We start from the raw sequence: 57,328 nt of genomic DNA, 5'->3' as shown, positions 1-57,328 counted from the left end.
GTAATCGATAGCTCTGCACAAGTAAGTTGATATTAATGTGATACATCTACCCTTCTAAATTAGCTTCTATGCAAGGGATAGCTCTGCTCATGTGGCTACTTCTAATGTAGTATTTGTGCATGCAGGAAACATTGATTAGTGGTGGAAGTGGAGGAAGAGGTGGGAGGGGTCGAGGAGGGAGAGGTGCATCATTTGGGATTGGTCTTTATAATGGCCAGTTTTACTCAATTCCCATAAGACAAGTAAGTATTATTTTTACTTGTTATGTTATACTTTGAATAATACCATATCAGCTAACTTGATGCTCCTGATTCAAATGCAGTCTCCTCGAAAGAAATCTATTTCGGGTGTGGGAAGCACTTCGGCTACGGGAAGTACCTCGGGTGTGGGAAGTACATCAGGTGTGGCAAGGGGTGTTGACTTCGCTGGACCGTATGTTGGGACGCAACAATCTTTAGCTCATGGTCTGAAATGATAGCCCTTGACATGTTGATAGTTTTTTGGGGTCTCTTGGGTGTATTTATGGTTTTTGGGTTGGGTTTAGTGAACACTTTTTGTATTCACAGATTTAGTGACATATGATTCATTGGCTGATGTATTTGTGGTTGGGATTTCTACTTTGGTTTCAAGTACAATGGCTGGTTTTAGGTACTCATAGGTTCGATGAACATTGGATGATGTAAATTTGGTTTTTAAACAGGGTTTAGTGCACAATGGCTGGTTTTGTGTATTCTCAGGTTTACTGAACAATGGTTGATGTATATGTACTTTTTTGGTTGGGTTTAGTGAACAACATCTGTTTCTTTTATCCACAAATTTTGTGAATTTGGATCGTTGCCTGATGTATATGTGGTTGGAATTTCTTGTTGGGTTTATTGAAAAATATGATGTAACTTGGATAATTGGATGATGTATATGTGGTTGGCTGATGTATTCAAATATTGGTTTTACTGAACGATGGTTTATGCATATGATGTACCTTTATTTATTATCCAAATTCAAAGATTGTTTTACTGAACAATGGAATCCACATGGTTGGGTTTAGGTGGATGTTTATGCATACACATTTGACCAACCCTCTATCATCTTCCTGTCATTTAAGATGTCTTTAAGCTGTTTGATTTTGTGAGATCTCCCCTCCGCATAGGACATGGATCCACTGGGCAACAATAACAACAATTGGGGCTGATTAATCAAAACCCACCTAAACCCACATGGTTGGGTTTAGGTGGATGTTTATGTATACACATTTGACCAACCCTCTAGCATCTATCTGTCATTTAAGATGTCACAAAATCAAACAGCTTAAAGACATCTTAAAGATCATGATTTTCACTTGCACTCAGTTATTGTTGGTAGAAGGAATTATAGGTTAAAGAAAAATGCACTTAGACAACAAACATTAACATTTCATTAGCAAAAATAGGATAGGGCCTTAACATCATACATCGAAAATTACTACAATTCCTCAAAAAACATTGATGCAGATTACAATCCATCCAAAATATTGTCTTACACATTCACCAATTTCTACAATCCATCCAAAATATTGTCTTAAGATTCATCAAATTTTCATGGGAGGTACATGTTTCTCCCATTCCCACTCCCTTTCACATAAACAACAAAGAATAACAACACAGCAAACAGTAAAGTTCCACCACAGGAAATGCCTATTAATGTTCAGAACAATTTCTCCCTCCCACGATATACCGCCACTTCCGCCTCCAATCTTGCAACCTCCAACTGTAATTTCTTCTGGGTCTCCATCACCCTAGCCACAACAGCACTTCCTCGAGCACAAATCGGCGGATCAATCCATTCGAAGAATTTACATGCGGCATTAATCTGAAAAACCCAAAAAAACAAGTTACCAGAAACCAAAGACCCAAAAAAATTACAATTAACCACAACCAACTCACCTCATAACCCGAACAGCCAAGAAATCTCCTCCCAAAATTAGAACTTGTCCATGAGGTTCTGATTGGAGCTGGTTGTCCGCAATGACATGTCGTAATGGAGTAACCATGGATTTTACTTGAAGCTCTTGAAAACCCATTCAATGATCCACTTCATGCCATCTGCTAATTGGAGAAATAACAAAACCCTAATCCCTTGGAAGAAGAACCCAAAGCCTCCGGATGGAAATCCCCTTGATTTTGCAAACGAATGGCAAAACCCTAATGTTTTGTAAAGAGGGGAGGAAATAACGTTTGAAACGAAGAAGGGAAGGGCTTTTACTGCTTTGGAACGATGGGCAAGGGTATTTCCGTCATAAAAACATTAACTATGGTAACTTTTAGTCATTCCGTCGGATTTAACTAACGGATCGTTAACAGAGGGGGTCTACTTAAAAGTGTCAGAAACCACAGGGGGTGTGTTTGATGACTTCGAAACCTCAGGGTCTAAAACGGAATATGACCAAACCACAGGGGATCTATATGTAATTTTCCCTAAATAATTAGAAGCCTTCAGAAGGATTTATCATTTGTGGCGATTAGATATCTGTTTCTAGGACCAGTGACCATGTGGGAAGTCCTCGTATGCCCCAAAAAGAAGTCTTTAGAAGTAAATAATTACATTTTAGTAGGAAATACAACTGGGGAAGGTGAAGAAGGAAATCGTCTTTTATTGTTTTTAAAATTATTTTCCATTAGAGCTGGCTTACCCGCCGGATATGGGTCAAAGGAGTGGAATGGTTAAAAACGGACTGAAATGTCAAGGCAAAGAGGGTCTCATTTACAAGATCGAGGCAGGCAAAGAGTGTTAAGTATTTTTCAAAAATTATTGTGGGCCCACTTCATAGGATGATCCAAACTGTTCACTTGTTGGGCCACAACGTAAATAGGTTGTACCAAGAAAATCATCTCCATAGGCTGATGCTAACCCTCCGATCTGTAGAGGGACTGCACATTATAGAAACCTTTAGAAATCTGTGGGTAAGGACCATCCTATGGAAATTATCGATAGGTACAACCTATTTAAGTTGTGGCCAAACAAATGAACTGTTTGAATCATGACTAGGGGTGTAAATGGATATTTGAAAATTCGATTACCGTCCGCATTCGAATCCGTTTAAAGCGAATATTATCCGCATCCGTTTCAAGCGGATATTATCCGAATCCGTTTATGAGATATCCGGCTCTTAGCGGATGTGAATCTGGTAAATGGTATATCCGATCCGTTTAACATCCGAATCCGAGAAGTAAATCCTTTTTATTTATTATTAATAATATCATTAATATTTATTTTTAGTAATGACACACTATCTTTTGTTTCTAAAAGAAAAGTGAATTTTCTTTTTAGAAAAAAAACAGAAACAAAAAGTGTTTTGGGTAGGAAATGAAGTAATCTCTCATTTTAAGGCCATTCTTGGAGTTTGACATGGCTTCTTTATGAAGCAACAAATGTGGGTTGTAGGATGAAAGAGACAAATGGATGATGGTCATTGAAAGAAGATGTCATAGTTTCTAGAGCATTCTAGACCAAAAAGGCTATAGTCATTGATGGCAAATGGACGGCTCGGATCAATTTTCCAACTTAGGGTTATATAAAAACCCAAAATGCAATTAAAAGATGGGACTTCTAAGGTTTGCAAGGATAAGCAAGAGAGAGGAGAAAGGAGGAGGCTGAGACATCAACTTCAGCATTCCTTGGTGCCTCAAATCCCACCAAAATCCGCCGCCGCCCCTCACCACCTTCTCACAGCCACCTCCATCACCGCCAGTTACCTCCATCTCTAACCCAATCCCCATCTCCATCCTCATTTCTCTCTATCTTCCACAATCAGCACTCCCACTTCCCCTGTTCAAAATAGCCCAAACCCATTTCATCATATATATTATAAAAAAAAAAAACCAAAGACCACTACCAACACCATCATCCATCCCTACCGCCTCTCTCTCTCTGACTTTGTTTTAAAAGGAAGAAGATGATCTCATATATTTTAGGGTTTGAGAGTTAATTTTGTGAAGATAATGTAGAGGTTTGGTTTTAGGGTTTAGAAAATTTATTCGAGGAGTAAGAAAGAGAAGAAAGATAAAGTGCTGTAATAAAATGTTCGAATTTACCGAATAAACGGATACGGATAATATCCGAATTCGAAAAATATCCAACGGATACGAATTCGGTAATAGATATTAAATATCCGTCAAATTCGAATTCGAATCCGGATTCGAATAGTGTATACTGTAATCGAATTCGGATATAGCCATATCCAATTCGAATTCGATCCATTTACACCCCTAATCATGACATGAAGTGGGCTTCACATTATTTTTTTGAAATGAAACATTTGCAAAATAGGATTTCGTTTAATTGGAATATAAAGACAAAAGTGATATTGAACAACAATTTGGTTATTTCCAATGTATTTTTCTCTTGTGAATTCCAACTCACTTTCTTGTTTTCTTGTGCATGTCTCACAACATCGGATTTCATCTTTATTTTCTAATCGAAATTCAGTTCTGCTAGCAGCTCTCTATTTGAAAATATATAAAATCTCCTTATCAATCATCCTTGATCAAGGGTCTAGCCGTCTAGAATCATTCGAGTCAGATTCATTGACTAAGTAACAATACACATGGGGTGGTGAACCTATGCCATAAATACTATTATCTTTCTTAATCTTCTTCTTCTTTTCTTTAAACGGCCAGCAGATGCTCGTTTTCTGATTGGATTATGATGGGGTCTAAATAAAAAAAACAAAGGATTATAAATAAACCCTGTAGAGGTACTTTCCATTCACCCTCCTTCTTCATTCTTCATAAGTTAATTGAAGCATCTTCAATGGCTTAAATGCAAATATATATAATTCTTGCCATTGCCATGACCGTACTTCCGGGGGTCGCTCTGGCAACGGAATTCATAGCGGGAGACGGGCAAGGGTGGTGGACACTTGGCTTTGATTAAGAAGCTTGGGCCAAGGGCTTGGATTTCTGGGTGGGAGATAAACTAGGTGTCTAACTTTTTCTCTCTCTTTTTTTGAAATAGTAATATAGAGGGAAAAAAGACAAAGATAATCCATTTTTGGGGGATTTGCTTTGCAATTTCATGGAAAGATAACCCGGGCCGGTTCCTCCTATTTCTACAAATATTCTTTTAAATGCCCTTATTTTCTCTTTTTTTGGAACAAAGTGGAATGGCTCTTCCCATTTGTCGCACCTTTGGTGAAACCAAAATGCATGTGAAGAGTTGAAGATAGTCTAAAATAAATTGTGCCTTAGGTTGGGAAATATTATTTTCTTTTTCTCTTTGAAAATCCAAATTAGGAACATATTTTTTTCATATTTAAATGCTTACAAATGAATTCCTTTGCAGTTTTAAAATACCCAATTGGAAATTACAACATCTTCACAGGGCGACTGGCGAAAGAGGCTGTCGCGGCCACCAGAAATGAGGTAATTACATTTGAAACCCCAGTAGAGAAGTGGTACATATATGGAATAGGCCAGCACTTTGTGAAGGGCCAAAAGCTAACTATCAATGTGCAATCGGCCCTGCAAGCTCCGGCATCAGGAGCTAAGACGCCTAGCTTGGCAAATTGTATTGTAACATGTGGATTGCAAGTAGTCATGGTGGCAATAGTTGAATTCACACTGATGGTCATGGCTTAATATGGGAATATCATTCATAAACTTAAATTTTGTTTCTACATAGGGCCTCATTCTTTTGTAATCAATGATCATTAACTTGTTTTTCTTTTATTCCATTAAATTATATGTCTCATTTGTTAAGATTCATTATTTGTAACCAATTTTAGTTGGGGGATTGATATATTTGCCATGCCCCCATTGTAATTTTTCAAAGAAATAATTGGGTTACATCAGAAACAATTGGGTTACATCTCTCTCTCTCTCTCTCTCTCTCTCTCTCTCTCTCTCTCCAAACGTTGGAGATATTTTTTCACTAGGCCTACTCAAAAACAGTTCCTTTGGCAGCGAGAAAGAAATTACTGTATGAGTCACTAATCATTTTCTACCCATTTGCTACTTCTTGATGAAGTTTATCATAGTTTCATAAAAGAAAAGGATCAAGTTGAAACCTTGAAGAGTGATAATATTTTTCACAAAGATTAGAACATCAAGTTAAAGATGAAGAATTCAAATTGTGCAGATGGTCTTACGAATGATGAATAAAGTTTCATGACATTTTTTTACATCAGTTTTGGTTTAATGGGATGCCTACCGGTTTATTAGATTAAGAGAAAGATAAAACATTCAAGATTACAAAACCACCCAATCTTAGGAACATAATAGAGGAGTGACTAACAACTCAGATGAAGCATAAGAAAACAAGGGAGATAAAAGGAGATCCATGACTATGAATCTGATGCACTTCGAGATCAGCTTCCTAATTTCGATTATTGATCAAGGATCCATGCTTCTAATAGCATGGAAAAGCCAGCCTGGGAAGAAAGCTTAAGTGAACTTGAAGCTCTTAATGATCCAGTGTAAAACCACAGATGATTGATACAAATCACAAAGGTGGGATTTATGAGATCCACCGTTGGATTAGGTGTAGATCTCACCGTTAGATCTTCTTGTGGGAGATTAGGCAAGTTGGTTAATGAGGCAACCCACTAGAATAGGCAGCTAGATTTCATGTATGTGCTCAGCTAGATTAGTAAGTAGATTAGATTAGAATATTCCATCATTATCTCTTTCCATAGTCTGCTTGATCTCTTTCTATGTTTATCATGTATGTGTTCAATATAAGCACACCTTGAGCTCTATTGTAAATTATTCAAAAATTAGTGAAATATTCTTATAATTTTACATGGTATCAAAGCACTAGATCCAAACGACCTAAGTTCTGCTTGCAACACCGGTGATCCTGTCCTCCGGCGGACGGCCAATCTAGCCGTCCGCCAGGCTGCCAATAACCCCATCACAATCACCTCCACAAGCTTGTTTTTATTTCATCACCATTATAGTCATCTTCAAGCCCACTACTATTTCGTCAAAGTTCTAAAACCACTTCCTTACCGGCTTGGCTTCACATGTGTTGTTCGTGTGGAAGACAAGCTCTTTTTCTTTCCCGGTAGTGGGTTCATGTTTCTGGTTTAAGGCCATCAGATATTGCCCAAAAAAAAGGGACTTGGCAGTGGTTTTCTCGCGTTAAGATAAATATAGAAAATGGTGAGAATTAGAATTCCCATTATTTTACTCAAACCACCCTCTCCCATGTCTTTCATTTAACTTCCACCTCAAATTTGAAATCCACATTCATTTCATTCAAATTCAAGTATTTTCTTTTGGTATTTCACATTCCAATCTTTTAATTCATTCCCCCTCTTCATTTTATGCCCCAAATTTGATATTCACACCCCTTGAATAAAAATTCACAAGTCTTGATACTGTCACGCCTTTTTCAACATTGCCGATAATTGCCGCCCTATCTCTTTGTTATTTTTTCTCTCAATTTTTTCTCTTCTTGGTTGCCCATTCCGGCATTTGTCCATGGTTCGGAATTGGTCCATAGTGACCCATTTCGTGCCCATTCCGGCTTTGGTCTATAGTGACCCTTTTCATGTCCATTCCAGCATTGGTCCAGAGTGACCCATTTCTTGCCTATTCCGGCATTGGTCCATAGTGACCCATTCTTATTCGCCCATCGAGGCTTGAGTCTTCTCTAGTCTATGGAGGCTATGATCTATGATCCATTGGCTTTTATAAGCCCTCTTGGCGACATATCAACAAGCGGCGTTTCATCAACAACATCGGGATATTATAACATCAAGGGATATTCATCATCAAAATTCGCCAGTGTGCTCAAATCAAAGGATTCTATTTTCTTATGGGAATTTCAAGTGGAGGATTTTATTTTTCATATTTGGGATTTTTATTGTAATCAAACGTATATCGATTTTCAATCCATATACATTTCAGTGGGCATGTTAGAATATGTGAGATCCACCGTTGGATTAGGTTGTAGATCTCACCGTTAGATCTTCTTGTGGGAGATTAGGCAAGTTGGTTAATGAGGCAACCCACTAGAATAGGCAGCTAGATTTAATTAAGTAGATTAGATTCGAATATTCCATCATTATATCTTTCCATAGTCTGCTCGATCTCTTTCTATGTTTATCATGTATGTGCTCAATATAGGCACACCTTAAGCTCTATTTTAAATTTTTCAGAAATTAGTGAAATATTCTTATAATTTTACAGCTTCCAATATGCAACAGATTGAGGCTACAGTGGCAGAGGGTTTTACCTGTCTTGAACAGGTTTTCTTTTGCTCTGTTTTTTATACCAGGAATGCGTGGGATGGGCTGTTGTCATAGAACATCCCAATGTTCGGTCCATACAAAGCTTTAATACACATATGGGTTTTGATATTCAACGGGTTGAAAGCTTTATTCCCAAACAACCATAGCACCTATGCTTATAGGTTACATCAAGGAGGTCTATCATCTTCTGAACTTCCTAGTTCTCTGGCTTTTCTTCAACTTCTTGTGATTTGTTCACAATGGTTCCTCGTCTTCAAATGATTTCTTCTCAGAGTAGGTGATGGGAGATGAGATTTAACTGTCTTCATGGATTTAAGGGCGTTCACGGGTTCCTTTTCTTTTGAAAAGAGACATGGTTGTTCTCGAGGTGGTTCTTCTTGACCTGGTCAAACAAGGAGATCGTAGTTTAATTATGCACTTAGTATTTAATTACCAAACAAAAATTATAGAGAGAAAATAGATTTTTATTTCATTGGCATGGTCTTCATACCAAAATTCCTATTAGAAAGACAAAGCCACAATTGAGACAATCATGGGATTATAGAATATAAAACAAAGAGGAAAAATTCTACGACGGCAACAGGGCTTAAGGCGGTAAAAAATTGAAAATCTCTAATGCCAATCTATTCACTCCTGCTGGAGTTAACTGGATTTCTTAACACCTGATACGTGCATGCATAGGACACATATGGCATCATGTGTTTGTATTTTATTAAATAGATAGTTAATTAAATGATGTGTCATTTATAAGTTAAGTAGTTGTTGTGTTATTTAAAAGAGAGTAGTTATTGTAGAGAATAACTACTAATATGGGGTGTCTTATTTATGTGGTTGAAAGGGGAGTAGTTATTGTAGAGAGCAGCTACCATGTAGTTATTGTGTGATGCGTCTTACTTGTGTGTGGTGGAGAGGAGAGGTTATTGTAACTTGTAACTAGATTTTAAATATTTAAATGAAAGAGATATCTTGGATGGAGAATCCAAGAAGTTGAATTCCAAAAGAATTGTTAAGGAGGGAAGGCTATCCTCGAATTTAGCCAAAAGGAGGCAAGGCTATCCTCGAATTTAGCCGACTTCAGCCCATATTTCATCTCTGGGGAATTACGCACGTATCACCACCATTTATTCAATTTGTATTGCTATTCCTTTTTTTGGGGTGTGTGTGTCGGGGGAGGGGAATGGATCTACCCTTTTACGATGGATCTGTAGGAGTAATTTTATAACTACGAAAAAAATGTCGCAAAAACACTAAAAGAGGGTGGCCGAGGAAAAACAGGGGTGCATTTATCATCATGCCCTTTTTATGTCAATGCCTCCCTTAGACGGCAAATAGGGCTTCTCTTAGGTCGTTTGTTGGGTGGTTGTACGTGAATATATAAATAGACCCCATTGATCTCCTTTGCATACAAGCTTTTCAATGTTAAACAACATAAGCTCTAATGGCTTCTACTCAAATATATGTCATCTTTGTCACCCTCGTGGCAGTCATCCTTCTGGCCGCTCTGTTGAAGGAATTCATCGTTGGAGGAGATATATCAACCTTGGGCCGATGCCCAAGATTTTCAGGTTGCGGATACGCTTGGTAAATTGCGTCACTAATGCTAATTATTTCTTGAGAAATTTTAGTGTTGAGAAAATCGGCCTTGAAAATCCGATCCCATTGTGCACAAATTAACGAAAAGTAAAATAAACATAAGCCACAAGATGAACAACAAGATTTATGTGGTTCGGCCAAGCCTACATCCACGGACGAGAAACACGATCTTCCACTATCAAAAATCCAATATACAAGGATACAATGGGTTAAATCTAAACCCACAAATCTACAACCGTTTCCTTTGCTTCTCCAAAGCAGGACTGTACACCAAGAGAAACCAGAGAGAAAACCCCGAGAAGATTACCAAGAGACATAACCCGAGAAGAAACCCAAAGTGGAACCCAAAGAGAAACCCAATGAAGAATCCCTCTCTCTCTCTCTCTCTCTCTCTCTCTCTCTCTCTCTCTCCTTGAGGTAGCCAAATAGACCCCAAGGCTCTTGCCATTTTACGCTTTCTACCAACCCACCGAAGTAGCCCTTGCGGTGGAAAATAAGGCAACTTTTCCAACAATCTCCACCTTGGCTTATTTTCTAGCCACTTGAAGATTTTTCGTTGATGTCGTCATCTGCCCATTGTCAATGAAAAAAACCATTGGCCTTCTGAAATACCATCTACACACCCTCGAATCATCTTAGCTCTGACTCCTCTTGATTCAGTCAACACTACAAATGCACATGTGTACAACTGCGAATGAGACCCGTTGACTCCTCTTGATTCAATCAACTTTGTTAACCCGTTAACTCACCTAGTCAACCATGGAGAGGGATCTCGATCCATCCTCCCCAATGTAGAGACTGTCACCTTCTCACCATCATTTGTAACCTAGAAACTCGTCTCTATGCCAAGTGCGAATGAGACCCTACGCGTGCATGCGCTACCACTCCGTTTCCAACTAATCATCAAGATCTTAGGAATACTAGTGATTGTGTCCTCAACCATACATTATAACCCCCCCACACTTCTCGCCCTTCATCACAACCATACAGCCGCTTGTGATTTTCAACTAAAAACCTGCAACCCCTAGAGTCCAACCAACCAAGTGACACTAGATTCTTTCGCATCTTTGGGGCATACGTCACACCACCCAAGGTACGAACCACTCCATCAGACATCATGATTTTCACCATCCCAACTCCCGTGACGTTACAAGTAGTCTCGTAACTCAAAGACACTACACCTGCCCCTGCCCTTGTCTCCTGGAACATCTCAAAATATTCTTTCCTAGAGCATACATGAACAGAGCATCCTAAATCTAGAATCCATTCATCGTGAGAAATGTGATTACTTGTGGGAACTATTAGAACGTCTCCAACCTCTTCACTATGCTCATCTGTTACCGCCACCACAATATTCGTAGCAAGTTTGGATATACGGATTTTATAATCCAGGTTTTTAGTTTGAAAATAGTGTAAAAGATGGTCCATGACCAAGCTGTTGCATGCTGTCCTGACAGCGTTTCTTGGATTTCAAGTAAGAAAACCAGCCCATCATAATATTTCTAAAACCTGGTTTTCTTACTTAAAATCTAAGAAACGCTGCCAAGGCAGCATACAGTAGCTTGAACATGAACCCTCTTTTACGCTGTTTTCAAACTAAAAACCTTAATTCTAAAATCCACGTATCCAAATGGCCCTTAATGAATTTTTTTCCTTTTTGCTTCAAACTTATCTATAATTTGTTTCATTCTCTATTGCTAATGTTACTCAGTAACATATATAAAGAAATGTTGGTTGATATAAGATTAGTTTGATTCTTGGTTGAGTTTGATTGCTTCCATGAACATCCTTCCATTGTTTGTGATGAAAATGACCAATTGCTCTACTTAATATCGACAAAATATCTCATGCCCAAATTCATATATGAGGCACCATGGCAAGACCAAGTTAGTTTCGTTGTCATAGACCTTAGGAAGCATTGCATCACACATTGTCAAAGCTTATGATACCATGTTGAAACTCACTTTTGGTACCTCAAATTACTATCCAATTTTCAAAATTGCCACTTGTTCTTTTGTACGTGTAAAAAGTTAAGTTATGTGAGATTTACAGTACAATTCAGTGTAATTCTTTCCTTTATTTCAGTTACACTTGTTGAATGGTCCCATCAAGGATAAATAAGATGGCAAGAGTGTTAGAGTAAGTGCCCTAAAAGCCAGTACATTTCGTATATCTTATCATATTAATATTAATAAAAGTTTAATTTCATGACATCTAATGGGTAATATATGATTGAATATGTGTGATGTGCTTGCTATTCGCCACATATTCGTCCTTAGGTAGCAAAGTAGGAATAGCGTGCTCAAGGATTCACTGATCCTAGGAAGCAGGGAGATATGGTATCCCAGTTCTTTGCAGACCTTAAAGGTTCCTGGTTGGAGTTAAGATTGGATATTTCCTCCTATACACAACCAGCACCAGTCTTGACTGCATGCACGTGGAGCACGTGGAGTGGCTTATCTTAGTCACTTAAGTAGTGGACCCTAAGCAAGAAGAGTGGGTGCGACAATAGGGATTGCGCACTGAACATGATCATACTATAATAGTCTGTGGACAGGAGTTTGTAAAGCTATTCTACCAGACATGACCCTTTACATGTCCATAGACCCGAGGGATCATATTAGTCTGTGAGCCTGGCCTAGATTCTTGGTCTATCTAACTATGGTCCTTCTATGGGTCATCAGAGGGTAGTACTGGAGTCTTGGACAAACCCGCCAGGCTAATAGGGATACCCGACATGGAATTCTTGTAACGACCCGGATTCTCAGGCTAAATTTTGAGGCAATTCTGAGCCTAGCTCTTTATAAAACAGAGCAAACGAGCCCCGAAAATCCGGATTGCTACGCCTCTCAAAAAAATAAAAGAGGCACAAAACACATTCATTCTTTCATACAGCGGAAGTCTTAGTTAAAAACAAATCATTTATTTAATGAAATAGAGACAGAAATAAGGGAAGATAAATTTTATTCCATTAACCTTTAATAATAACATCCACAAATTTACCAAATAATATCTCTAAGTCCAAAGGACTTTTTAAAAGAAAACTAAAAGAAAAGAAAATAACAATCTAAACTCTAACATCTCTCCCCATCCCTTTTTGCCTAGGTCTGTTCATCAGCAAATGCTCCTTCGTTTTGATCGATTTGCTGGTTTTCCAGGTTATCACCGTTAAAGTCTGTAGAACAATTTTAAGAGTCAGGATGCAAGAATAACAGTTATGCAGTGTAATAAAACTTAACTAAGACAATTGAAAGATTTAAATATATAATCATCTCATGTTAGAGGATATCAAGGAATTTGCAGTACGAAACAAGAATATGATATTTGGCTTTTAATGTGAATCAATAATATAAGGGAATTCAAGTAATTTGAATAAATCTTCAGAATATGGGTTTTTCATGCAATTGGTAGGGTAGAACACTTTGTTCAATGTGAAATTCATTAGAGACTATTGCTCTAGAATCGTTAGAAACTACTGTTATGAAATCATTAGAGTCTATGCTCTTCCCTTTCCTTCCCCATTAATTCCTATACACAATGATACCCATGTAGAATTATAACCTTCGCACTGTTTTTGTACGAGGATACCTTTCGCACTGTTTTTGTACGAGGAGTTCACGTGGTTCTTTGACCTTCTCGTCCCTTTTCGGGTACGAGTGAGATGGTATCAAGGGTATATGAAATTATGGCCTTTAATCATCTCCATTATAGGGTTTTGGTTTTCAATGAAAAATCATGATTTGGATTCAGGAATAAGAAACAAAATCATAAGAGGTTTTATCTAAACTTTCAAGAATTCTAGTTATAGTGTAGATTACAAAACATAATCCGAAATCTTGCCTTTGCCTTTGAATGGATTGGTTTGATTGATGTGATTGATTACTTGAATTGAGAGAATTGAATGAAGCTTGATGGATCTTGGAGTTGAAAGCCCTTCCTTCTTCTCCCTTTCCTTGAATTCTCCTTTTCTTACTCTCCTTAGGTTTTAGGGTTTTGATTTATGAAGAACATTAGGTTATGATAGTGTATATATATAGTCATGAATCTTTTTAGGGTTTGTTTTGGTGTTAACTCACCCAAAAAGGACGGAAATCGGCACTTCATAGAGAGTTTGGAAACTCTCGGATTCTCAATCCGCGACATTCTCGGAGTTCCGAGGCATTTTCTCGGAGTTCCGAGAATTCTCGGAGTTCCGAGAAATGCTCTCGGAGTTCCGAAAACCGGATTCCAAAACTACTGTCCGATTTCTCGGAATTCCGAGGTTATTTTCTCGGAGTTCCGAGATATCTCCAGTAGTTCTCGGAGTTCCGAGAATTATTCTCGGAATTCCGAGTTTTTTTTTTTTTTTTTTTTTTTTTTTTTTTTTTTTAAGGGTTGTTACAATTCTCCACCCCTATTTAAGGAAATATCATCTATAGTTTCGGTCAGAGCAGTAAGCCTATAAAATAGCTTGGCCAAGCAGATTTGATAAATGGTTTATCAAATGTTTTATTAAAACATGTTTTTGAAATGATTTTGCAAATGCATTTGTGGGCCTGAACTGGTTGACTGAAAGGTATACCACGAGTGGATCCAGGGGGAAGTAGTTGTCCACCCCCTGTAGGACCCAAGTCAGTAGATGAAGAATGGAGAAAAGACTTGCACATATTAGATGTGATTAGGGGTAAGATGATTTGACAGTCATCTTCAGGGTTACGTCTCGATGGAGGCCACTAATCCAATGTGATTGTAATTGTTAACTACGGGGTAGAATCGCAGTGGGGCCCATTATTGGGTTCTACAGGATCGACCGTCGGATCCCTGCAACTATCACACTCACAACTCGAATGACCCATTAATTTTCTTTGGATAAGGGTCCCGCATTTACTAGATTGTACGGATGGACTAGATTTGTCGCATTTGATGCGAGAAAAAATATTTACGTACTTCCTTTAGTGTATACACATCGTGGGACGCATTTGGAATACCCAAAGAGTTAATTGTTGAATTAGGGGTATTTTGTGAATTATAGAATATTATGGATAGAGCTTTTATCCTGGATGGTGTGGACCCCGATCCGAGAGAGGGTGCGGTGAGGGACGTGCCCCCACGCGCTAACCGTCTCTATGGATCATCCACATGAATGGAGAGCTCTACCAAGGAACTCTCGAAAGAATAATGCCTCTCACAGCATGAGTGGCGATACAAAAGGTGAGATACCTCTCGATTCGGGGACTAGCCCAGATTCGAGGCGTACCTTAAACAAAGAAGAGTCGCCATCCAAGGAAAAAGGCAAATGGGCCTTGGATCCCATACTATGCTCTGTTGCAACGGGTAACCAGAGATATAAAATAAGGTTCGTGCCTGGTTACGAATTCGGAAGGTCTAAAGAGCACCTCATCCGCCCAAGTGCAAACACCTGGTCTCTTATGCCATTTACTTAATAATTTTGAAGAGCTTTGGGAGAAAATCATATGAAATGGGAATGAATATCTCCGAGAAGACGTCTATCTAATCATGCATGTCTCGGAGATGAAATCAAAGGCACACAAGATAAAATAAAAGAAACATGTGTCACCTAAGCATAGCTAGGTTATAAGTGACATGCCTAATGGGTGTCTAAGTTCTGATGAACAAACACATGCATGACATACCAAAAAAGTATAAGGTCTGCGCAATAAAGTAAGAAAACACTGCAAAACATAGAAAATGACTCGATACCATACAACCCTAAAACTCTAATCTATACCTAGGCCCGAGTCTTTAGATGATCTGATGTTCATCCAAAGAAGCCTACGTATCCCCGCCTCCACGAGAATCAAGGCAACGTAGTTCTTCGCACCTATTCTAAGCTATGATGCCTAAGACATCTAGACCTCTATCCTAGACTCGATCTAAAAGACCAGACTAGTTTTTAAAGCTTCTTGTGTGATTATTTAAATTCTAATGGATTGTAGATTTTAGGACACCCTATATGTTCTAACTAAATGCAGGTTAGCACTAAGCTAATGCAGGTAGTTCCTATAATCTATGTGTAGCTAGGCTGTATATCCTAAGGAAAACAGTAGGATCTATCGCATCTTAGACCTGGTCATCAATTGGTGATGTGGATCGCCAACTGACCGGACGGAGGCGCTCCTATAACTCTAGGACAAACTCCTAACTCTAACACAAACACAAACAAACCACACAACACATCAAAGACAAACTCAAAACTCTAAAACTCTTTATCTAGGACAAACTACTAACTCTAGAGGAAGATCTTGTTGAAAACAAGGTTTTGAAGATTTTTGGTATTTTTTCTTAAAATGGGTAAATGATTTATTTACAAAGGTTTGGCTGGACCTGAGATAAGAATCTCAAGCTGCACTACGTACCTCGTGGAAGAGGATCAAGCCAACGTAGTTCGAAACAGATTTCCTAACTACTCCTAATGACTCAAGATTTTTGAGATTTTTGGTTTTTCAGATGTTTTTGTTGTTTTTAAGTGTTTTTGACTCAAGGGGGACAAATCCTATCATCATAAGGGGAGGACAGACTCCTGATATCCCGCAAAGGTTGGACAGCATCCTATGCTTTGCGGAGGGAAAAGAACAGAATAACAACTCTGCAAGGGTTGGACAGCATCCTATACCTTACAAGAGCGGATAGAAAAAAACACAAGATTTGATGAGAGGTTGGATAAAATCCTAACCCCTATGATGATAGGACTGACTTCTGAAAGAAAAACAGATTCTCTAGCTAAGGACAGATTCCTAGGCTGAAGACTGACTCTGAAAATAGGATTCTAAGAAGGAGGTGCTAATGAGACAAAGCCTGTCTCCTAAAAGAAAAAGAGATAAAGAAGGGTGCTAGTGAGACTATCAAGCTAAGATAAAACTCACAAGTAATAAGGGAAGAACTTGTGCATATTTAGCAAAGGTAAAACATCCAGCCGGGCCGGACAGCTACCTAGCCATAGGGTGCAACAAATGTGCAACCCAATACCCATAAGGGTAAGGGGTATGTTGCCAAGCCGAGTAGGATGTTCTCCCGAAACCAAATGATGCACAAAGATGAGGATGCTAATAGAATGAGACTGGGCAAGTCTCTTAGACATATAGGTAGGATAGAGAAAAATGCTAACAAGGAAAAAGAGACCTTGTGCATATTTGGTTTAGGTAAAACACCCAGCCGGGCCGGACAGCTACCTAGCCCTAGGGTGCAACAAATGTGCAACCCAATACCCATAGGGTAAGGGGTATGATGCCAAGCCGAGCAAGGTGTTCTTCCAAAAACCAAAAGACGCACAAAGATGAGGTTTAGAAAGAAAAATGAGATTGTGCGAGACTCCTAAACAAAAAGATAAGCTCCAAGAGAGGTGCTGACGAGACACGGCATGTCTCCTAAGGAAGGACTCACTAACGAGACAAAGCTTGTCTCTAAAGGATATAACTTTCTCTGTCTGAGACATAGCCTGTCTCCCTGAGAGGGCTTTAGAGAACTCTTTCATTGCCCTTGCAATGAATGGATTTCTAATTTCTAGGGAATACACACCATAAAGACTTGGACAAGTCTTTAAATAAATGGGAGGAATGCTACTTGGACTAAGCGAGTCCCCTAAGGATGGGCTTAGGCTAGCGCCTTCATCGCCCTTGCAACGAGAGGGAATTCTAATATCTAAAGAATTTTAACAGAAATCTATAAGACTGTGTTAGTCTATCAAAAAGAGAAGAAAAGGCTACCAGATAATCGCAAATTTTATTCTAAAAATAAATCAAGTGTCAAGCAAAGAAGAATATACAATCTAATAGCAATCATAAAATGATAAATAACATTAATTAGTCCAGACCAGCCGCTGGATAGCCTAATAAAGTAAAAAAACAATATCAAAACACTTCAAAACCAACCACAAACCCCAATACGGGGACTCCAATGAAATCAGATGATGCCAAAGTAATCATCTGATATCATATACACATGATAATATTTCTAATCCCTCCTTGAGATCAGACAGTACCCATGTCGATAATATCGAATAGAGTAGTCATCTGATCTCCTTCTTCCTATTAACAATTTATTTAAATAAAAATGAATGAGTATAATGAACTTTGATATAATCTTACCTGAACAATCCATTTATCTTCAGAATCTAACTCAAAATTAAATAAGAGGAAAGAAGAAGGGAAAGGGTATTATCATAATCCAATAAATCCCTCTAAGGGTGGGCTTAGACTATCGCCTTCATCGCCCTGCAATGATAAAAGGTTACTAATGCTTTAAGGAAAAAAAATTGAAAGACTTGTAAAGTCTTCCTAAAATGGAGAAAGAGAATGGGATGCTATACATGGCTGCTATAGGCTTTTATCATATTCAACCAACAAAATGAAAGCTGTTATGAACTTTATCATGCTCAGAAAACAAAATAAGGGCTACTATTATTCATAAGGATACATGGGTTGGATAAGCATTGGACTGGTTAGGCATTGGTTATGTAGTAGTTAGGCACTAGACTGTTTAAGTTAGGCACTGGATGAGCACTGGATGAGCACTAGATGAGCACTGGATGAGCACTAGATGGGCACTGGATGGGCGCTGGATGGGCACTGGATGGGCGCTGGATGGGCATTGGATGGGCACTGGATGAGCACTGGGTGGGCATTGGATGGGCACTGGATGGGCATTGGATGGGCACTGGATGAGCACTGGGTGGGCATTGGATGGGCACTGGATGAGCACTGGGTGGGCACTGGATGGGCGCTGGATGGGCATTGGATGGGCACTAGATGGGCACTAGATGGAACTCAACGGCATATTCCATTAGAATGACCAATCATACAGAAATGAGCAAAACAATTTTCCTGACAATAAACTATCAACTTACTAATGTATTCATTCAACTATTTAGACACAATTACAATATTTCTTTTGATCATAAGTAAACAATAACAAACTGAACAAAAATAACAGAACAAGACATTTAAGTTAGTCTATGAACCAAACATATGTGGTAAATCATTAATTGAACTCTATCAGCTGTTAGATTTTCTTTGACAGTTACTAACATGTTTTCCATAAATATGCCCATACTACTCCAGTTCAAACTTCCTTGTATTAATTACCTTTATCTAAGCAATTGCAGACTTTACTACTAATTATTCAACCAAATTATCCGGACTTATATTTTCAATCGGGGCATTAAAATATTTACTCCACACTACAACTGAATCAAGTATTATAAACATTAATATCATCACCATCTAATTCTTTCACTTATGCTAAGCTGTTCCTTTTCATACCATTAACACTCATTTAAATCATCGTAGCTTAACATATTTTCTTAAGGATAATTAAGATGGCATATGAAGTAAAGTAAATAGACATGAATGGTAATAGAATTAAGCTGTGTAAAATTCTCAAAGTCCAACAATTAACATTTCAGACTACACTATCTGTATTAGCTTGCCTTTATTTCCTTAATAAGCCTGTGAAAATTTATTGAGAATTATAATAGTCATTGATAGCTAAAAAAAACGAGTAAATTGTTCCCATGATAATGAAATATTTATAATCCAAAAAGGGACTACATGTTTTGAAACTATTAATGATTGGAACAGTTACCAATTATAACTATGTGCAAGGGTACAATACATTGAAGGCCAAACGAATGAAAAGGATAAAAAAAAAATTGAAAGATGATTCAATAACTTGTATCTAGAAATAATTAGAATTTAGATGTTAAAATGGCAAGAGAATGGGGCCAGGTATCTAGTTTATTTAATAAATTCTACAACTTCATTTAATAAGAAAAATCAAAGATTTTGTTAAATTCATATTCCAAAAACATTTAATAACACCATAAGGATTGTCCTAAAATCACAAAATAAACAATAATATAAAGATATAATAATTTAAAATGGAAATTACTTGACAAATCCTAAGACCACTAAATGACACACTACAAATAATCATTAGAACCAACCAATGAAATACCCTATCAACTCCAAATCATTTTTAGATTTACAAAAAAAAATTATATGTCTAATAGATTGACAGACCAAGGAATATTCTAGACAAATGTTATCATTACCAATATGAAATTATCATATGCTTTAGAGCATTCATTCAACAATGTGATACCAAAATTGACTATTCTGCTTCTTCTTCAAAATTTTATCAAAGCTAAATCATACTAATTAAATGAAAACAATGCAAACATATTCAATACCACCACTCAAATTAAGTGAAACATCCATCGATTTAAATACTTTAAGATTCGAAGGCTTTATAAAAGCAGACAACTAAACACAAACAAAATAAGATTCTTACTAAATTGCTTCACACACAAGCATTACCTAACTAAAGAACATAGAATTCTCTTGAAATGCTATAATTCTCTTCTTAAAAGACTTTTTTTTTTATTTTTTTTTTATGAAAGCAATATAACTCAATAATAGAATCCAAACAATATATATCAGAAGCTCTTTGTTTGTAAAACCTTCTTACATCCACATCATTTAGAAAAATTCAAGTAAAATACTTTCATTGAAACCAAATAATGTATATTTCAGCCATTTCTAATCTTAATTGTTTTGTACATTCTACATAACTCTTAAATCAGAGTCTAGAATTTTTCAAAAATAAAAATAAAATCGTGATGAAACAGATAATACTCTGGATAGAATAAGCTAATAGAATCCACCTTTTCAAAAAAATAAAACAAGTTTTAATTAAAATCATTTCTACAACAGGGATATTAAACCTACAACTCTTATTGAGCTCTATGTCATATAACACATTAAAACACTAATTCAATTGGTTTTATAGGAAAATTATAATTACTGATTCAAAGTATTAGCAAAATAGCTCAAATATACTCGATAAGAAATTAAATACTAGACACGTAAAACTACTGAATTTCGGATTACAATCGGAGTAAAAATAAATGATTAACTTAGAAATATTACAAAATTGAAATCTTTGTATTATCCCTCTCTGCATTTTAACAAAGCTTTTGAACACATCTCTCTTAACAAGTAATATCTTTATTAATTCATAGACTAATTCTAATTCAAAGCATGTTCAATAATTTTAGGACGCAAGTTTGCAAATTAAATGCTGTCAAATAGAGGTACCAGTTTAATTAATACTATCATCCTTGAGAGAAATCATTAAGATAAAAGTGATTATACTAATTCTCTAGATATTCAGCTCATAGATCAAATATTTTAGAATTTAAGAATATTATGAAATCAAACATATAACTTAAGAAAAATCAGAATTTATGAACCGAGCATTTCTAGGTAAAAGATAATCTATAATATGGCTATAATTATGTAAATTCTAAAGATTTAAACTATGAATCAGTAATTATAAAATCATTCTGTACCAAAGAAGAGAATAATACCTGAATTTAAAGTTTCTTATTACAAACAAATGAAGATCCGATCTGGAATTCTAGTAGTATCTGCTTGCGCTGATGACTATTTAAGCCACAATTTGAAGATGTAGAACTAAAACGGCGCGCAAGAAAATCCAATCCAACAAACAAAAGATATATTCCAACTAAAATTCTACAGATCTAATAAATCTGAAATTTCTAAACCTCAAAATGTTGATTTAGGATTTAACGCTCGATCGAAGTAGAAAACGAGTTTAGAAAGTAAGGTTGATCGAAGGCTTGCCGGAAAAATGACCGGAGAAATCAAAGATCGTCGGAGAAAAAGGGATTTTAAAAGTAGATCTAGGATTTCTAGTTGTAGGAAAGGGTTTTAGGTATAAGAAAAAGTAGATCTAGGATTTTTTTAGGGTACGAATAGGTAAAACAGAGCAGATTTAGGATTTCTAGGGTACAGATGTATAAAACATAGCAGATCTAGGAATTCTAGGGACCTTAACTAGGGTTTAAAGGTGAAAATGAAGATGAGGATATAAACTATGAGTAAAAATGAGGAAAATACCAACCGGAGGTGATCAGAACTAACCGGAGCTCAGCCGGAGAACAAGAAACGAGGATTTGAATTTCTGAGAAAGAAGCAAAGAGAGATCAAGAGATGCAGTGGAAGATGAGAAAGAGAAAAACAAGCAAATTTTCTTGATCGGAACTTCGACGGTGTTGCCGGAGAGGATGATCGGAAACAAGGGAAGAAAATCTCTCGTTCTTTCTCTCTGCGAAAAATCCTTTTTTCCCTCTTTTTATAAAATGAGATAAAAAAACAGTATTTAAAGACATTTTTGAGACTTGATATTGGCACTCCACTTGATGGGCGCGCGATTTTGCGCGTCCTATTCGGATAAAAAATACATCATTTCAGAATAAAATCGCCCCCCTCTCAGGATAAACACACCCCCCTCTTCTGCTTTACACTACGACTTCTCCTGGTATCGTTTGCTAGGCAAACGCGCTCGGATTCTGACGAAATGTTGCAGGGACCTAGATGAAACCCTAACTTAGCTAAGGGTGGAATTTGGGATTCTACCTTATTGATTTGATGAGGTTTTGCTCAAACTGAAGGGATTAGGGCACGGTCAAAATGGGGTGTCTACAGATGCCCCTCTTTGGCAGAGCGTGCTTGTCGCGCGAATGTCAAAGCTGAACTGACAACACATTTTGACTGGCCCAAGATTAAAGAGTTTAAAATTTATGATTTTTTTGAATTTTGAAAATGATATCCACAAGATACATGGTGAAATAGCCTTTCACCAGACTCTGACTCTGCAAACGCTGGTGAGATAGCCTCTCTCCAACTCTTAACTCAGTACATATTGATGAGATAGCCTCTCTTGCAAAACATTAAATGACAGATTTGATTGTAAATGATCTTGAAATTTGGAGAGAAAATGGATTTGAATGCCGTGTAGAAACGGACTTGAATGCCGCGTGGAAACGGACTTGGAATGATTTGAATGCCGTGTGAAAACGGACTTAGAATGCCATGTGAAAATGGACTTAAATGACTTTGAATGCCGTGTGAAAACGGACTTGAATACCTTGAATGCCGTGTGAAAACGGACTTGGAATGCCATGTGAAAATGGACTTGAATACCTTGAAATAAAATCTTTCAAATGATGAGAGAAATGACCAAACTCCAAATCGCGGAGCCATTGGCAAAAACATCTTTTAAAATCTTTCAAATGGTGAAAGAAATGACCAAACTCCAAATCGCGGAGCCATTGGCGAAAACAACTTTTAAAATCTTTCAAATGGTGAAAGAAATGACCAAACTCCAAATCGCGGAGCCATTGGCAAAAATAGCTTTTAAAAATCTTTCAAATGGTGAAAGAAATGGCCAAACTCCAAATCGCGGAGCCATTGGCAAAAACAGCTTTTAAAATCTTTCAAATGGTGAAAGAAATGACCAAACTCCAAATCGCGGAGCCATTGGCAAAAATAGCTTTTAAAAATCTTTCAAATGGTGAAAGAAATGGCCAAACTCCAAATCGCGGAGCCATTGGCAAAAACAGCTTTTAAAATCTTTCAAATGGTGAAAGAAAAGACCAAACTCCAAATCGCGGAGCCATTGGCGAAAACAACTTTTAAAAATCTTTCAAATGGTGAAAGAAAAGACCAAACTCCAAATCGCGGAGCCATTGGCGGACATATATTTTTTAAATGAAAGGAAAATTCATTGAAACGATTGAAGAAATGACCAACTTTGATCGATTTCACAAGGTGAATAAGTCATTCTTTGCCAAGAATGATTGAAAATGCATGATCTTCGCCGAAGATAAAACTCAAGGAACTTGAAGAAAATTTCAGGTATTGACCCTTTTAGAATGAGTGAAAAATATTTTGCTGAGGATTTGACGATTGCAGGAGCAAATTCTAAACTCCGCTAGGGATAAAATTTTCTGAAAACTTGACTTTAAAAGAAAATAATTTGATTGAAGAGATTGGCTCAAAGATTGTACTCAAGCTTCTCTGGTTTTCATTTGCTGAGAATAGCTATCCTAGTTATTATTACGCTTGATATCTTTTATTGACGTAAGTCATAAAAGATGCCCCTAGTATGAAATACTTCCATAACAGATTCGTAAGAGAGCAAAACACAGGAAATGGTCAAAAATTTTCATTTCATTGAATACTTGAGGTTACAAAGCTTTCAGGTTTACAACAGGCTGTATCTGCCCGACAATTGCCTTTCAATTCTGACGATCTCTGCCATTTCATATGGGCTTGAAAGCCTGCCATATGGACTTGAGAATCAATCATCTTCTGAACTTCACTCTGCTGCGCATCACCCTTGAGGGGATACAAATTCATCATCATTTTTTTTTATCACCCCAGCCTTGGGAGGAATATTAACCACACAGAACTCTGGAATTTGACCTTGACTCGACATAGAAAAAGACCTGGACAACTAGCAAATGAGAACTTCGTTGGGCACAATGACTTAAACTCTAAGAGAGACTGAATCTGCTTCTTAGTCTGATAAGTATTTTTAAAATGGTACAGTCTACCACTCTTAAAATCTTTTGAAAACCGTATTTAAAGGTGTTTCATTCCCTTTTCCGGTATTTCCATCATGGTTATTATTCTCTTGGATTGCTTAGTCTTAACCCCTTAGCCTTGAGAGTGTCAGAAGAATTTCTGTCGGTGCTTACTCAGACTTTTGAAGTAGTGCTGACGAAGAAATGAAAGTCTTGCTGGCTTTCAGAGGTTCTGTCCTTTATGAAGTCACTGCCATGACCAAATTGCCTTTTCAGGTTTTCGATTTGGCGGACCGCATGCCTTAATTTTTGCCTAAGCCGCCCTTTCAGGTTTTCAGCTTAGCAGGCAAATGACCCTAACTTTTGCCTAGACCGCCCTTGCGGGTTTTCAGTCTAGCGGGTCTAAGACTCCATTATTTTTTTCTTATTTTCTTTCTGTTTCTCTACAAACCTGGGCCTAAGTACACCAGAAGGACTTTTAGGTAGGCTTGGGTTCAAACAGGTTAATATTTGGTAAGTTTTCATGTATTTGACCGAATCTGGCCCTCCAGACTGCCTACGTATCCCCAAAGAAATGAGAATCAGGTCCGCGTAGTTCGCCCATTTGGGTTTCAAAAATTGTTTATTTTGTTCTTTCTTTCCTTTTTCTTTTTTTTTTTAAGGATTTGAAAGGTTTGAAGGATTTGACCGAACCCGAATTAATCAGGCTACCTACGTACCCTGTAGAGAGGGATCAGGTCATGACGTAGTTCAGGTTATTATCTTTTATGACGCAAGTCATAAAAGATGCCCCTGGTTTGAGTTTATCAAAGAATGAAAGTGTTTTTTTTTTTTTTTTTTTTTTTTAAGCTCAAAGTGTTTGCAAATGGTTTTTTGACTTTGAGGTTGTTGGCTTTTGAGCTCTGATCGATCAAAGACGGCCTCCTGGTGTATCTAAGCATAGTACTTTTTTAGTTGGTCCAGGTTTGTAGGTTCTGTTAATTTTTCTCCATTTTCATTGAGGAGTCTTACAGCTTTTCCAGGCAGGACTTCATCAACAATGTAAGGACCAGACCAATTTGGCCTGAACTTCCCTCTGGGATCAAACACTGGTGCCCTGTAAGACTTCAAGACGAGATCTCCTGGTTTCAGGTCCCGGACCTTGACTTTCTTGTTAAAGGCTCTTTCAATTCTTCTCTGATACCCTTGGATGTGATACAAGGCTCTCAGCCTCTTTTCATCAATCATCTGTAATTCCTGATGTCTGGCTTTGGCCCACTCAGACTCTGGCAGATTCGCTTCCATCATAACTCTTAGGGACGGGATTCTCACTTCAACAGGGAGGACTGCTTCCATTCCATACACTAGAGAATATGGAGTTACACCTGTAGAAGATCTGATCGATGTCCTGTAAGCCCATAAAGCAAAAGGGAGCTTGTTCGACCAGTCTTTATAAGTCTCGGTCATCTTACTGATTATGACCTTGATATTCTTATTTGCTGCCTCTACAGCCCCGTTTGTTTGTGGTCTGTAAGGAGATGACTTGTGATGCTTGATTTTAAATTCTTCGCACAGGTGCACTACCTCTTTCTTGAAATGAGATCCATTATCAGAAATCAGTTCATGAGGTACTCCATATCTGCAAATGATGTTCGCACGGATGAACTTTGCAACGGTATTGGAAGTTATGGAAGCATATGAAGCAGCTTCTATCCATTTTGTGAAATAGTCAATGGCCACCAAGATGTACTCGTGTCCACTTGACGATTTAGGATAGACTTTTCCGATGATATCAATTCCCCATACTGAGAATGGCCATGGCGAGGTCATAGAATGCAGCTCTGACGGAGGCACATGAATAAGATTCGCATATACTTGGCATTTATGACATTTCTTCACGAATGCGAAACAATCTGTTTCCATTGAGGGCCAATAGAAACCAAGTCTAAGGATTTTCCTTGACAGCATTTTTCCATTCATGTGAGGACCACAAACACCTTCATGTGTTTGTTCTATGAGCTCTGCAGCCTGATCTTCATCAACACACAGAAGCTGAATACCGTCAAATGACCTTCTGTACAACTCTTCACCACAAATGATGAAGTTGGCAGCGAACTTCTGAAGAGTTTTCCTCTCTTTGCTGGAAGCTTCAGGCGGATGCCCCTTGCCTGAAATGAAATTTCTGATATCTGTATACCATGGCTTTCCATCTGGACACCTGGCAGATATTTCAATGGCATTCACATGTGCTGGAGCCCATTGCAACCTTACAGCTAAAGGTTGAACCTCCATTGTAGCAGAAATGTCCAACATTGATGCCAGAGTAGCCAGGGCATCAGCAAAGTGATTTCTCGTCCTTGACAGATGAGTGAAGGTGACATTCCTGAACTTTTTGACCAGAGATTCGAGATAAGTATGATATGAGATCAACCTCGCCTCCTTTGTCTTCCAATCCCCATTTATTTGACAAATGATCAGGATTGAATCTCCGAATACGTCGATGTCTTGAATTCGCAAAGCCAAAGCTGCCTCAAGTCCTGCGATGCATGCTTCATATTCTGCCATGTTATTGGTGCACTCAAATTGCAACTTGATGGATAATGGAATGTACTCCTTCTTTGGAGATACCAAAACTGCCCCTATTCCTTGACCGTGATTATTGACAGCTCCGTCAAAGTACATAAGCCATTTGGAACTCGGAATCTCTTCTTCAATGTCCATAATCTCTTCATCAGGAAAATCAGCCTTCAGAAAAGCATTCTCTTCAATAGGAGCATCAGCTAGCTGCTCAGCGATGACCCGCCCCTTAATTGATTTCTGAGTGACATAAGTGATGTCAAACTCAGACAGCAATAGCAACCATCTGGCTGTTCTTCCAGTAAGAGCGGGTTTTTCGAACAAATACTTCAACGGATCCATCCGTGAGAGCAAAAATATCTTGTTCGACAGAAGATAATGTCTAAGCCTTTGAGTCGCCCAGACCAATGCTAAACACGTCTTTTCCAAGACAGTGTATTTGATTTCATATTCCAACATTTTCTTACTGATGTAGTAGATGGGCTTTTCTTTCTTAGACCCTGCCTCCTGCTGAGCAAGCATACAACCCATTGCTGTATCCGTGATGGACAAATACATCAACAACGGTTGACCAGGAATGACTGGGGATAAGACAGGAGGCAAAGACAAACACTGCTTGACCTTTTCAAACGCTTCCTGACATTCTTCATTCCATTTCTTGGAGGAATTCTTTTTTAATAACTTGAAGATGGGTTCACACGTCATAGTTAAATGAGATATGAATCTCCTCAAATATTGCACTTTGCCAAGGAATCCACGAATCTGCTTTTCTGTCTTTGGTGGTTGCATTTCTTGGATAGCCTTGATCTTCTGAGGGTCTACTTCGATTCCTCTTTCACTGACCATGAATCCAAGCAACTTCCCTGACGTGACCCCAAATACACATTTATTAGGGTTCAAGCGAAGCTGAAACTTTCGGATTCGCTCAAAAAACTTTCTCAAAGCGACTGTATGCTCTGGCCGAGTCCTGCCTTTGACAATCATGTCATCTACATAGACCTCGACTTCTTTGTGAATCATGTCATGAAGAAGAGTAGTCGCAGCTCTCTGATAGGTGGCACCAGCATTCTTGAGACCAAATGGCATCACTCTGTAGCAATACGTCCCCCACTGAGTAATGAATGCCGTCTTCATCATATCCTCAGGCGCCATTTTGATTTGATTATACCCTGAGAATCCATCCATAAAGGATAAGAGTGCATGTCCAGCGGTATTGTCAACCAGGAGATCAATATTCGGAAGTGGAAAATCATCTTTCGGACTTGCCTTGTTCAAATCTCTGAAATCGACACACATCCTGACTTTTCCATCTTTCTTGGGCACAGGTACAATATTTGCAAGCCATTCAGGGTACTCGACTACTTCGATGAATTTCACTTCGAGTAGTTTCTTAACCTCGTCATGAACTTTCAACTCCCATTCTGTTTTAAGTTTCCGGAGTTTTTGCTTCTTAGGCTTGATGCCAGGGATTAGAGGTAATTTGTGTTGGACAATGTCCTCACTCAATCCTGGCATGTCGTCGTAAGACCAAGCAAAAACCTCCTTAAACTCTTTTAGCAAGGTGATTAATTCTTCACGCTCCTCAGGAGATAAAATTTTGCCAATTCGTATTTCCCGAATTAAGGTTTCATCACCTATATTTACGGTTTCAATTTCCTCTTCAAGTGGTTTAGCTCGGTGACTCTCCTCTTGTTGAATCATATGTTTGATTTCAAGGGGAGTATCATCGGCTTCCTCATTAGAGGGGGAGTCTTGATTATCATTATTAGTTACTTGATCAAGTTCAGAAGCAGAATCAGCAGAAGAGACAAGTACAGGAATATAAGCAAAAGAGTCTTTTATTTCATCAGAATCAATGATTACATCAGATGACTCGCCCACATCAGGCGTTACAGACTCTGAAACAGAATGAAAAAATAAGTCGACATCAGTATCGACACAACCAGAAATATACACAGACGAAGAATCAATGAATACGTCCCCAGACTTGGACTCGACACCATCAAGGACAGACTCGTCATCCACTCCAGAGGTAGACCCGACCTCTACAGTACCTGCATCAAAAGAAAAGTTAGAAATGACAGACTCTGGGACGGACTCAGAAACTGACACATACTTTGAAATAACTGACTCTTTTGAAGGGACTGGAATGTACTGAGGGATTACTTGGGGTATAACCTGTGAGGTCCAGTTATCCAGAGGTCCCTCGGCTGGGGTGATATAGTCCTCTGGGTTCAGAAAAGGTGCATCTCTTCCAATCATAGCAATGACTGGTGCCTCAGTCTGAAACAAAGAATTCAAGAGTTCCGGTTCGAAGTTCTCAACCCAGTCTAAATTTGATTCCTCTGTCACAACTGCCTCTGCAATCTGCTTACCGAAAAAGTCTACTGGCAGCTCATCTGCGAAAAAGATCTCAAGACCAGGCAGCTTTACCCCGCTCTCATCATACCATGGCTCTGAAAAACCGTAATAAGGGCAATCAGCTCCTTCTTTCCGGAATCTGCCATTCATGATCATACTGAAGGGTCCCATTGGAAATTCTAAACCCTTGCGGCGACACTCGGCCCATTTGAACATGTAAGCTCTCATTTCTTGCATCTCCTTGCGAGTTGGCTTGTATCCCAACCCAAATAATCCGTCAACTGCTTTCAACTCAGGACGCTCAGTCGGACCCTGCATATTCTTCCCCAAACCTGCCCCTGGGAGATATCCAAATCGGCGCATCATCTTGACTACCCGAGTATTGGTGCTAGAAAGAAACATAATTTCTTCATTCATAGCTTCTTTCATGGTGATAGCTGAAACCTCCACTGAAAATCCTGTCAGACTGATATCTCTTGTATTTTCAGTAACAAGCTCTTGAGATATTTGTCCGACTTCTGGCTCGGGATCTCCTTTAACTGTGATCACCCGATTGTTTCGAATGAATTTCAGTTTTTGATGAAGTGTGGAAGGGATAACTCCAACCTTGTGCAGCCATGGTCGACCAAGCAATAGACAAAAAGAAGTCTTGATATCCAACACCTGAAATTCAATGTCAAAGGTTTCTCCTCCAATGACAATCTCAGTAGCCAAGGTTCCAATAACGTCCCTTCGGGTTCCATCATATGCCAGTATACCCTGCTCAGACGGAATGAAGTCTTCAGGCCCAAACCCCAGAGTAGTGGCAGTGCTCAAAGGACACACGTTCAAAGCTGACCCATTGTCTACCAGTACTTCTGATACTTTCTTCTGATTGCAAAGCAGGGTAATCTTGAGAGGACGAGTATGATCCTTTCCTTCTGAAGGCAAGTCCTCATCTGAGAAAGATAAGGCTTTTGAAGCCTTGGTCATGGCCACCAAACCGACCAGCTCGTCAGGAGTGATCTCAACTGATACCTGGGACGAGTTCAATTCACGAAGTACACCCTGTCTGTGCTTCGGCGATGCCATCAGTAAACCCCAAATTGAAACATTAGCTTGGGTTTTCTTAAGCTGATTCAGTAGGTTATCTTCCTCTTCATCAAGTCTTTGTTTCTGCCTCTGACTGTCAACCCCTCTTGCAACTTCAGCGGGATTTTCAACTCTAAGCTCAGCTGGTTTGAAGACTCGTCCACCCCGTGTGACGTGGCGGAGTTCATCACATTGATCGTTCAGGAGCAACAAATCTTCATCTTCCATTCTAAGGATGTAAGGGGTTTTTATCTCTTCTTCCTCATCATCACTCACCCTTAAGACATATAGAGATTCAGAATTTTTCTCCTCCTCTTCACACTGGAAAACATGTGACTGGTTTGATGGCCCAGCCACATCAGGGTCATTCCAGGATAAAACATATGGCCTTTCAGATTTTGCCCACTGATTTTCTTCTTCAAATTTCCAGACATAGGGTTCTTCGGATTCCACAGCACATATGAAGGAAGCCGGATCAATGACAGACTCCTCGGCGCAAATGACATTGACCGAGGATGGAGGCGGCATTGCATGCGTAGGAAGGGGGTTTCTAGTTACATTTGGTAACTCGATTGACAGTTCCTTCCTATCGATCATGTTCTGAATTTGGTGTTTCAAAGCTAAACACCTATCAGTAATATGGCCAGTGTTGCGATGATAATCACAGAACTGATCCTCTCTCCAAGATCTCGGCAATGGGTTGGGAGGAGGCTTAATGTCAGGCAGCTTGATCTTCCTGTCTTTTAACAGCTTCTTCAAAGCTACGGACAAAGAATAGGGAAGAGGATCAAAATGACGAGGAGGTTTCTGCTCCATCGGCGGCCTTCTCACTTCAGTGACTACCCCGGGTGAAGGTCTGACATAATTAACATTATGTACTTCTTTCGGCGCTATCACAGGTCGCTTCCCTTCTCTGACATCAGATGGAATTCTTGATCTTAGGCCTTTAGCCAATGCATCTTCTATCTGGGTCCCAGTCTTAATGAGATGATTGAAATCAAGGAAATACTGAATAGCCATATGATGATAATATTGCGGCGACAGATTTTTCACCACAATCTTGATTTGATCCTCATCTGAAAGACGATGAGTCATTTGCGCTGCTTTCCTTCTCCATCTGCGGATGAAGGAAGTAAAAGTTTCATTATGGCCCTGCTTCAAAGCCTTGAGATCTCTTTTGGTCACATCGATCCCCTCCTCCATGGAGAATTGTTCGACAAACCTATTTGCAATATTCTCTAGAGTTCTGATCTCTTCTGACTTTAGGCTCAGGAACCATTTCTTAGCTGTTCCAACAAGGGATCTAGGGAATAGAAGAGCAACTTGCTCTGGAGATAAACCATGTTGTTGTAGAAGTGGAAGAACTGACATCAAATGGCTCTTAGGACACCCGGTCCCATCATATTTATCCATGTCCGGAACTTTGAATCTAGGGGGCAATGTGACTCCTGGATATAACATAAAATCAGCCATGTTTAACTTTTTCGGGCCTTGAAATTTTATGTTTTCCATCTCCTGGGCCAGCTTATCCATTCTGTCCGCTATCGCTTTGCCCTCATTGGCTCTATCTATATTAGGATGATAATTCTCTTCTGCATACTGCCCATCTTCGAAATCGTCTTCGACATTCAAAACTGCAGGCCTGGCCATTGCAGGAGGGGGAGGGGGTATAGCTGAAGGGTGCTGAGCTACATGCTCCTTAGAGGTAGATTCTCTATCATTTTTCAGACGGGCTATCTCCTCATTCATGTTATTCATCTGTTGAAGCATAGCCTTCATCATCTCACTCATCTCAGCTATAGCGTTTGCAGATTCAGCCATCTGTTCTGGAGTAAATTGAACGGGCGAAGGGATTTCCTGGATATTGGAGAAAGGTAATGCAGGGGAGGTAAAAGAAATTGGTGAGGAAGAAAAACGACTCAGCCTGGAATCAGCGGACTGACGGGACCAGGTTGATTTTGAAACGAGGATTTTCTTAGGAGCAATGGCTGCTCAATCAAGAATCCTGATATGGAAATATAAACACTAGATTAAAATTTTGATAATCGAGATAAACTATTTTGATCAAATAATGACAAAAGAGACAAAAACACACTTTCATTAATAAAATTCGAATTGTGATTACAAAGGATGAAAAATATTAATCTCTAATCACAACTGGATAACAGACTGACAAAAATGAGAAATGCAAAAATCAGAATAACAAAACATGATACGAATCTTCAAGGTTCCTCAATCCGAGTTCTTTTGCTTGCGGGCTTTTCCGATATTTCTCCACGTCGGAATTTGCGAGATAAACCTAACCTTCTTTCTACATTTTTGCTTCCCCAAGCAGCCACAATGGATCGGACGAGATCAGGAGTGAGATCTTCACAAAGAGGAGGGACTATGATTCCGGGAGGACACGGAATTCCCGTAATCTGGTGGAGAATTCGCATGGGTGCATAAAAGGAAGATTTCTCGGTACCCATGAGGTAAACAAATGAATGCGGGTAAGTGCATGTAAAAACATGGAAACATGAATGACTTACCCAGCGAAACTGACTCTCCTCTACATGTTGCAACCAATTGTGCCATTCATCGATGGACTGAGGTTGATGGGCTATTGGTTTCCATGTATGGAAATTCTTCAGGGTATATGGATTTTGGTTTTGTCGCTGAAGAATTTGAAGTTTTTCACCAAGCCAGACATACAATAACTTGACACATCCATTGAAATTGTCCTTGATCTCTTGGGAAGCAATAAGATCTAGTCCCAAGAAGGTCTCTGCTAACATGGTAGGGATAGGATTCCTCCCCTCATTGATCTGATCTACCACTCCCAATAGTATCAAAGATGTGACATGGGAATTTCTGCGAAGAACATGACGTGCGAAGACCATAAAAATCAAAGCATTACGTCGGCAATCCTGAAAACGAGAGTTAGTAGGATCGACGTTTTTCGAAAAAAGTTTAATAAGGTCTTGAATTTTTACGCACGTATCCGTTAAACATGGCAGAGCATCCACAGTCTCATTTTTGAACAGTTTACAAAACAGACCACGAGGAGATTCTATCCTTGAAGGTTTGATCCAGAGTCCCTCAGATGGGAGCTCTAGCATGGTACACCAATCTTCAAATATGGGACAAAGTTCAAAACGGCCAAATCGGAAGACATGAAGAACAGGATCCCAAAGTCTAGCAGCTGCTTGGAGAAACTTCCAATTTATATCCCGACTGTTCAAATAGGTGAACGAATTGATGAAATGATCAGCCATATTTCTCTGTGACTGTTCACGCGGAAGAGCTTTAATGGTATCGGCTATCCAGTTGTCCAACAAAAGGTTTGCCATAATCAGACCTGACACAAAGATAGGACGGGATAATGAGGGAATGAAGATAACTTCGAATAAACAAAGAATAAAAATAAACTTAACGATCAAGCATAAGAAGGATATTATGGATGACATCGAATGTTCCACTACTGATCAAAGATGATCAGAAACTCAGAAACAAGACCACGGTCACAAAATGACAAAAGTAGATCATAGACCGGATCTAAATCTGGAAGATGGATGTCAAAACTGAACGATCAAAGAGATCAATAATAGAATATGACCATAAAGACAGCAGACAAACTGTCGATCATATCTAAAGACGAGAGAAGAAAACAATCTGAATAATATATGACACAACTAAAGAATGGATAAATGAAGCTTCAATCTGAGGGATAAAAACAAGTGAATTTTATGATCACCGAGTCAAAGAATAAACCGTAGCTATGAGGGTGACAAGTAGAAGCCACTAGCTAGGTTTAGATCTGAGAGATGCATAGACATGACTGATTGATCCAAGCCAGAAATCTCTACTAGAAAGTAGGTCCTGATCTTATAATCAACAGATACAGGGACATAATCTTAATAAATAGAACAACAGAGAGGCCACGACCATGAGAGGGGCAAGTAAAAGCCATTGGTCGGGTCTAGATCTGAAAAACGGACTGACACAACTGATTAGATTAGATAAGGAAACCTTACTAAAGAGTAGGCCCTCAATCTGATAATCAATATATAGATATATACATATATATCCTAACCAGGGGCACCAGCCATAAATATAATCCCACAAAGTCAAGACACTTGACTCAAGACAGACATGTGAGTGTACTAGGACTGCGTTGTAGCCATATACGGTGAGCTACAATAATCAATGAATAGGACAAGGCTCCTAAATCTAGGCTCCAACATGTATAAGCAACACATGTTCGTCCTTATATGAATGCAATATATATATATATATATATAAGCACATGCAGATCCTAATTGGGTTTCACTAAATCAACAAATATATCCATGTACATAATATATGTAAAATGAAAGTAGAGCTCCGGACTCAATATATCAGGTACTATGCTTATGATCCATACTTAAAATGTATAACACAAGTACGCCTAGTGTTATACATAGTATGCTTCATTGCTCATCGGCTGCTGTAAACACAAGTACGCCTAGTGTTTACGACTGCAGCACTGGCGCATAGCTTGGTAATAGATACAACAGCACCATCTGGATAGTGATATCCCATGAGGTACGCATTATATCTATCCCATGGAGCTAATAATAAGAAAATCAATAAAAGAGAAAAGAAAAGAAAATAAAATGATGTATGCTGTGCAGTATGTGAATCCCTTATTTTAAACACCCATCTGGTGCCCCTGGATTCTAAGCGATTGAATTCCCATTTATAATGATTTTAGCCCAAAATTCTTCAAAATTAGTAACAAATGGCATTTTAACAGAGTTAGGCAATATCTCGAAAGAGAATTTCCCCAGCAGAGTCGCCAGCCTGTGGACCCCGATCCGAGAGAGGGTGCGGTGAGGGACGTGCCCCCACGCGCTAACCGTCTCTATGGATCATCCACATGAATGGAGAGCTCTACCAAGGAACTCTCGAAAGAATAATGCCTCTCACAGCATGAGTGGCGATACAAAAGGTGAGATACCTCTCGATTCGGGGACTAGCCCAGATTCGAGGCGTACCTTAAACAAAGAAGAGTCGCCATCCAAGGAAAAAGGCAAATGGGCCTTGGATCCCATACTATGCTCTGTTGCAACGGGTAACCAGAGATATAAAATAAGGTTCGTGCCTGGTTACGAATTCGGAAGGTCTAAAGAGCACCTCATCCGCCCAAGTGCAAACACCTGGTCTCTTATGCCATTTACTTAATAATTTTGAAGAGCTTTGGGAGAAAATCATATGAAATGGGAATGAATATCTCCGAGAAGACGTCTATCTAATCATGCATGTCTCGGAGATGAAATCAAAGGCACACAAGATAAAATAAAAGAAACATGTGTCACCTAAGCATAGCTAGGTTATAAGTGACATGCCTAATGGGTGTCTAAGTTCTGATGAACAAACACATGCATGACATACCAAAAAAGTATAAGGTCTGCGCAATAAAGTAAGAAAACACTGCAAAACATAGAAAATGACTCGATACCATACAACCCTAAAACTCTAATCTATACCTAGGCCCGAGTCTTTAGATGATCTGATGTTCATCCAAAGAAGCCTACGTATCCCCGCCTCCACGAGAATCAAGGCAACGTAGTTCTTCGCACCTATTCTAAGCTATGATGCCTAAGACATCTAGACCTCTATCCTAGACTCGATCTAAAAGACCAGACTAGTTTTTAAAGCTTCTTGTGTGATTATTTAAATTCTAATGGATTGTAGATTTTAGGACACCCTATATGTTCTAACTAAATGCAGGTTAGCACTAAGCTAATGCAGGTAGTTCCTATAATCTATGTGTAGCTAGGCTGTATATCCTAAGGAAAACAGTAGGATCTATCGCATCTTAGACCTGGTCATCAATTGGTGATGTGGATCGCCAACTGACCGGACGGAGGCGCTCCTATAACTCTAGGACAAACTCCTAACTCTAACACAAACACAAACAAACCACACAACACATCAAAGACAAACTCAAAACTCTAAAACTCTTTATCTAGGACAAACTACTAACTCTAGAGGAAGATCTTGTTGAAAACAAGGTTTTGAAGATTTTTGGTATTTTTTCTTAAAATGGGTAAATGATTTATTTACAAAGGTTTGGCTGGACCTGAGATAAGAATCTCAAGCTGCACTACGTACCTCGTGGAAGAGGATCAAGCCAACGTAGTTCGAAACAGATTTCCTAACTACTCCTAATGACTCAAGATTTTTGAGATTTTTGGTTTTTCAGATGTTTTTGTTGTTTTTAAGTGTTTTTGACTCAAGGGGGACAAATCCTATCATCATAAGGGGAGGACAGACTCCTGATATCCCGCAAAGGTTGGACAGCATCCTATGCTTTGCGGAGGGAAAAGAACAGAATAACAACTCTGCAAGGGTTGGACAGCATCCTATACCTTACAAGAGCGGATAGAAAAAAACACAAGATTTGATGAGAGGTTGGATAAAATCCTAACCCCTATGATGATAGGACTGACTTCTGAAAGAAAAACAGATTCTCTAGCTAAGGACAGATTCCTAGGCTGAAGACTGACTCTGAAAATAGGATTCTAAGAAGGAGGTGCTAATGAGACAAAGCCTGTCTCCTAAAAGAAAAAGAGATAAAGAAGGGTGCTAGTGAGACTATCAAGCTAAGATAAAACTCACAAGTAATAAGGGAAGAACTTGTGCATATTTAGCAAAGGTAAAACATCCAGCCGGGCCGGACAGCTACCTAGCCATAGGGTGCAACAAATGTGCAACCCAATACCCATAAGGGTAAGGGGTATGTTGCCAAGCCGAGTAGGATGTTCTCCCGAAACCAAATGATGCACAAAGATGAGGATGCTAATAGAATGAGACTGGGCAAGTCTCTTAGACATATAGGTAGGATAGAGAAAAATGCTAACAAGGAAAAAGAGACCTTGTGCATATTTGGTTTAGGTAAAACACCCAGCCGGGCCGGACAGCTACCTAGCCCTAGGGTGCAACAAATGTGCAACCCAATACCCATAGGGTAAGGGGTATGATGCCAAGCCGAGCAAGGTGTTCTTCCAAAAACCAAAAGACGCACAAAGATGAGGTTTAGAAAGAAAAATGAGATTGTGCGAGACTCCTAAACAAAAAGATAAGCTCCAAGAGAGGTGCTGACGAGACACGGCATGTCTCCTAAGGAAGGACTCACTAACGAGACAAAGCTTGTCTCTAAAGGATATAACTTTCTCTGTCTGAGACATAGCCTGTCTCCCTGAGAGGGCTTTAGAGAACTCTTTCATTGCCCTTGCAATGAATGGATTTCTAATTTCTAGGGGATACACACCATAAAGACTTGGACAAGTCTTTAAATAAATGGGAGGAATGCTACTTGGACTAAGCGAGTCCCCTAAGGATGGGCTTAGGCTAGCGCCTTCATCGCCCTTGCAACGAGAGGGAATTCTAATATCTAAAGAATTTTAACAGAAATCTATAAGACTGTGTTAGTCTATCAAAAAGAGAAGAAAAGGCTACCAGATAATCGCAAATTTTATTCTAAAAATAAATCAAGTGTCAAGCAAAGAAGAATATACAATCTAATAGCAATCATAAAATGATAAATAACATTAATTAGTCCAGACCAGCCGCTGGATAGCCTAATAAAGTAAAAAAACAATATCAAAACACTTCAAAACCAACCACAAACCCCAATACGGGGACTCCAATGAAATCAGATGATGCCAAAGTAATCATCTGATATCATATACACATGATAATATTTCTAATCCCTCCTTGAGATCAGACAGTACCCATGTCGATAATATCGAATAGAGTAGTCATCTGATCTCCTTCTTCCTATTAACAATTTATTTAAATAAAAATGAATGAGTATAATGAACTTTGATATAATCTTACCTGAACAATCCATTTATCTTCAGAATCTAACTCAAAATTAAATAAGAGGAAAGAAGAAGGGAAAGGGTATTATCATAATCCAATAAATCCCTCTAAGGGTGGGCTTAGACTATCGCCTTCATCGCCCTGCAATGATAAAAGGTTACTAATGCTTTAAGGAAAAAAAATTGAAAGACTTGTAAAGTCTTCCTAAAATGGAGAAAGAGAATGGGATGCTATACATGGCTGCTATAGGCTTTTATCATATTCAACCAACAAAATGAAAGCTGTTATGAACTTTATCATGCTCAGAAAACAAAATAAGGGCTACTATTATTCATAAGGATACATGGGTTGGATAAGCATTGGACTGGTTAGGCATTGGTTATGTAGTAGTTAGGCACTAGACTGTTTAAGTTAGGCACTGGATGAGCACTGGATGAGCACTAGATGAGCACTGGATGAGCACTAGATGGGCACTGGATGGGCGCTGGATGGGCACTGGATGGGCGCTGGATGGGCATTGGATGGGCACTGGATGAGCACTGGGTGGGCATTGGATGGGCACTGGATGGGCATTGGATGGGCACTGGATGAGCACTGGGTGGGCATTGGATGGGCACTGGATGAGCACTGGGTGGGCACTGGATGGGCGCTGGATGGGCATTGGATGGGCACTGGATGGGCACTAGATGGAACTCAACGGCATATTCCATTAGAATGACCAATCATACAGAAATGAGCAAAACAATTTTCCTGACAATAAACTATCAACTTACTAATGTATTCATTCAACTATTTAGACACAATTACAATATTTCTTTTGATCATAAGTAAACAATAACAAACTGAACAAAAATAACAGAACAAGACATTTAAGTTAGTCTATGAACCAAACATATGTGGTAAATCATTAATTGAACTCTATCAGCTGTTAGATTTTCTTTGACAGTTACTAACATGTTTTCCATAAATATGCCCATACTACTCCAGTTCAAACTTCCTTGTATTAATTACCTTTATCTAAGCAATTGCAGACTTTACTACTAATTATTCAACCAAATTATCCGGACTTATATTTTCAATCGGGGCATTAAAATATTTACTCCACACTACAACTGAATCAAGTATTATAAACATTAATATCATCACCATCTAATTCTTTCACTTATGCTAAGCTGTTCCTTTTCATACCATTAACACTCATTTAAATCATCGTAGCTTAACATATTTTCTTAAGGATAATTAAGATGGCATATGAAGTAAAGTAAATAGACATGAATGGTAATAGAATTAAGCTGTGTAAAATTCTCAAAGTCCAACAATTAACATTTCAGACTACACTATCTGTATTAGCTTGCCTTTATTTCCTTAATAAGCCTGTGAAAATTTATTGAGAATTATAATAGTCATTGATAGCTAAAAAAAACGAGTAAATTGTTCCCATGATAATGAAATATTTATAATCCAAAAAGGGACTACATGTTTTGAAACTATTAATGATTGGAACAGTTACCAATTATAACTATGTGCAAGGGTACAATACATTGAAGGCCAAACGAATGAAAAGGATAAAAAAAAAATTGAAAGATGATTCAATAACTTGTATCTAGAAATAATTAGAATTTAGATGTTAAAATGGCAAGAGAATGGGGCCAGGTATCTAGTTTATTTAATAAATTCTACAACTTCATTTAATAAGAAAAATCAAAGATTTTGTTAAATTCATATTCCAAAAACATTTAATAACACCATAAGGATTGTCCTAAAATCACAAAATAAACAATAATATAAAGATATAATAATTTAAAATGGAAATTACTTGACAAATCCTAAGACCACTAAATGACACACTACAAATAATCATTAGAACCAACCAATGAAATACCCTATCAACTCCAAATCATTTTTAGATTTACAAAAAAAAATTATATGTCTAATAGATTGACAGACCAAGGAATATTCTAGACAAATGTTATCATTACCAATATGAAATTATCATATGCTTTAGAGCATTCATTCAACAATGTGATACCAAAATTGACTATTCTGCTTCTTCTTCAAAATTTTATCAAAGCTAAATCATACTAATTAAATGAAAACAATGCAAACATATTCAATACCACCACTCAAATTAAGTGAAACATCCATCGATTTAAATACTTTAAGATTCGAAGGCTTTATAAAAGCAGACAACTAAACACAAACAAAATAAGATTCTTACTAAATTGCTTCACACACAAGCATTACCTAACTAAAGAACATAGAATTCTCTTGAAATGCTATAATTCTCTTCTTAAAAGACTTTTTTTTTTATTTTTTTTTTATGAAAGCAATATAACTCAATAATAGAATCCAAACAATATATATCAGAAGCTCTTTGTTTGTAAAACCTTCTTACATCCACATCATTTAGAAAAATTCAAGTAAAATACTTTCATTGAAACCAAATAATGTATATTTCAGCCATTTCTAATCTTAATTGTTTTGTACATTCTACATAACTCTTAAATCAGAGTCTAGAATTTTTCAAAAATAAAAATAAAATCGTGATGAAACAGATAATACTCTGGATAGAATAAGCTAATAGAATCCACCTTTTCAAAAAAATAAAACAAGTTTTAATTAAAATCATTTCTACAACAGGGATATTAAACCTACAACTCTTATTGAGCTCTATGTCATATAACACATTAAAACACTAATTCAATTGGTTTTATAGGAAAATTATAATTACTGATTCAAAGTATTAGCAAAATAGCTCAAATATACTCGATAAGAAATTAAATACTAGACACGTAAAACTACTGAATTTCGGATTACAATCGGAGTAAAAATAAATGATTAACTTAGAAATATTACAAAATTGAAATCTTTGTATTATCCCTCTCTGCATTTTAACAAAGCTTTTGAACACATCTCTCTTAACAAGTAATATCTTTATTAATTCATAGACTAATTCTAATTCAAAGCATGTTCAATAATTTTAGGACGCAAGTTTGCAAATTAAATGCTGTCAAATAGAGGTACCAGTTTAATTAATACTATCATCCTTGAGAGAAATCATTAAGATAAAAGTGATTATACTAATTCTCTAGATATTCAGCTCATAGATCAAATATTTTAGAATTTAAGAATATTATGAAATCAAACATATAACTTAAGAAAAATCAGAATTTATGAACCGAGCATTTCTAGGTAAAAGATAATCTATAATATGGCTATAATTATGTAAATTCTAAAGATTTAAACTATGAATCAGTAATTATAAAATCATTCTGTACCAAAGAAGAGAATAATACCTGAATTTAAAGTTTCTTATTACAAACAAATGAAGATCCGATCTGGAATTCTAGTAGTATCTGCTTGCGCTGATGACTATTTAAGCCACAATTTGAAGATGTAGAACTAAAACGGCGCGCAAGAAAATCCAATCCAACAAACAAAAGATATATTCCAACTAAAATTCTACAGATCTAATAAATCTGAAATTTCTAAACCTCAAAATGTTGATTTAGGATTTAACGCTCGATCGAAGTAGAAAACGAGTTTAGAAAGTAAGGTTGATCGAAGGCTTGCCGGAAAAATGACCGGAGAAATCAAAGATCGTCGGAGAAAAAGGGATTTTAAAAGTAGATCTAGGATTTCTAGTTGTAGGAAAGGGTTTTAGGTATAAGAAAAAGTAGATCTAGGATTTTTTTAGGGTACGAATAGGTAAAACAGAGCAGATTTAGGATTTCTAGGGTACAGATGTATAAAACATAGCAGATCTAGGAATTCTAGGGACCTTAACTAGGGTTTAAAGGTGAAAATGAAGATGAGGATATAAACTATGAGTAAAAATGAGGAAAATACCAACCGGAGGTGATCAGAACTAACCGGAGCTCAGCCGGAGAACAAGAAACGAGGATTTGAATTTCTGAGAAAGAAGCAAAGAGAGATCAAGAGATGCAGTGGAAGATGAGAAAGAGAAAAACAAGCAAATTTTCTTGATCGGAACTTCGACGGTGTTGCCGGAGAGGATGATCGGAAACAAGGGAAGAAAATCTCTCGTTCTTTCTCTCTGCGAAAAATCCTTTTTTCCCTCTTTTTATAAAATGAGATAAAAAAACAGTATTTAAAGACATTTTTGAGACTTGATATTGGCACTCCACTTGATGGGCGCGCGATTTTGCGCGTCCTATTCGGATAAAAAATACATCATTTCAGAATAAAATCGCCCCCCTCTCAGGATAAACACACCCCCCTCTTCTGCTTTACACTACGACTTCTCCTGGTATCGTTTGCTAGGCAAACGCGCTCGGATTCTGACGAAATGTTGCAGGGACCTAGATGAAACCCTAACTTAGCTAAGGGTGGAATTTGGGATTCTACCTTATTGATTTGATGAGGTTTTGCTCAAACTGAAGGGATTAGGGCACGGTCAAAATGGGGTGTCTACAGATGGGAGGAAATACGTTTAATTAATTAGAAAAATTAAATAACAAGTGTTATAAACTTATTTTACTAAAACAGTCATAACTGTCTGACCTTTTGGCCAAAATGAGTGCATAAGTACTTGTTTCGAACATCTTTGAAAGATCTATAACTTTTCATTTTATGATTGTATCTAATTCAGCCATTTAATAGTCCAAAATTAGGGTCGAAAATTAGTCAGTAGTTTTGCTGCGGGAATGCACCTAATCATGATGGGCCACACAATGCAAAAACGCTCAGTCCAAGAAAATTACATTTTTTCAAGGTTGGGAACATAGGGGTAAGTAGTGTTTGGTTGTCAAACTCGTAGACTAGTGATAGGAGGTGTCATTACCAGTAGAGAGAGGGGGAGAGGAGAGAGAGAGAGAGAGAGAGAGAGAAAAGCATCATTCCCAAGAAATGTTGGCAAAATTCCACCTATTTTGTGGTTTTGGCTTGGATTTCATAGGGAGGGAACAAGGGTGTACATTAACAGACATGCAATGATTAAGCAAGAGACATCCCTATAGTCTTTAGAGATTTCAATGATATATTGGCATCCAAATGAAGGCTTTTGCTGAGGTGGCACCCAATGCCAACCAAAATTGCTACTCCAGATGCTCAAAAAATAGAAAATATAGGCAAAAGAAAAATATAAAAAAAATGGATACTTTACGTGCCTAAGATAGTTTTTCCTGAAAATATAAAGTTATACAGCTCATTCACACCAATAAAATGGAAGAAAAATAAAAGTTAGCAAACCAAACCTATTGAAGTGTTGTGCTAACAGGAATTGGAAATACATTTAATTAATGTGCATGGGTATTTTGATCATTTGACATAGGGGTGCACTTATAAATAATTAGAGATCTTTAGAAAGATTTGTGTACATTTTAGTAGGAAATACAACTAGGAAAACAGGGCAACACCCACCAGGTGAAGAAGGAAATAGCTTTTTCTTATTTTTTGCAAATTATTTTCCATCTGAGCTGGGTTACCGGCCAGATATGAAACAAAGGGGTGGAATGGTAAAAACAAATGGGTGAAATATCATGCCAAAGAGGGATCTCATTTGCAAGATCGAGACATGCAAAGGAGTGTTCAGTAATTTTCAAAAAGTACTGAGGGGGGGGCACTACATAGGATGATCTAAACCGTTCATTTGTTGGGCCACAATGTAAATATATTGTACCCCGAGGATCATTTGCATAGGATGTTCCTAACCCTCGTATTTGTAGAACTGCACATTATAGAAACCTCTATAGATTGGATGGTTTGAAGCATCCTATGGAGATGATCTATAGGGTACAGCCTATTTAAGTCATGGCCCAACAAATGAACAGTTTGGATCATCGTTATGAAATGGACTTCACTGTATTTTTTGAATGGGATTTGCTAGGCAATTTCATGGAAAGCCATTTCGCAGTTGGCTTTTGCACGTGAGAACAGCCCCACAGGTTGACATTTTAGCAGAGTTTGTTTTATTCATTTAATTCATCTGAGGTCTATCATGCAAAAGCCAGCCGCGAAATTGCCTTACAATTCCTTTTTTTGAAAATATAGAAAAGGAGATGATATCAGCACAACTATATTATGATATTTTTCGCTAGCCCATCTTGTCTTTTAGTGTTTAATTTAAAGAGCGTTCAAAAGGTTATTACATTTCCCAAAAGGGAAATGATATCAGCGCTAGGGCTGGCAACGGGGCGGGTCGGGGCCGGATGTTGGGGTCCCCTACCCCTTCCCCTTCCCCTCCCCTCTGCGGGGATGCTGGGGAATCCCCTTCCCCTCCCCGCCCCGCCCCGCCCCACTCCAACATTACCCCCTCTTTAGTCATTGATACACTGAAGATGGGTGTCCCTAATCAACTTGATGCAATTTCAATATATAAAAATGTTATAAACTAACATACTTGTAGACGAAGGAGATATATTTCTTACTCTTCAGAAGATAGCAAAATCCGTTGAAGTACTGACTTGACTCTTGAGTGCCCTCGCAGCAGTCGCACCAACAGGCGTTATAAACCCAAATAGATGCCTGAGCAATGTTCAGAGGCTTGGGAATCACTAAAATGCAAAAAGTGAACTGTGTCCCTAACCTGAGTAATGTTTCTTTCGTGGGAAGGAATTAAGGAAACCCTAAGTCCCTAACCAAAATAAAAATGCAATTTATTATTTTATTATTTTATTTTCGCCACCGATGTTGGCACTACGATTTTTTTATAATGGCATACACTCAGCTTGTCTTTATTATTTCAACATCTGTCAAAAGGTTATTATAGTTCCCAAAATGCTCTCAGAAGCTAATTAAAAGGAAAAGACAAGCTAAGTTTATGTTTGGGGACATCTTGTAGCCGATCCATAGAGTTTCTAGTAGTTTTCCTTAAAAAAAACACTTAAAAATATACAAAAAAATGGCATTGATTAACGGGGCGAGCAGGGAGGGGCGGGGACAACTACATCCCCTTCCCCTTCCCCTCCCCGCACCGGGGAATTTTTAAATTCCCCTTCCCCTATCAAATCGGGGAATCCCCGCCCCAAACGGGGCGGGGCGGGGCGGATCCCCTCTTTTTCGGGTGAAATTGCCAGCCCTAATCAGCGCTCCAATGTTTTGATAATTCCGCTTCACTTCCTTGTCTAGAGATTTAAGAGTGTTAGGATTGATTGTTTGAATGTTTGGAATGCCCATATATATAGGAAAAACCAAATATGACCGTTCAATGGCATTGTTGTAATTCCAGGAAAAATCGCAACGGCTAAAAATCTGACCGTTGTAGTGTTCTCGGAGTTCCGAGAATATTTCTCGGAGTTCCGAGAAAAAATCTCGGAGTTCCGGGAATACAAACAAAAGTTGGAAAAAAGTCTACTGGACCATTTCTCGGAGTTCCGAGAATTTCTCTCGGAGTTCCGAGAAGCCTATTTCATGCATATTTTATTTCTTGTTTTTAGGCTTCCAACTTAACACCAAGTTGGGATTGCTATGAGGGTTCCAAGGTGTTGGAACTCCACAAAGACAATCTCTTATATATTTAGGGTGTGTGTTTATTTACTTAATTATGCCTCTAAAATCTAAAACTAAGATTGGATCTTTTACAATCTAAATATGACTTTGGTCTTCAATGGATTCTTCAAGTCTTCATTTGTCTTGGACTTCGATGTCTTTGGCCTTCATGATGTGGTCCAATGAGATCTTCTTGGCCTCAATCCAAGCAATGTTGTCTTAGCACCAATGTGATCTACAACTTAGACAATCAAACACATTAGTGATCATAAATCACTTGTGTATTGAAATCATCAAAATAAGATGGGAATGCCAAGGTGGAAACCATTGGGCTTACAATCTCCCCCTTTTTGATGATGACAAGCACAAGAGATTTTCCAATAAAATCATACATATTTTCCTTACACTAGAATTATCTCCCCCTTTGGCATCAATAAAAAAGATAAGGGTAAAAGAGAAACAAAGGGATGAAATATTCAATTTAAAGCTCCCCTTTTTTCAAGGAAGAAGACAAACCTAGAACTCCCCCTATTTAGAATTTTTATTCAACATAAGAGGGGATATTTTAATTTACCCATAGAAAGATATTCAATTTTTAGAGCAAATGCCCCTAATCTAAGCACATATGAAGATAATCATATGGGGGCTTTGGGAACCCAAGATTTGTTGGTTCTACCATTATCCCTAATCTTAGATGCACATTGGAATTGGTAATGACCATTAATTCCACAATAATGGCATCTAACATGAGGCAGGGTTAGATAAACTAGTCCTATCATATGCATGTTTAGGTCTTTGACTAGTCTTCTTTAAGATTATGTCAATAATTTTGTCACCATTTAAGAATCCATGGAGACATAATCTTAACCTTTCATTTTCATTATGAAGATGGGTTATTTGATTTAGAAAATCATTAAATTCATCTTCATAAGATTTGGAAGAGCTTGCCACATCTTAGAGTTTTGTAATTTGGCAAGTTTTCTCATCCAAACAACCCTTAAGGGTTTCAATCTCAAGTTTAAAATTTTCAAATTGAGCTTGAGATTTGGAAGAAGATTCATTTTTCAAAAAATTAAGTTCATTTTCTAATTTTGAAATGGATTTCTTTTGAAGTTTATTTTTAGAAATTTGAGAGTGCAAGGTTGAGCACAATTCATCATATGATATTTTTTCACTATTACGACTAGATGAATAACATGAAGGGTTAGAGTTTACCTCGTCTTCATGGGAGAGTGCCATGAAGCAAAGATCATCTTTCTTTTCTTCCCCTTCGCTTGAACTCTTTCCCGAGGTGCTAGTAGCATCCCATCCGGCGGCAAGAACTTTATGTTTCTTCCATTCCTTCTTTCCCTTGTATTTTGAGGAGAATGACTTGAGAAGTGGACAATCCGGTCTTTTGTGTCCGGTCTTCTTCCAATTATAGCACCTTATTCCTCCTTCTACTTCACTTTCTTCTTTCTTCTTCGTTTTATCCTTTTTATGTTTCTTTCTCCATAAGCTTTTAAATTTTCTTAAAGCTTCTTCTTCATCGCTATCCGCCTCGCTAGAGGATGATGAGTTCACTTTGGAGGCTTTTAGAGGTAGAGATCGACTCTCTTTTTCTTTCTCTTTCGGCTTCTTCTCCTCTTGTCGGCTAGTGAGGAGCATCTCATGGGTGATGAGAGATCCTACAAGCTCCTCCATGGTTAGCGTTTTGAGATTCTTTGATTCTTGTATGGCGGTTACCTTTGGATCCCAATATGGAGGAAGAGACCTAAGCAACTTACTCACAAGCTCATCAGTAGGATAAGATTTACCAAGATTAGCTAGTTCATTTGAAATTTTAGAAAAACGAGTATACATTTCGGAAATGCTTTCGTTTTGATCAATTCTAAACATTTCATCTTTGCTCTTTAACAAGTTTATTTTGGAATCCTTAACTTGAGATGTTCCCTCATGGGTAACGGCAAGTGTATCCCAAATAACCTTGGCGGAATAAAAAAGAGCAACTCGATTAAACTCCTCCGTAGATAGGGCGCAAAACAAAGAATTTATGGCTTTGTAATTTAAATTTGCATGCCTTTTTTCTACGACATTTCATTCTTCAAATGGTTTGGAAGGCAACATGTATCCATTTTCAACAATGTGCCAAAGTTCCACATCTATCGAAAGAAGATAGATGCGCATCCTTGTCTTCCAATGTCCATAGTTGGACCCATTAAAGAAGGGAGGTCTAGTTGTGGAATGCCCCTCCGGAAGTCCGGTTCCATTTCTATCCGTCATTTCACAATTAGAAAGTTGCCAAAGATCTTATGATCTTTCCCTTGTTGAAATTTTTAAAGAAAATTTTTCCAAAGATTTATAGAAAAGAAAATCTTTTAAGAGCCTTTGCTCTGATACCAAGTGAAATTCCAAAGGTGGTCCCGAATTGGCAACAAATGAGGAGTGAGAAATTAGGTTTCTAACAAGTTTTAACTCTTTTGAAAACTCAAACCCAATTTTGGAAATTAAGAGATCAATAATAAAATTCAAGCACACAAGTTAAATCTAAAGTGCAAATGCAAATAAAGAGCAAGAGTAAGAGAGATTGCACCAGAGATTTAAAGTGGTTCGGTCCTCCAAACGCGAGGCCTACTCCACTCCACCAACCAAACCCGTTGATCGCTTCACTATGTGATCTTCTTAACTTCGGCGAAGATCGGTGCCGATTACAAATTCCGATTACCTTTAACCTTGGTGGCAATCTTCACCACGGAGAGTGGGCTACGCTTCTCCGAATACCCGCCCAATACAAGTTCTTGATAAGAAAGAAAGAACAAAAAACAATCCCTCACAAGGGTTTACAAAGTGTAGAAGATGTACAATTTTAAGCCTATGATCCAAATCCTAATCTTTAGAGGATGAGAGGCATAATCAAGTTTGATTCACTCTTTGGATGTTCAAATGGAGTTTAAGAGTGTTAGGATTGATTGTTTGAATGTTTGGAATGCCCATATATATAGGAAAAACCAAATATGACCGTTCAATGGCATTGTTGTAATTCCAGGAAAAATCGCAACGGCTAAAAATCCGACCGTTGTAGTGTTCTCGGAGTTTCGAGAATATTTCTCGGAGTTCCGAGAAAAAATCTCGGAGTTCCGGGAATACAAACAGAAGTTGGAAAAAAGTCTACTGGACCATTTCTCGGAGTTCCGAGAATTTCTCTCGGAGTTCCGAGAAGCCTATTTCATGCAGATTTTATTTCTTGTTTTTAGGCTTCCAACTTAACACCAAGTTGGGATTGCTATGAGGGTTCCAAGGTGTTGGAACTCCACAAAGACAATCTCTTATATATTTAGGGTGTGTGTTTATTTGCTTAATTATGCCTCTAAAATCTAAAACTAAGATTGGATCTTTTACAATCTAAATATGACTTTGGTCTTCAATGGATTCTTCAAGTCTTCATTTGTCTTGGACTTCGATGTCTTTGGCCTTCATGATGTGGTCCAATGAGATCTTCTTGGCCTCAATCCAAGCAATGTTGTCTTAGCACCAATGTGATCTATAACTTAAACAATCAAACACATTAGTGATCATAAATCACTTGTGTATTGGAATCATCAAAATAAGATGGGAATGCCAAGGTGGAAACCATTGGGCTTACATTGGTTTCCAATATTCAAAGTCTACTTAACTAGTTTTCTCAATTTGAGTCAAATTGTGGGAAAATTTTTGAAATTTATTAAAATAGGATACCAACTCTATATAAACCATCATAGCAAGTTTTTGGAGGTTAACAAAGGCTAGAAAATCCAGGCTCCCTCTTTGGAGAAACATTCAAGCCTATCTCTCTCTTCTCCTCTCAAGTTTTCTCTCTTTATGTCCTAGTTTTTTCAATTCTAGTTCAACTGGTCTTGAGAAAACCTAAAGCTCCATCAAAGTAATTCGAATTCTCACTCCAAGGATCTGATATAGATCAGATTACATATTAGAATAGAAGTTATTATAATTCTCTTCATGCAATTTGAAGGGATCCATCGGTTCAACTTGCAGGTCTGCGACGATCGGATCGTTCGTGGCCGTTCGAGGAGTAGATCAAGCAGAGGCTGATATTACGGTTAGTCAGAAAGGTATTTTTCATATTTTATATTTTTATTTGAATCACCATCATATCATCTAGACCCTAGGTTCATGGGTTAATGGGCAAAATCGATGAGAAAAGTATTGTTCTACGCGATTTTTAGTTCCGCTGCGCGTAGCGATTTTGCCCGGGGGTGAAAACCGTTCCAACAAAGAGTGTAATTAAGTGTAAGTGTTATCTATAAAGTGGGTCATGGGGTTGGGATTGAACCCTCATGATTTTCATTCTCATCTTTCTGGCTTTCTCTCTTTATCCCTTCTTCTTTCTATCTTTCTAGCTACTTGTGGGTGGTTAGCTCCAAGGTTTCATCATTTTTCTTTTTACTTCAACCCGGTATCAGAGCAAGCTTGATCAAGATTCAAAATATCATCTCCCGGGAGGGAAAAAAAGTGGTACTCTCAGCACATCTCTATTCCCTTATATTCCTTCAAAACCCTAGCTAGCATCATCATCTTTCTTCCATATTTCCTGTTAAACCTCACCATCCAATCTTTTCAGGGCACCCTCCCTCTAATGGCTAGCTTTTAGGGATGTGTTTTACGTGGTTGAGTTCCCTACAATTTGCCTCATATATAAGCGGTGTAAGTGCTCAACAGGGAGGAGACAATAATTTGATTAATTTACCTAGAAATTACCTCGTAGAATAGGGGTAAGTAGTGTTTGGTTGTCAAACTCGTAGACTAGTGATAGGGGGTGTCATTACCAGTAGAGAGAGGGGGAGAGGAGAGAGAGAGAGAGAGAGAGAGAGAAAAGCATCATTCCCAAGAAATGTTGGCAAAATTCCACCTATTTTGTGGTTTTGGCTTGGATTTCATAGGGAGGGAACAAAGGTGTACATTAACAGACATGCAATGATTAAGCAAGAGACATCCCTATAGTCTTTAGAGATTTCAATGATATATTGGCATCCAAATGAAGGCTTTTGCTGAGGTGGCACCCAATGCCAACCAAAATTGCTACTCCAGATGCTCAAAAAATAGAAAATATAGGCAAAAGAAAAATATAAAAAAAATGGATACTTTACGTGCCTAAGATAGTTTTTCCTGAAAATATAAAGTTATACAGCTCATTCACACCAATAAAATGGAAGAAAAATAAAAGTTAGCAAACCAAACCTATTGAAGTGTTGTACTAACAGGAATTGGAAATACATTTAATTAATGTGCATGGGTATTTTGATCATTTGACATAGGGGTGCACTTATAAATAATTAGAGATCTTTAGAAAGATTTGTGTACATTTTAGTAGGAAATACAACTAGGAAAACAGGGCAACACCCACCAGGTGAAGAAGGAAATAGCTTTTTCTTATTTTTTGCAAATTATTTTCCATCTGAGCTGGGTTACCGGCCAGATATGAAACAAAGGGGTGGAATGGTAAAAACAAATGGGTGAAATATCATGCCAAAGAGGGGTCTCATTTGCAAGATCGAGACATGCAAAGGAGTGTTCTGTAATTTTCAAAAAGTACTGGGGGGGGCACTACATAGGATGATCTAAACCGTTCATTTGTTGGGCCACAATGTAAATATATTGTACCCCGAGGATCATTTCCATAGGATGTTCCTAACCCTCGTATTTGTAGAACTGCACATTATAGAAACCTCTATAGATTGGATGGTTTGAAGCATCCTATGGAGATGATCTATAGGGTACAGCCTATTTAAGTCATGGCCCAACAAATGAACAGTTTGGATCATCGTTATGAAATGGACTTCACTGTATTTTTTGAATGGGATATCCAAGGCAATTTCATGGAAAGCCATTTCACAGTTGGCTTTTGCACGTGAGAACCGCCCCACAGGTTGACTTTTTAGCAGAGTTTGTTTTATTCATTTAATTCATCTGAGGTCTATCATGCAAAAGCCAGCTGCGAAATTGCCTTACGATTCCTTTTTTTGAAAATATATAAAAGGAGATGATATCAGCACAACCATGTTATGATATTTTGAGCTAACCCATCTTGTCTTTTGGTGTTTAATTTAAAGAGCGTTCAAAAGGTTATTACATTTCCCAAAAGGAAAATGATATCATCGCTCCAATGTTTTGATAATTTCGCTTCACTTCCTTGTCTAGAGATTTTTGGGAACTGTAATAACCTTTTGACAGCCTTCTAAATACTGAAAGACAAGGAAGTGGAGCTGAAATATCAAAACATTGGAGCGCTGTTATCATCTCCCTCCTCAGCTCTCACGAGCTAAATAATTAAAGAAGAAAATACAGCTGTGTTTGTGCAAATATTAAAGGGAAAATGACCAAATAGAAGCGGTTTATACTGAGAATGACATTTCAAAAGGGGTGTTTTCTAAATCACCAAACAGAAGTGATGTTGACTGGTTTGGATGACCATGGGACGGAAATACCCTTAGTTAAAAAACACGGTTTTAACTTTACTCTCTTTCTCTCCCTCTGTTTTTACTCTCTTGATTTTTTTTTTACTTTTTACTTTCCACTGTTTACTCTCTCTCTCTCTCTCTCTCTCTCTCTCTCTCTCTCGCTCTCTCTCGCTGCAAATACGAGCGTCGGCGGAGAAATTCCGGCAAGTCTCTCCGTCTCTCTCTCTCTCTCTCTCTCTCTCTCTCTCTCTCTCTCTCTCTCTCGGCCTCTCTGTATCTCTCTCTAGGTAAATCTGAGCAGCAAATCTAAGCGGCAAATCTCACAGGTTGGTAACCCATCTCTCTCACTGTCACTCTCTCCCTTTCAGTCACTATGTGGTTTTGTCATTTAGGGTTTTGATAAGTCAGTGATTTAGTCGTTTTCTCAGTTAGGGTTATGAAAAATCAGTGGTTTAAACCAATCTCAGTGATTTAATTGATAAATGAGGGATTTGAAGTAACTATTGATGGTTATAATCCCCTAATTTGTTAGAAAGCAGTGGTTTAAACACCTAATTTCTGAGAAATCGGTGGTTTAAATTCCTAATTTCTGAGAAATTATTTGTTGAAACACCTAATTTGTGAGAAATCAGTCGTTTAATTGATAAATAAGATGTTTGAACTAACTATTGGTGGTTTAAAAACCTAATTTAGGGGAAATTAGTGGTTTAATTGAGAAATGACGTGTTTATTCTGCATAGTGATTTGCTCAACACCCTAATAGGCTTGTAATAAAATTAATGGACATGTCATTGCTCTATAGGGGCTGAATTTGTTACAAATCAGTTGTTTAAACCCTTACTTTTTTATGTTAACAGTGATTTAATTGATAAATTAGGGGTTTATTCTCCGTAGTGATTTGGTCAGCACCCTACTAGGCTATTAAAAAATAGAATAGACATTTAGTGGTATATTGGGTTTGAGTTTGCGAGCAATCAGGTGTTTAAACCCCTAATTTTTCATGTTAACAGTGGTTTAATAGATAAATTAGGGATTTAATTCTCCTTAGAGATTTGCTCAACACCCTAATAGGCTTCTAAGAAATTAAATGGATATTTGTTAATTTGTTTCCTCACATTGTGTTTGAACAGGTCCACATCTGATTATTTGGATTCATATTCATCTTTTGCATATAGTAATCATCTCGTGAAATCATGGTAATGCCTCCTGTTATTATTTTAAGTGTTGTATTTCTGGTAATGTGCTATATATCTAATAATGCTTTATTTTCCAGCCGTCTTATGTTACGTCAAGATGCTGCCCCTCCAAGTTTTACGACTTCTTCCAGTCCCTGCAGTTGAGGAATGTACATAGTCTCTGACTTTCTTTTCAAAGACTTTAAGATTTGGGAACACTGCCCCAACCTTGAACTCCTCAACTCGCACAATTTCATTTACTTCATCAGCCCCTACAACCATTTCATCTGCTTCCATCGGCTGCCTTTCATACGTATTTCTCAAAGCATTGCCTACATAATTAGTAGGTTCATCCTGCTCATCACCCATGTCGTCACCGTCACTGAAGTCCTCTTCATCATCACCAAAGTCATCATCATCGTTATTACTGCTATCGTTCGGTCTAATCAATTCATTAGCATGAACATCACCTCCAAAATTCCTAGACAAACTCCTCATCGTATTGGCTTGGGTGGGTTGTCTCAAACTCGGTCTTAGTGGTGTCGGTCTCATTAAAATTGGGATCATCAAAATCCTGATTCAAGTCCACTTCGCAGCTGTACATCGGGTAGCAATTAGAGATAAATTAATTGATTCATAAATGAAAGGAAGGAATATGAATAGCACTCAACAATTGCTCTCTACTATAATTTACCGATGTATGTTATGGCTACTGCTATGTCTTCTTTTTTTCCTTCTCGAGCAACGACCGATGGACTCGGTGATGCAGGGACAGAATTAATTTTCGGCCTCGAAGCGTCTGCAAATGAGGTAGGGATCATTGCGACACCAACATTCTGGTAAGAAATATGATCTTCATAAACTTCACTTAAGTTGGCGTGACATCTACGCAAAGGTGAGTAACAATAAAGGGAAGGCAATTTCACAAATGGATTGTAAACAATCAACTATTTTACCTATCACTCGTATATCCATCACCACATCTTCCTTCATCAGGAGGATCTCCACACCGATGCCGCAGACCGACATCCGTAGGGTGAGGAGAATTGTTTCCTCCAAAATTGTACTCTTTAGTTACATACAAGCTCAGAGAATTAATAACCGTACTATCAAAAAGTATCATCACCAGATCAAGGTCGTTATCATCTCGAATATCGTATAAGATGATCTGATATGGGTCTAAAATATATCGACACTTGATGGATAAAGAAACATTACTTCGATTAGTCCCAATTTTCCTGTGAATTAGAGTGTCAAATTCTCTAAATTTTATTTTCTGACCCACAATTAATGGCAACTTCTTCCCTCCAACGTATTCAAATGATACCGCATCCTTTACAAAGCCGTCGACGTGTAAGATAAAAGAAGCTCTTCGTTCTACTGTTCTCCTGTTTACACAAAATTAAACCATTGTCAAAATAACCAATTCAAAAAAACCATTCCAATTAACAAGTAAAGCACCCATTTTTGAATTATGCATAACTTCAACCATTGCTAAGTCTCCATAAAACAACATAAACCACTACTAAGACCTACTAAGTAATGACAAGGAAATATGAACCACTGTTTACCCCATATAAAGCACTTAGAAATACTATAAACCATTGTTAAGCCAATATAAACCACTTATAAACACTCTAAACCAATGGTTATCCTAAATATACAACTTATAAACACTCTAAAACCATTGCTAACTCTATATAAACTACTTATAAACACTCTAAACCACTGATAGGGTTATATAAACCACTTATAAACACTATAAATCACTGATAAGCCACTCTAAAACCACTGGTAAGTCTATATAAACCACTTCTTACCCTGTATAAACCATGTATAAACAATCTAAACCACTGATAAGCCTACATAAACCACTTATAAACAGTCTAAACCACTTATAGGCTTATATAAACCACTGTTTACCCTATATAAACCAGTTGTAAAAACTCTAAACCACTGATAAACCTATATAAACAACTTATAAACAGTATAAACTACTTCTTACCATGTATAAACCATGTATAAACACTCTAAACCACTGATAAGCCTACATAAACCATTTATAAACAATCTAAACCACTGATAGGCTTATAGAAACCACTGTTTACCTTATATAAACCAGTTGTAAAAACTCTAAACCACTGATAAACCTATATAAACCACTTATAAACACTATAAACTACTTCCTACCCTGTATAAACCATGTATAAACAATCTAAACCACTGATAAGCCTACATAAACCACCTATAAACAGTCTAAACCACTGATAGGCCTATATAAACCACTGTTTACCTTATATAAACCAGTTGTAAAAACTCTAAACCACTGATAAACCTATATAAACCACTTATAAACACTATAAACTACTTCTTACCCTGTATAAACCATGTATAAACACTCTAAACCACTGATAAGCCTACATAAACCACTTATAAACAGTATAAACCACGGATAGGCCTATATAAACCAGTGTTTACCTTATATAAACCAGTTGTAAAAACTCTAAACTACTGATAAACCTATATAAACAACTTATAAACACTATAAACTACTTCTTACCCTGTATAAACCATGTATAAACACTCTAAACCACTGATAAGCCTACATAAACCACTTATAAACAGTATAAATCACTGATAGGCCTATATAAACCACTGGTTACCTTATATAAACCAGTTGTAAAAACTCTAAACCATTGATAAACCTATATAAACCACTTATAAACACTATAAACTACTTATTACCCTGTATAAACCATGTATAAACACTCTAAACCACTGATAAGCCTACATAAACCACTTATAAACAGTATAAACCACTGATAGGCCTATATAAACCACTGTTTACCTTATATAAACCCGTTGTAAAAACTCTAAACCACTGATAAACCTATATAAATCACTTAAAAACACTATAAACTACTTCTTACCCTGTATAAACCATGTATAAACACTCTAAACCACTGATAAGCCTACATAAACCACTTATAAACAGTATAAATCACTGATAGGCCTATATAAACCACTGTTTACCTTATATAAACCAGTTGTAAAAACTCTAAACCACTGATAAACCTATATAAACCACTTATAAACACTATAAACTACTTCTTACCCTGTATAAACCATGTATAAATACTCTAAACCACTGATAAGCCTACATAAACCACTTATAAACAGTCTAAACCACTGATAAACTTATATAAACCACTGTTTACCCTATATAAACCACTGTTTACCCTATATAAACCACTTGTAAACACTCTAAACCACTGATAAGCCTATATAAATACCTTATAAACACTATAAACTACTTCTTACCCTGTATAAATCACTTATAAACACAATTATAAACACTCTAAACCACTGGTAACTCTTAATAAACCACTACTTACGATTATAAACCACTACGGAGGAATCTTACCCAAAGAACCTATATAAACCACTTATAAACACCCACTTCAGTACTGGTTTATGGTAGTGAAATAGTGGTTTAACTTAAGAAATTAGTGGATTACAGTAAAATAACAATGATTATAAAGTGTTTAAAGTAATTTAAATAAGATTAAATAGTGATTGAAGGCTTTCTGCAATGGAATACAGTAGTTTAACATGAAAAACTTTCAAGTTTATAAACTTGCCTTATAATGGAAAGAGAAGGGAGAGGGGTAAAAATACACACATTTCCATTCAATGGAAGCTTTCTGCAATGGAATGGTGGTTTCTAGTGAAGATTTTTCAGATTTCCAAATCCAATAACGTTTTTTTCCAATATTTCTTGAAAATGGAGGCGTTGTGCAATGCAATGAAGGGTTAGGAAGGCTTTCACATCTAAAAATGAGGTTTTTAGCAATAGAATGGAGCTTTTCGCATCTAACAATGGAGGTTTTTGGGTTTCAAAAATGGAGGTTTTTGGGTTTTTCATACGTACGTTTTTTAGGTAGGTGGGAGGAAGAAGAAGAAGAGGGAAAAAGGTGGGTTTTGGGATTTGTTTTCCCCTAAATGTAATCATTTCAAATAGGTGATTTGATAGGGGAAAGAGAGAGAGAGAGAGACTCAAGGGCATTTTAGTCATATGCACTCTTGATTGGTGATTTAGAAAACAGCCCTTTCGAAATGTCATTCTCAGTAGAAACCGCTTCTATTTGGTCATTTTCCCAATATTAAAATAAGGTGACACTTCCCTGATTAAAGAAGAAAATACAGTTATGTTTGTGCA

General features: G+C 37.7%; 1 protein-coding gene across 1 annotated transcript; it reads right to left on the bottom strand.

Moving 5' to 3' along the window:
- Positions 1–1,680: 1,680 nt before the first annotated feature.
- On the bottom strand, positions 1,681–31,949 carry LOC143887978 (uncharacterized). Its single transcript, XM_077392238.1, has 6 exons — positions 31,386–31,949; positions 30,303–31,178; positions 29,829–30,146; positions 29,144–29,441; positions 28,746–28,822; positions 1,681–1,845 (listed from the first exon to the last, which is right to left on the bottom strand). The coding sequence occupies exons 1-6, from the start codon at positions 31,947–31,949 to the stop codon at positions 1,681–1,683; spliced, it is 2,298 nt and encodes a 765-aa protein (XP_077248353.1).
- Between the last annotated feature and the right edge of the window lie 25,379 nt (positions 31,950–57,328).

The sequence above is a fragment of the Tasmannia lanceolata genome, unplaced genomic scaffold (genome assembly GCF_043159265.1).
Source record: "Tasmannia lanceolata isolate RefF3 unplaced genomic scaffold, GAP_Taslan_0.1 ptg000012l, whole genome shotgun sequence".
In the NCBI taxonomy this organism is placed as follows: Eukaryota; Viridiplantae; Streptophyta; class Magnoliopsida; order Canellales; family Winteraceae; genus Tasmannia; species Tasmannia lanceolata.
The sequence above is the reverse complement of the archived record's forward strand: the minus strand, read 5'-3'. Positions and strand labels throughout refer to the sequence as shown.

Excerpts from the sequence above, each read along its gene's own strand:
- LOC143887978 (XM_077392238.1), bottom strand. The coding sequence starts at position 31,949 with ATGAATGAGGAGATAGCCCGTCTGAAAAATGATAGAGAATCTACCTCT. Across the intron at positions 29,442-29,828 it reads GAACCTTGGCTACTGAGATT|GGTCCGACTGAGCGTCCTGA; the intron begins GTCATTGGAGGA and ends AAGAATATGCAG. Across the intron at positions 1,846-28,745 it reads TCGAGTCCAAGTCTGGGGAC|ATTAATGCCGCATGTAAATT; the intron begins GTATTCATTGAT and ends TGGGTTTTTCAG.